Consider the following 72,089-nt stretch of genomic DNA (forward strand, 5'->3'; position numbering starts at 1 on the left):
AAATTGCAGAACTTCTTGACACAATTGCTCTGTTGAAACTCAAGAAATCAAAAAGTATCCCCACCAGATCCTGGTTTAACAAAGACCTTAACAAAGAGAGGTGGCAAATTAGATTGGGTGAAAGAACATGGAGACAGCAACCCTTGCTAACCCACCTCTAAATGCTTAAAATACAGAAAACACATTTTCAGAGAAAAATCCACCTTCTTCCAACCCCAACATGACCACTCTAGGCACAGACATGAAGACCTCTTCAACATCATAAAACAGAAAACCTCCTACTTCCCTCCTAACTCAATCATCAGCTCCACTGTGCGCTGAGTTTGCCGCATTCTTCTTTGAAAAAATAGCAAACATCGAACTCTCAGTGGACCCACCTCCTCCAATAACTCATACCACTGACGCCCCTCTAAAAAACAGCAACCTCCCAAACCTGCATCGTCATCTACTTATGGCCCCAAACTCTGTCAATCAACTATACAGAACACTATCCTCAACTGCTTACAACTGAAAAATGAGGCAACCTAGACATAATTCAACCTTATCCTTGAAGAAGTCCTCAAAATACTTGTTTGCTTGAAGCTAACTACTCACTTCACTGTCCCCCTTTCCTTTCGCGCTTGTCATAAACCTCAAACACATCATCTCTCTTGCATGGATCAAAATCATTAACTTCTCCTTAGCCAGTGGCGTCATTCCGGCCTCCCTCTAACTGGGCCAAGTCTCCCCATCATCAAGAAGCCTGACGCCAATCACAATGACCTTAACAATTACAGACTTTCACTAAACTCCCTTTCCTTGCTAAAACTATTGAAAAGTGTATGCTTGCACAGCACAATAATCACATTGAAAAATACAACCTACGTGACACCATCCAATCTGGGTTCAGCTAAGGCTGCAGTACAGAGCCAGCAATACTTTACATCACTGATGACCTACACAGGTCTCTGGATGATAACCAGGCCTGCCTCCTAGTCCTCCTGGACCCCTCAGCAGCTTGTTATACTGTCAATCATGACTTTCTCCTAAAAGCCCTCTCACAGAGGGTAGGCATCAATGCTACAGTCTTTCAATGGTTCGTTTCTTTCCTGAACAATGCTCTCAGCTAATTAAACTAAACAACTCCACCTCAACAGCATTGCTAATCTCCTTCCCAAGGCATTCCCTAAAGGTCAATCCTATCTCCTGCCTTATTCAACCTCTAAATGGAACCCCTTGCAACTGCCTACCACCTTTATGCTGATGACACCCAACTCTACATTACAATCTCATCAGTTTCTGACATCCAACACCTAAACAGTACTCTATCCATAATACATTCCTGGCTGACCAGCAACCACCTTAAGCTCAATCCTAACAAAACTGAACTCCTCTTCATCCAACCAAAACAAAAGTCTTACCCATTCCATACCCGACGAGCTCACTGCACTAAACTGCAAATTACCCATCTGGAATTCTATTAAATCTCTAGAGATCACTTTTGACAAATAACTAGGCATGAAAGATCATATCAGTGCCTCAGACAAAAGTGCCTTCTACACCATTAAGTCCCTTAAAAAAACTTTCATCCCCCTCGAAGACCTAAAGACTGTGCTACAATCCTTAGTACTCTCTAAGCTGGACTACAGCAATGCAACAATCACAGGCTTCCCTAAATCCCAACTCATCCCTCTGAAAGTCACACTTAACGCCACAGTCAGACTACTCTCTGGGAAGAGTCACTTTGATCACATCACTCCCACATTCAAGAGACTCAACTGGCTACCAATCGAGGCTAGACGTATATTTAAAGCAGCATGCATAACCCACAAAGCTGTACAGTATGAAATCAATCTACCTAACTAAAAAATTATCAAAAGCTGGACAAAAGAGACCTCTTCGAAGCTCTAACACTCTTCTCCTGACTCTGCCCAAATTTTAAAAAGAAAAACAACGCATCTGCTCCTTCTCCGGGAACGCTCCAAGAATCTGGAACTAGCTGGCTCAGGGGTTGCGTGACAATCAATCATTCCTTCACTTCTGCAAAGAACTAAGACTGCTTCTTCTCAATAAATACCTAAACCCTCACCCTTAAACCATCTACCTTACCGGACGCTCCTGCTTCCCACCCACTAATGAGCCTGATCACCTCTACCATAAAACAAAACTGTGATTCCACACCCCTTACTACTGGAGCACTCTACCAAACCTACCTCCAAACTATTTTGTCCTCATATCCCACTGTCTTTTCTAATCTTCCTTTGTATACTGCCAATTTTAGGATGGGTGAAAACGACACCAATGCATGTCATGATATGTGCAGACACGACAACAGCAAAATCAGCAAATGCAATGTGAATGTATGCCACAGCTTGTGCCAGCACAAGCCTGTCAATGCAATGTCAATGTATACAGTACCTTGTCCCCTTGCAGCAGCACTGACATCAGCATTAGTGATACCATTGTATGTAATAATCTATGCTCATACAATGATATTATTGTTGCCAATAAGAACAATGACAATCTATGTCCGGACCAAAGAAATATCAGAATGAGTTATATCAATGTACAAGATGATCACTGTATGACCAATGTTGATAATGTCGATAAAAATTATACCAGTGGCTGCCATATTATGTTTACGAGTTCTATGAACTCACAGCATTGCTGTCAGATTCACCCAAAGTGACCTCTCCATCTACCCCGAGTCAGAGATGGGTGGTTAGGCAGGTTCTACAACTCATGCCCACGCATATCGAGTAAAAGGTCACAGGTAGGGTTCCCTATAAACAAAAGACAAACACGCACACAGGGAAATCCTGATCAATTCCACAGATAGATAGTTGCACCCCAAACAAGTCCGAAGTAATTGGCCCCAATCAAACCTGTTTGACCAAAGGCTCACGTTCCACAGAAATACCAAAAAGCTAGATACCACATGTAGATAGGTACACTCAACCAATCAGGACACAACAGGCACACCACATGTAGTGATCACGGGCTCATCATGCCAGACATCTGGACACATAAACACTGGCCCATACCAGCTCTCCCCAAGGTCAAGAGCCATCTGTGTCCCTATCAGATGCCTGTGCTTGTTGTTTCGCAGCTGAGATGCTTTTTGGAATGTAGAAAATTGTTTTATTTTACCTCTTGAACTGTACAACAAACTTTTGTACGGACGCACTCTGTCAAGGCTCTTTCAGCCGAAGTGTTTAATTAAACCAACTTGTTCCTGTTTTGCCAAATGCATCTTTTCTTTTCATTTATTTAAGGTAAATTCATACCGGAGCAACACCACCATGTATTTTGTACTTACCCTATATGCACCCCATGTAATTGATGTTGACCTACCACAACTACAGCTGGACCTAATTATCCACATATTGTACCCGCCACTGTATTTTTCTAATTTCTATTGACATTACATATCTCTATCTTTCTATGTGTATTATCACTATGTACTTTGTGTATTATACTTTCCCCATATACACTCCTTGTTATTGATGCTGAGCCTCCAGAAATACCTCTGGACTATATTGTACACATATCATACTATTAATTGTATTCTCCTTTTAAGTTCTGTCACCTCATATTTTTTACTTCTCTGTGTGCGCTAGCAGCACCTCTTGTAGTTGCTACTGTCCTAACTCTGTAAAGCGCTCTGAGAACTCGGGTCAAGTTCACGCTATACAAAACCTGGAAATGAAATGAAATGGAGATTTACATTGCGTAAACTTAGCCCAATGGGCATCAAGGCACAGAGAACAAACAAACGTACAGTCTCAGAGTACCGAATGCATGGCCACTAATAGGCCTGAGAGAAGGGCCAGGTCTTTAGAAGTTTGCGGAAGATCACCAGTGAGGGTTGACTAGATAGTTCAGGAGGGAGAGAATTCCATAACTTGGGAGCCAAGGTGGAAAAAGCTCTTCCTCCCCACCTCGCTCTCATAAATCTGGGAACCGAAAGCAGGTTTTTAGAAGCCGAATGAAGGGTTCTCCTGGGAGTATAGGAGCTAACAAGAGACCTGATACCTTCGGAACCCAGTCCAAAGACTGCCCTGTGGGCCATGCAAAGGAGTTTGAAGGAAATCCTGGAATGGATTGGGAGCCAATGGAGATCCTTCCTGGCCTGAGTTACAGACGCAAGCCTTGGAAGGTTCAGGACCATCCTGGCTGCGGCATTTTGCACCATCTGAAGGCGATGGACAGACTTCTTATTTATGCCGCTATAGAGCGCATTGCAATAATCAAGCCTGGAGGAAACAAGGGCAACTGTTGCCTGTTTACGAGCATCAGGGGACAGATGTGGGGCAATCTTTCTCAGAGTCCTAATGATGGCACAACATGTGGACACCGTTCTGTTGACCTGGGGGTCGAAGGAGGGAGCCGAATCTATCAAAACGCCAAGATTCCTGGCGGAGTGGGTCGGGTGAGGGCAGTCCCCCAAGGAGGGCGGCCACCAATCCTCAGACCAGATATTCTGATTTCCTCCAAAAATCAGGACCTCCGTCTTTTCCCCGTTCAGTCTTAGAAAGTTCCATACCATCTATTGCGATACTGCCTCCATGCAAGCTCTAAATTTGAAGGCTGAGTCGTTGACCGACTGAGTGATGGAAACCATGATCTGGGTGTCGTCGGCATACGACAGAATCTCGAATCCAAAAGATCTAACCACTATAAATAAATAAATACTTAACAGAATGTAAGTGATACTTAACAGAATGTAAGATAGCAAATCAGAAACACTTCAAAAAACAGAAGAAATAATAACAAAATATCATACATCAACAAAAAAGCTGACTCATATATTTTTAAGACAAGGCTGACCCTTAATACCTTTAGTTTTAAGTATGCATGCTTCAAGTTAAAAAAATTGACAGAACATAGACCACCAATCAGAAACAAAGGGAGGTGTGGAATCACTCAGGGCTCTGGCAAAGTAGAGTCGGGAAGTAACATTCGCTATTGTAATCACTGCTGAGTATGTGGGATTGATAACACATTTATGAGCCAGTATAATATCTTTAACCCGTAAGTGCACATTATGCCCCAAGTGAGAAAAAAAACCAGCACAATTGCAGCCCAGAATTCTTTTAACACAGGACAAGTGGTAAACATGTGAACAACATCAGCGGGATAAGTTCAGCACTTGGGACAGCTGGACTTGTTATTGGGTAATTCCCAGCCCATTTACAGACATGGGCCGGAGTACAGTAAAGCATACATATAGTTTTCAATTTCTGCAGTTTAAAATTAGCTGAAAAAACAGAGAAATTAACAATGTCAAATGATTCAGCAATATCATCGGCTGAAACGGCCATATATTAAGCCTACGACTCCACTTTACTACGAGCATAGACCAGTCATCCTCCCTGTAGACACACTAGGGGGCATATGTATTAAGATAAATTGCGATTGTAAATGCTAAAATTTACAGAATTTCAGCGTTTGCGATCGAAATTTGGCTGTGTGCAATGTATGCGAAAGAAAAACACTCTCAAAATAAGGAATTGCAAAATTTCGATTCCCTGTTTGGCGATTGCATTAAAGGAATCACAAATTGTGATTCCTTAAATGCAATGTAGGAAGCACAGAAAAAGTGTGATTTGGCCGTAAGGAATCACAAATTACCACCAACTTCAAGTTGGTGGTAATTTGCGATTTCTTTCAAATAGGCACTTTTTTGCACATACATGCCCATAGGGCATGTATGTGCGCCACATGTGCACACATACATATTTCAGGGGTGCAACAGGGTGTCCTTTTGACACCCTAGCACCCTTGAAATTGCATTCTCAATTTGCGATTCTCTAATTGCTAATCTAAAATTGAGAATGCCTTCCCATTCATTCCTATGGGCCTCCTAGCCCATAGGAATGAATGGGAAGGTATTCCTTATTTGCGAATCTCAATTTGCGATTCGCAAATAAGGAATAGGTGGGGATTGCAACATTATTAGCAAATCCCACATACATAGCATTTTGCGATTCTCAAATTGCATTTTTGCGATTCTCAAATTGTGTTTAGCTGAAAATCGCAATTTGAGAATTGCAAAAGAACATTTAGCTACATATGGCCCAATATCTTTTAAAATATTCTGATTGATAAAGTGCCAGAGGTTGTAAAGAAATACTTTAGGATGTCTGAGTCCTCCCCATCCACTAAACATAGATGGTTACGTAGAAGAAAGTCCAAAATCTGCAGAAAGTTGAAGAAAGACTTTTGTGAGAGGCCGTAGCTAGCTTGACGAACACAAAAAGAGCAGAACCCAGATGTATGGAGTACCAGCCCCAGGGTTTTAAGACTACTGCCTAACCACTGGGTAATGGATTATGGGTGGAAAATCGGGATTACCCACAATGGTGAGAACCAGTGTATCGATGGCACAGCGTATTTAACACAAATTTCCCCCTAGATCCAGTGAGGTCCTTAAGGATCTTAAACTGGACCTGTGTATAGTAGTTTGGATCAGTCCATCTGAAAAGACAGAGCATAAAATTAGATCCCAAAGACATTTGAGAACCCAATGCAAAGGAGTCGTACTTGTGATACATTAAAAATGGATTTTGATTACCTCCTTTGCATTTCACGATTTTACAAATAGAATAGAGGCAAATTAAATGAATGACTTGAATGAAGCGAAAATCCCGTCGCAAACGCTGCGAATTGCTAAAAATAGCGTTTGCGACATAACAAATCGCTAATCCCAATGTATGAAAGCGAAAATGCATGCAAAAGAAGGAATCACTATTTAACGAGTTCCAAACCTTGCGAAAGTGCTACATAGCGATTTCCATAGCGAATTCCAAATTTGCGCTGAAACCTGTTAGCGAATTTCGCTATTCTGGAAATCGGTATTAAGAATTCGCAATGGTATGTATCAACCATTCGCAAATAGCGATTTAAGCAAAATCGCAAATTAAGGAATCGCTTTTACCATCAAGTGGGAGCAGGTGGTAACCAGGTGCAAAGTATAAAATGAAGCCCAGAATGCAACACACTCTTTTCCACAATGTCTGGGCTCTACATGATACTGAGGAGGTGAAGACTGAGAGCTGTGGCGCAGAGGAGGCGGCGGCAGGAGAGGATATTCCGTTTGCGCACCACCAGCTTCCAGCGCACTGAGGAGGACATATACACCCATTACAGACTAGAGGAAGAGAGCATACTTGATCTAATTGAGGAACTCAGGCCCCACCTAGAACACCCCACCCGCCGGACACAAGCCATACCCACACACATCCAGGTCCTGTGTTCACTACACCTGCTGGCCTCAGGCAGTTTTCAGGGGGTCATAGCCTCTGCAGTAGGGGTGTCACAAAGTGCCCTGTCGCGCTTCTTTCATGCGTTCCTCGACGCCATGACACATAGGATGCAACACCACATCCACTTCCCCAGCACCCCACAGGAACTAGCACAGACCAAGCAGGATTTTTATAACATTGCTCAATTCCCCCACGTAATAGGATGTATAGATGGGACACATGTTGCCATTTCACCCTCTCAAACATTGAGTATGTATTCTGTAACAGGAAATGCTACCACTCGCTCAACATACAGATGGTGTGTGATGCCAAAAACATAATCACCGACATAGTGGGAAAGTATCCTGGAAGCACACATGACGCCTTTATACTCCGTCATAGTGGGCTATACCGTAGACTGTCAAGAGGTGAATTTGGAGAGGGATACTTACTAGGTAAAAGCACACAATGACAGGCCACATTTCTAATGACTAGCATGTGCATTACAGTGACTGACATTTAAACATTTTCACCCAAGAGGGGAAGTGCCTATGCAGTCCGGGATTTCATCCTGACACCCTACCTAAATCCTGTCACTGCTGGGGAGCGGCGCTACAACCGGGCACACATTTCTACGAGAGGAACCATCGAGAGAACATTCGGCATTCTGAAGAGCCGATTCAGATGCATACATAAAAGCGGAGGAGCCCTCCAATACAGCCCTGAAACGTGCTGCAAAATTCTAGTAGCTTGTGCCATGCTGCACAACATTGCAACCAGGAAAGGGACACCAATGGAGCTGAGTGACTCTGAATCCTCTGACGTAGAGGGACCTGGACCTGTACACATGGAAGCTGGCGTAGCTGTTGCTGCAGCAGGGCGACAGAGGCGTGATGAGATCATGTGCAACTACTTCTAGGTGAGTAATAATGATACAATGACAACTTAAGCCTTTGCTAATGTGTTTAATTCCCAATAGCAACAATGTCACACATCCAAATAAACAAAAATTCACTCTCCCAATCCAATGCACATGTTGAAATCACAGTGCAACAATTTTGGAGTACTAACAGCAAATGCTACACTGTTGCTGGCCCTATTTCACCCCTGTGAGTTATCGTCATTTGGCAGCAGTTCCTATTGGTGTGTGGCAGGCCTGTTGCTCCTGCCACTACGGCGCCTCTCAACAGTGGGTGGTGGGGTGTTGGAGCTCCGCACTGACTGGGAGTCCTCCTCACTGGGGGTCAGCACCCCAGGACCAGCAGTACGCATGGCGCGCAGTTCATTCAGGGCAGCAGTTGACTTCACTACCACAGTGGCGATATCCTGAATTCCGTGAGAGAACTCACGCTGGGTCTCTATGGTACGCCTTGCAAGCATATTGGTGGAGGAGGCCAGCCGGTTAATTGCGCGAGTGTAGTGGTCCATGCGGGCAATCTCTTTGCGCCTGGCTGCGCGTTCTGCACGCAACTCTGCAGGTAGCTCCTGCACAGCACCCCTGATTTCTTGGCAAATTGCCCTGTTCCCTGCCCTAATCTCTCGCTGTATTGCCTTCATATTTTTTGCTTGTAGGCGGTGTACCTGAAGCATGTGCAGTTCGAACCCTGCAAAAACAGATTCATCCTGCTGTTCCATGGAGCTGAAGCCCGTGCTGGGTCTACGCCTGCCTGTGCCCTGTGGTCTTGACTCCTGCTGCTGGGAAACTGGTGCTTCTGACTGCACTGACTCATTGTTGTCCCCATCCTCTTCTTCCATGATTCTCAATGGCCTCACGATCCTCCTTCTGTGTCCCTGTGGTGGGATGAAAGGACTGTCCTCCCCATCTGTGTCCTGGCCCTGGTTAGCTTCTCCAGAGGCTTGGGGTCCTGTGTCGCTTGCACTGGTTGTTGCATTTCCACTTGCAGGTGCTGTGGATAGAACAGCACACATCATTTTTTTGTTCCTGTCATATGATGTTCAAATAAATTATTTCACACTTTTCCCTAACTTTACTTGTGTCATTCACCTTCCCTGATCTGCACATGTGAAATTGCATTAGATGGATGCTACTTCCAACATTACTAACTGTTGTGACTACATGTCCCATAATGCATTGCTGTGACTGCCTGTGTACTTGCTCTAGGCTGACATGTGTTACCCCTTATCCCTAGGTTGCTGCAGGGGGTTGCTGGGGGTGGTATAGGGTGGGAAGGCATGCTTCTTACCTGGTCTTGCAGCTGGTTGGGCTGAGCTGTCTAGCACGGACACGGCCGCAACACTCTGTGGGGGCAGTGTGCCCTCTACCAGTTCCTCCAGTGGTGTTGAGTCTGTGACATTGGAGGTTCCCCCACCGGTGAGCTGGGACTGCTCCAGCCTGGCAGCCAATTTCTCCTTGGAGCGCTTGCGCAGGTCGTACCAGCGCTTGGCAAAACACATCTACAGTCCTGTGTGTCACTCCAAGGGCATTTACTTTGGCTTGAATGCCTTCCCAGATCCGTCTCTTCCTGGTTTCAGGCACCTTGTGTGAGCTCTTCCCAAATAAAATGTCATGGTTTGGCACCATCTCTGTAATGAGGGTTTCAAGTTCTGCCTCAGAGAACTTCAGCTTTCTCTTCCTGGCTACTTCCCCATCTTGCTGCTCCTGCTGGGTTGCTGGAACATCCTTATTTCCACCTTCTGCCATGGCTCCTGAGTAACAAACAACACTCCCACACTCTCTCCCAAGCAACACTGCTGCACCATGGGAAATCACTCACTTCCTGGATGGTGATGTCATCATAAAGCATCAGGATTGCGATTGGAAGGTTCCAGAAAATCGCTAATTCGCGAATTTTTCCGTGGGATAATCGCAAATTTGCGATTTTCATCGTGCAATCGTGCAAATTTGCGATTTTATTGGTGCGAACTCGCAATTTTGCGAGATTTTACCGATTAGGGAATCGCTATTGCCCATCGCGCAAATATTTAGCGATTCTGGGCGAATCGCTAAATATTTGCGAATGTGTTGATACATACCGATTTACGATTCTGATTTTGCGATTCGGTAAAATTCGCAAATTCAGAATCGCAAATCGTGTTCTTGATACATATGGCCCTTAATTACGTTTACTGGTTTGCAGAGCAGGCCTAATCTGCATCCTAAATTCACCATCCTGCACTGGGAGGGCACACAAATGCAATGCTCTGAACTCACTAGCACAAAATTCATCGAGGGGAAGGAAACGCTAACTCTGCTCCCTGGAAATTAGTCCTGCTTAGCAAACGGCTATATATCTTTAAAAACGCACTAAGCATCGTCACCTGGATGCAGACTACATTTCCCTTGATTTAGCTCAACTCTCAAAATGTTTGGAAATGGCGGCAGCCATTTTAAATTTGTCAGATATATGTTTTCTCTTGATTCGAGTGTCTTTGGTAGGCAATCAAAATACTTTTCTAATGAATTGAGGTCCTTGTTGCCAGACGTGTAAAAATCATGAGGACTGTCTGCTTTGGAAGTGTGTTTTGAAGTTGAAGTTGAATTCAGAGAAGTATTCCAATGAATTTATTTGCACTTTGCAAATCATCTTGAATAGATTAAAGTACCATTTCAGAAATAAACATTGAAGAAGTATACACTATATAATGTTAAAGTTTGGATATTGAACTATGTGGAAAATCCCCAGTACTCTCCTCACCTTAAAAGACTACTGATATTTTCCTGATGTGTATATTGCATTTAAGGTAGTGTTATATGTTTAGGAAAAAGGCAGTTAATTGTTATCAGTGTATATAATACTGATGAATGTTTATTTATATTACTGTGTAAGGAACAACCTTAAGTATAGAGTAGAGGAGCCAAAAGGTCTGTACTTACCAAATCAGAAAAGAGAATGAGAGTATGACAATGACTATAATTTATTAAGATTCTATTTGTTTTACAGGTTCAGGAAAGCTAGAATTCACTCAATATATGAGAGTGGCTGAGCTACAGACATATTCAGGAGGTATAACATTTGCTGCTGCTGTGATATAGGGCTCGATGAAGAGATATCTACTAAAAATATCAGTCATGTCTTGAAATATCCATTGTAAACCAAAACGTTTCATTAACCACAGCATAGATATCAGCACACAGCAGATTAATTTGTGAGAATGGTGACATTCAGTGTCTCGGTTTCTCTCTCCAATCCTATTCACCTTTCCACTGGGGTACCACTAACCAGCATATCACTATTATGTATGGTTGGCTTGGGATAATGACAAGTGTGGAAAAGTACATCAATCCCATTGGATCTAGATTTCACTATAGCGAAAACTGACAGTCACATATGCAATCACTGTAGGAGAGTATGGTCTGCTTCTTATAGTTACCTACACTTTTTGCTGGTGTTTCACAGTTTTTTTTTACTTTAGTCTGGCTGGGGCCCTGCTAACCAGGACCCTAGCCTAGCTGCTTCCCCTCTAAAATGATTCCATGTACTTTAGGTACACTCCAGTTTGGTTACTGGGGTACCCTTATGAGGCCCTAGCATATGGTACCTTACGTACCATGGGCATAGGTGCCCCAGAGGCCTACCAGGGGCTGAAGCATGTATTTTGCCACCCCTGGGAAGCCTTCTAAAATGACACGACAGGTCTGCCTGCAGCCTGTGCAAGGTGGTGTATGCACCCCTTACTTAGATATAGGTTTCCTATATCTACCTTATATTACTAAACAAGAAAACCTATCAGTCACCCCTATGGCAGGCCTTATCAATCCTGAAGGCAGGGTGATGGGTTTTGTGGGAGAAGGTGCCCATGCATGAGCAGGCCCCTTTGCAGCCTTCAAAACCTATTCTCTGGGGCTGTTCTGTGATGCAGCCAGACCATATACTCTTGTACATTAAAACCCCGTGGTAAATGCTAACTTTGGAATGGCTGCAAGGAAACATGTTGTGTTTAGTGTGAAACACTTTGGAATCATAACCCCCCCTCCCAGTTGTGGCGGTGGGGGTATTATTCCACCCTTCTAGAGGGAAAGACATGTACACACCGTTATACCCGGTACTAGTTTGAAAGAGCCCTAGCCTCCCAAAATGGATGCTGCAGCCACAGACACGAGTCTGGCTTCCTGCTGCTGGATGAAACTCCGGCAGGGGAGGCCTGGACAATAGGTTTCCTGTCACAGGGAGGTGTCACCACCACCCAGACAGGCTTTAGTGTATTGGGGTTGGTGGGAGCACTCCAAGAGTGCTTTGAAGTCTGCACTGGGGGCACATTTGGTGTCCCTATGCATACCCCAGTTCAAACCAGTTGCAGGGGCTACCAGCCCCTGCTCTCGCATGAAACTGGACAAAGGAAATGGGTGTAGCCATCCCTCTTTCCATACCCTCCCATAGGTGGGTCTATAGATTATATCTAACCCCTTCCTTGGGTATAAGAAAGGAACCCCTCTCTACCGAACTTTAGATTACACCTGGAAGAAACTCTGATACTGAATCCTGGTACTTCGATGATCTGCACGACGCTGGATGACTGAAGAATCTCCCTTGGAGTAAAGGAGTTACTCCCCTGCTTGGCAGGCACCAAAGACGCATCTGACCGGTCTGCATCTTCGAAGCTCCCGACTGACTCCAATGTAATAGCAGCCCAGCAGGTTGATTTCCAGACTTCTCCGAGGGTGACCTGAGTCTCCAGCAAAGCTGAGACCCGCAGCACTTGTGAGTACCGTGGAACCGGAACCCCTGGACACTGTGCACATTTGCAAGTGCATCAACTCCTCAACGTCCCTTGAGGCTGTGCATTGGTTACTTGTAGCCCAGACCCCGAGCACCTTTTCCACTGAAGATTGCTGGCCTACACTCCACGAGTGTTCCGTGAGCTGGCCCTTTATGTTTTCGCTTGAGGTACCTTTGCAATCCCTGGTCTGTTGACTGGTGGGTCCCTGAGAAGACAAATTTGACTTTCATTGGATTTTCCTGGTTGCTCCAGACATGCCCTGACTCTCCACCACTTGTTGAGTTCCTCGGACCTTGTTGGTCTGCACCAAAGCCTATTTTCTCTTCCTGCGTGGGTTGCTGTTGCCAAGACTTGTTGGGTCCAATCCAGGCACCGATACCTCAGCACTCAACACCTTTTGTGGGACAGCTTAAATCCAGCTCCTGGTTGTTGTCGATGCCTCCTGATCCTCGTGGCTGCAGAGTCATGCTTCACCTCTTCACACCTGAATCACCCGACATCGGTGGGCATTCATGTATGGTGCCCCTAGTCACTGACTAGTGACCCAGACTCTATCCCCTCTGCTTGCAGGTTCCTCTCAACCTCGATCCAGGCTTGGATAACACCGGACACTTTCCACTTCGACGGCAGCAGCACTTTGCAGCAGATCGCTAGTGAAATCAATGACGATTCCCGACACCAAAGGACAACTATGCACCCGGCTTCCCTGGGTGAGGTAACTCAAGTACTCCAGTGCTCCCATGGGTGTTGGCCCTAGAACCCCTTAAGTTTAGAGGGGTTTGCTAAAAGTCCTCTCCTAAGTGTCCTTAATGTTTGAGGGCCTCATTTATGAGGCTGTGCGTCTCTTTTACGCCACTGGTGCGTCACTTTTTGTGACGCACCATTGGCGTAAAAAATGCACCTTGTTGCACCATATTTACAAAGTGACGCATCTAGGTAGATGCGTCACTTTGTAAACTCCTGCGGCACATTATACCTGCGACAGGTATAATGTATGCAAGGGGGCGTTTTGACGCAAGAAAGGGTCATGGAAGTGACTCAGTGAAATCTATAAGATTTCACTGCGCCATTTCTTGGCCGCTAAAGCGTCAAACTCTTACGCCTGCTTCATGGCAGACGTAAGACTGATGCAGGCACTAACAAAATGGGACTTGCCCATGTGAAAGTACACATTGCTGGAGTTGTGTCACTTTTGTGACACACTCCAGCAATGCGTCACTTTTGCGCCTACAGATACGTCAGAAATACTGACGTATCTGTTACTCCTTGCGCCATGATGCATCATATTATAAATATGATGCATCAATCCTGACGCAAGGAGCCCGCCCTGAGAAGTGACGCATCACTGCTTTCACGCAGCGATGCGTCATTTCTCATAAATGAGGCCATTAATTTCCAACCCCGACTTTCCCCATAGAAGCTAATAACTTCTCGTTGCTGTGTTCTCATACTGCACGCGTCCCCCGTGGGTCCCTTGTGTCACTACCTTGGGTGGTTCCTTTTGGTCCCAGCAATTCTACAGGCTCTAGGCCTTGGGTCTAGTCAAGTTGTGGTTCTTATACCACTTTCTTAATATATGGTTTGGTTCCCCCCGGGGGCCCAGTGTATATTGTGCTATTTACTGAAGTTCTATTGCATTTAAATGGTGTACTTTGCTCTGTAATCCCATAAAGAGATTACTACACAGTGTTTACAAATAAATATATATATATTTTATATATATACCTTGTGTGGAACTCTTTTCATTTAGACATTCAAGAGGTATAATCTGGTAAACCAAGCTGCTTTACACTCCTTCAAGACTTAGCCTGAATGCTGCTTTCCATAGCTACCACTAGGATAGCTTTAAATAATGGTTGTCTTGAAACCTATCATCAATAAGGGTTGCTTGGCCTGGTGCAAGGTGCCCATTAGAATAGTGGACAGCATATGCCAGGCCAACTTTTCACAATCACCATTTGAGATTAGACTCTAAAAGAAAAAAGTGGCGGGAGCGGGCCTGGGCATTCTGGCACCCAAGAGTAACTTGTTCTGCAGTCAAAGAGCTATGTTCAGAGGGAGCTTTATTAGAAATTTCAGGCTCTGTTACTCTGTGGGATAAGCCTCTGGAGAGAAACCAGAAGCTAGTGAATTACCTTAAAGTGGGATGAATTATTTTTAGTGGGTGGGGATCATTGGCAGAAGAGAGATATTGCCTGTTGAGGAAAATATTAATCATATTGGATTTTGTCTGCAAGAGGAATTGGAAGATTTTTCAGTTTCACAAGTCATTCATGCAGAGACAGAAATAGTTCATACTACAACCAAGACAGAAAGAAGAGGCTCTACTTGCTTTGCTCAAAAGAATCTGTACTGTCTATGAACGGTCCACTGGAAAAGCTGTTCACAGCACCTGTTTGAATCTTTGCCCCCCCCCCACAACATATTCTAAAAAACTGGAAGAGTTAGTTGCCTTAACTTACCTAGTAAACACTTGGACTTTGGTCAGCTGGAGGAAAGCTAGTTGTCCACTGGGGAAGCTGAAGTATGAGAAGTTCATGCCTCAGAGAATGTTTAAATTGTGTGCCTCTGGAGAGTCTGTGGTGATCTACTTGTGTGTGAGGGGAGGCACCTACAATTGCTTTTAAAAGGATGGTGATGAGCGGCCACTTCAGACAGATTCTGTGTCAGATAAATGGGCAATTCTACTTAAAACACTTTCTCTTGTAGGATAGTTTGCTTATTTTTGGGTCTCAGGCTTTATTTTCAGGAGATCAGGGTTAATCAGTGGCTGATCCTGCTTGTCTGATTTAGAGTCCTAAGAATGGCCTCATTATTAGTTAAGAGATTTCACCCAGAGCATTAACTGGGTGGAATTACATCAATTGTATTTAGAAGTGTCCAGTAGCGGTCGGCAGTCGGTGTTTCTGTAGGGCGGTGACGTGGGCAGGGGGAGGGGCAGGGTGGGGGGTAGTAATGTATGGATTACGGAGTTTTACAGGAAAGTAAACATTTAAATAAATAAAATGAATTTCGTTGCGCGCAATGCATTACATTTGGTGATGCAGTGCGCGCAACGAAATTTGTTTTATTTATTTAAATGTTTACTGCTGCAGGGGATGCAGACAGCAGCACAGCAAATCCCTGTCTAACCCTTCAAGCAGCACAAGGGAGCAAACTATCACCCTGATTCATGAAGCGAAATAGCGCCCGCAATGGCTGCGAAAATGCAATTGCGGGTGCAAAACACGGAATCGGCATTCAAGTACGAAATAGCGAATTCGCAAAAAAAGAATAGCGATTTAAATAGCGATTACGCTATAATAGTCGCAGATTCCGGGTAGTCGAGCATTAGCGATACGGAAATAGCGACCAACCACGGAATCTGCGAAATGAATAGCGAAACGCAATATTGTCTCAATCGGCATTCATGAAACAAATACAATAGCGAAAAAGCGCTAATTCGCACGTTTGCGCGGCGCAATTTAAGGACAACTCAAAGCAGGTGGTAACCATAAAAGCCATGATTAAGTAAAATTTGAAAAACTGTTGGCCAATCACCAACAGGTCCAGGCCTGACCAATCACACATAAGGACATTCAGCAGCAGCATTAGGCGTTCCACAATGCCTGGGATGTACATGGTGGTGAGGCGGCGAAGGCTACAGCGAGCAGCACGGAGGAGACGCATGAGGCAGCAAAGGATTTACCGGCAGCGGGTCACCTTGCTGGGCCAAACCAGAGAACAGATTTATGCTAAATACAGGCTGAATGGGGAAATGATCACCTGGCTGATACAAGAACTCGACCCCATCATGCAGCACCCAACAAGGCGAAACAATTCTGTGCCCACACATGTGCAGGTATTGTGCAGCCTGCACCTCCTGGCCTCCGGCAGTTTCCAGGGCATAGTAGCCGCTGCTGGGGGGATATCCCAGCCCACCATGTCACGCTGCCTCCACACTTTTGTTGACGCCATGCTCAGCCAGCTCCACCGCCACATCACATTTCCCACGAGCCAACAGGAATTGGACCTGACAAAACTACAATTTTACAATGTCGCCCATTTTCCCCATGTCCTCGGCTGCATAGACTGTACCCACGTCGCCATCTGCCCACCAGCTGCCACGGAGTATATGTACCGCAACAGGAAGTCCTACCACTCCCTCAACATACAGATGGTCTGCAATGCCAAGACCATCATCACTGACATTGTGGCCCAGTACCCAGGGAGTACCCATGACTCCTTCATCTTCAGGCACAGCGGACTCCACACACGACTGCTCAGGGGAGAGTTTGGGGAAGGACACCTACTTGGTAAGTACACTTTGTCGACCATGTCACATTGCTATGAAGTAACTGCGCTGCACAGGCAATCAACATCTGCTCCTCTCATTCAGGTGACAGTGGCTACGCCCTACGGGAATACCTCCTGACCCCTTACCTCAACCCTGCCACACCTCAGCAACGGCGCTACAATGTTGTGCACATCCGGACAAGGAACTGTATAGAAAGGACATTCGGCCTGCTCAAGAGCAGGTTCCGTATTCTGCACAAGACAGGTGGGGCGATGTATTACAGTCCTGCAGCGTGCTGCCGCATTGTGGCTGTCTGTGCAATGCTTCATAACATTGCAACCAAGCGCCGGATACCTGTTGACATCTCAGGCAGTGAATCTGAGGGGGACGACCGGCCACCAGCACATGCGCACCATGCACGCAGGGAGAACCCAGCTGAAGGCCACAGACGTCGCAACCACATCACAGCGAACAATTTCTATGACCACCCTCTTCCCCCAACCCACATATCACAATTGCATGCAAAATTTAATGATTACACAAGGCTAATGTGTGCAGCAAAATAAATGTATTTGTTCCATTCACAAGTAAAAGGTTATGGTTTCAACTATTTACAAATTACAGTATTCCTGCATACTGCAGTGTGAAGTAGGTTCTTGGCAGGCTTAGCGTCAGCCTGTGGCAGTGTCCCTCAGACAATGTCATTGGCGCCTCCGGCGCGTAATGCCCAGGCGCCTGTGAGGCTCATCCTCATCCTGGGCAGCTGTACCAGGCGTTGCCCTGGTGCTGCGCCTAGGTGGCGGGACCTGCGTGGCAGAGTGGCTGCTCACGCTGGAGGCACCCTCACTGGCATCGTCTCCCCCTACAATGGCCGGTAGCACAGGTGTATGCAGTGCCGTCACGGCGGTGGTCAGGTGCTCCAGCACCCTGGTTATGTCCTCGCAGCACTGGACCAGTTGGTGCTGCTGGGTCAGAGAGCGCCGCGACAGCTGGGTGGTGGCATTTGCTGCCACATAATTTGACCTACTATAGGCCGACAGCCGGCTCATCAGCTGGTGGTGGCGCCTGCTTGCAACACTGCGGTGCTTGACGAGCACAGCAGTATTGTCCTCCATTGCCGCCGTCATGCGGTCCATGGCTGCCGTCATGCGGTCCATCCGCTCTCCGACTCCCGCCACATTGCGGCCAATTTTATGCAGCTGGAGCTGGATGGCTCCTTGCTGCTGCGACTGGCGCTGGTGGATTCAGAGCATGCGCCGCTCGACGCTCATGCAGGCATGGAGATGCCCATTGCCCCTCCTGCTGTTCGGCCGCTGTGTTGCGGCTGTGGCTGGCCCAGATCTGGTTGCACGAGCTGCAGGTGGTGTAGCAGCTGGTGTTGCTGGTGCGGCAGGAACTGGAGGCACATTGGTGGGGTGCCTGGCTCTGGCAGCCGGTTGGCCGGCAGATGTAGGAGCACGTACGGTGGGGGGCCTGGCCTTGGCAGCCGGTTGGCCGGAAGATGTAGGAGCAGGTACGGTGGGGGGCCTGGCCTTGGCAGCCGGTTGGCCGGAAGATGTAGGACCAGGTACGGTGGGGGGCCTGGCTGCTGGTGTTGGTGCAGCGGCAGGGGCTGGTGGCTGGGTTTCGGGTAGTGATTCCTCCTCCTGGGCCTCCTCATCAATCTGCAGCCTCTCGCTGTCACTGCTATCATCGCCACCTGTGAGGGTAAGTGGATACTCATTAGGTGCATGTGACTGTCAGACGTGCAGATGTTACATGCATGCTGGGTGTCATTCCCTGGATGGCTGTGGATTTGCGCACTTTGGAACCTTTCTGGCCGCATTGTGGTACTACTACATTGTGGACATACTACATCTCCCACAATGCTTCAGGGCATTTCCTGATGCACAACATAGGCATGACTAAGGGCCAATGAGTGAGCCTATTTGGTCAGGGACGGTCATAGGGGACAGGGTCGCAGTCGCATGCCACTTACCTTGGGTGTCTTGGGTGGGGCGGGAGGAGTCCAGAGGGGTCACGCCAACACACGCCTCCCTCTCCAAGGTGTTCTCAACCTGGTCCTCCAGGGGTGTGTTGGGTGGGACAGTCGGTCCGCCACCTCCAGTGCCCGATGCCTCACCAAGGCGCTCCGCCACCCTCTCCTTGGCATGACCTCGGAGGTCGTACCAGCGCTTCTTCAGCTCCTCCAACGACCTGTCCGCCACGCCCACCGAGTTTACGCTGGAGGCTATCCCCAGCCAGATCCTCCGCTTGTCCTGCTCTGGGACCTTCCTGGAGTTGGCGCCAAACAGCCTGTCGTGGTTGGCCACCACCCCTTCAATCAGGTTCTCGAGCTCCTGCTCGGAGAACTTGAGCTTGCGCTTTCGTCCAGCGCTGTTGCTGGGGCCAGGGACAGGTTCCTCGGACATGGCGGTCGCTATTTCTGCCGTTTCTGGAGTCGCTAACGGTGGTTTAGCGTCTGCTTTCCGACGTGCACACTCGAAGGATAGCGTCACTGTGGTGTTTGGGGGTGGGAACTGGCTGCTTCCTGGTTGTGATGTCATCACGGTGCTCGGAATGCGTCTTCCCGTTTTCCCGATCGCGCGAGAATGCGACTCGCATTCCCGATCGCACGGGATTGCGAGTCGCAATCCCGTGCGATCGGGATTGCGAGTCGCAATCCCGATCGCAGGTAGCCGGGAATAGCGATTTTTCTGCGTTTTTTGTAGGTCGCTAACGGCTTTAGCGCCCGCGTGCGAGTCGCTATTTTTTCCCCGAAAAGTACATGAATGCCGTTTTGCGTTTCCTCAATAGCGAGTCGCTATTAATCGCTATTAGGGACACGCAAAACGGCCCGTACATGAATCAGGCTGTATGTTCCTCTGGACAGACAGGAGCCCCTGAACCTACTGCTCCCAACTGCTCTCCAACCAATGCTTCACATCTGCTCTCAGAACAGGCAGAAACTGCCAGCATTTTTTTCTCCTCAGAGTGGGGAATAATGCATGGTAAAGCACAGGTATTTCCAAGACCATGGAGTAATTCCCCATTCTGGGGAGAAACCTAAGACTAGCCAGAATTGTGTGTGGTTATACAAGCTGTAATCAAAGATTCTGGCTCCCTGGTATTCCCGCACCAAATTCAGTCCAACTTGTAAGAAGGATTAAGTGTCTAAGTCTGACTCTGAATCTTTACTGTGACTGACAGCTCCATCGTTTCCAACCAGCAGTACTCAGTGGTTAGCTTCAATTTTTTACATCAATCATCTCTCTTTTACATCCAAATCACCAGCATTTAAGGTACTTATCAAATTCCACAAAGTTAAGTGAGAGAAAGTGGTTTATTAGTTGAGGTCGATTGGGGTTTCCACAAGTAATAAAAGCACTATGTTGGTCTCTAGTTGGCACAGGTAGGTACTTGTGACAAATAGAAACCCTTGCCTCTAGTCAGGGTATGGGGGTATGGGGGTACACTCCTAAAATAACCTCTGTTAACCCGCTTGGTAGCTTGGCACGAGCAGACAGAGGCAGTGTGTAAAGCATTTGTGAACACATACAGTAATCAAGTAACAACACTACAGATGGACACCACACAGGTTTTACATCAAAAATAAGTATTCTTTATAGAGACTTATCACAAGACCACTAACAGCAAAAATCCAGAATACTGTACTTTAAAATGGTAGAATTAGCTTAGTTCTCTTTAGATCTTGATATGCGACACTTTGAGTCAATGTACCTTAAGATGTGACACGCAGGGCAACAAAAGTGTTACTAGAAAGGTTATGCGGTAGTCCCTTACACGCAAGCACGGTGATGCGTTGAGGATCTGGTTCAAAGAAATAAAGATGGCGCTTTCTCCTTGATGCGACACGCTTCCCTGTGATGCAGCCGCGTCTGCTGAGATGTTGATCCTCTTCTCCGGCGATGCCAGATGCTTTCCACGATGCGAGCCGCGACAGGACCTGTAACACGGTTCCCAATGATGCCGCGGCGTCTGCTGCGACGTTGATCCTCTCTCCTGGTGATGCGAGTTGCTTCCTCAACGATGCAAGCCGCGACAGGCCCTGCAACACTCTTCTCGGTGATGCGGTGGTGTCTGCTGCGACGTCGATCCTCTTCTCTGGCGATGCTTCCCGGTGATGCGGCGGCATCTGCTGCTTCGTCTATCATCCTCTCTGGCGCTGCGAGGCGCTTCGTGTTGTGAAGCGGCAGCGGGAGTTCGGCGACACGTTTCCTGTTCTTGAGTCGCGCTTCCAGCTCCTTGCAACACGCAAGTTCTCAAAAAGTCCAGCAAAACTGCAGGCACTTCCAGAGAACTCTTGGGGAGCTGGTGGGTGAAGTCTGTTGTCCCTGAGACTTCAGCAGGGAGCAAGCTCAGTTCCAAGCCCTTGGAGATCCTTCACGAGTTGAAAATAAAGTACACAAAGTTCCTTTCTCCTTCCTTTGGCAGTCAGGCAACCACTGCAGACCAATCCCCCAAGCAGCACTTTAGCTTAGGGATACTCTCTCCTCAGTCTCTCTGGTTCCACTCCTCATCAAAGGTTTCTTCTTGTTGTCCAAAAGTGATATAATTCTCTGAGGTTTGGGTCCCCTCTTTTATACACAGTTTCTCTTTGTTCTCAGAAGGCAGAGAGGCCTTTGCCTAGTCCAAACCAGGGGGCCGATTATGATGGCGGACGGACCTGAGTCCGTCCGCCACCATAGAGGGGGGAACGTCCGCATGGGCAGCGGTGTTCCCCCCGTCAAGATTAGGATGTGACCGCCAGGGTGGTGGTCACATCCTCTATCCTTAACATTGCAGCGGGTGCAGCTTCAAGCTGCGCCTGCCGCAATGTTAAAAATGCATACTTTGCATTTGTATGCAGAAAGCGGCAGGCACCGCGCGGTGCCTGCCGATCTCTGCATACACCCCCATGTGCACCCCCCACCCCCCCTTCACCTAGGGGGCCCGCAACGGGCCCCCGCAGTGAAGTCCCACATGCTTTTCCACAGCGGAAAATCCGCCGCGGAAAAGCATCTTTTCAGGCATTTCCTAATATGGTGGACGGCGTCTGAGAGACACCGCCACCATATGAGAGCTTTTCCGCCGCGGTTGTAAGCCAACCGCGGCGGATTTGCTGCGGACGGAAACCAGGACCCACCAGCCATCCTAATGTGGCGGTGGGTCTCTGGTGGGTCCGCTGCGGTTTTTCCGAATCCTCTGGGCCGGCGGTGGCTTCCGCCGGCCCGGAGGATGCGGAAAAACCGCAATCCTAATAGGCCCCCAGGTGTGGTCAGTCCTGGAGCACTCTGTTTACATAACTCCTTCTTTCCTTTCACGGTGCAGGGCAGAGACATCAGATGCACCACAGGAGGTGGCGCCAGCATTGTGGAGGGAAGGCACAGCCCTATTCAGGTCCCAGGTGCAACTCCTCCCTCCTATCTAGATGCATATCTCCCTATTCACTGCTGGGCTGACTCACCCTGTCTCCTGGAATCCCCCAGCCCCTGTCACTCAAACTCCAGACAAGGAATACACACCCTAGCTGAGACAGGCTGGGATAGTTAGACAAGAAAATACCTACTTTCTAAAAGTGGTATTTTCAAACACAGAATGTTAAAACCAACTTCACTAAAATATGTATTTTATCATTTTGAGTTCAGGCATACTAAACTCGAATTTCTGCCTAGTTCCCTGAGTCAGTTAGGATTATAAGGTGTAATAATCAAACTGCCCATTCTGGCCTATGGGGAATAGGTAGCCTTGCAATAGTGAAAAACGAAAATGGCTGTCATTCACTAGTAGGAAATGCCACACACATCATAGGCTTATCCTACCTTTTACTTACTATGCACCCTGCTCTTGGGCCCACCATAGGGGTGTGTGATATGAATAAAAGGGAAGGTTGAGGGACTGGCAAGTGGGTGCATGTGCCCAGTCAACATGGCAGTACCAGACTGCACACAGGCTCTGCAATGGCAGACCTGAGACACACTTTTACAGGCTGCTTCTGTGGGTGGCACAACTAGTGCTGCAGGCCCACCAGCAGCATTTGGTTTACAGGCCCTGGGCACACTCAGTGCACTGTACCAGGGTCTGACCAGTAAACCAAATCAGCCAATCATGGAATCACTAATCCATACACTAATTTACAATAGGGAGCACTTGCATTGTGGCACTGGAGAGCAGTGGCACAGTGCCCAAAGCATTTAACAACAGCAAAAACACATGAGGCAGCAGCAAAAAATGGAAGGGAGACCCACGCCAAGGTGTCAGGTCTCACAGTCCTGTTAAAGGTTTCAGTAATTTAAACTTGAGTGCAACCACTGGTGGCTTTGGAACAAACCTGACAGGCTTAACTTAGAAGAGAAAATGTGTAAAGCATTTAGGACTACCAAAACAGTTAAATCTCAAAACACAAGAAAAATTCCACTCTAGTGTAGGAAAATAGAGTACACTTTACTGAGCAAAATGACACCAATATGACAAAAACCCAGGGGAACTGGAGATATAAAGAACTGGAAATAAGGGGAACTGAGATATGAATTTTCAAAGATCTAAAAAGAAATTGCACCAAAAAGCACAATGTACCGATGGTAGACTGGGACCTAGATATGATTTCAAGCCGACTGCAATGAGCGCAGGTCAGATACACCAACCTGGTTCAAGCCAGTCGGAGGTTTTACCTTGGAACTTGTGGTAAACCACAGATGTTTACAACATGCCATGATTGGCATATTATTAATAACTTTAAAGTTTTGACATAATTTGGGATTCAGCACTGGTTTGTTCAACACCATTGTCAATAAGACTTGCTTGAGACAATAAGGTACTACTACTCTTTCAAAGGTTAAGCTAAACTAGCACAAAAATGCATGATGGCAATTTCAGAACCCATCTCAGAACAGGGTCCCTATTATAACTGATATGCTTGCAGAAGAGCAAAAACGTCTGGCATTGCATCTCACTGACTGCCTCATTGGCATTAAGAAGGGAAAGACTCTACTGTGCAATTGACTAGAGTTCACACTTAACTGTCCCGTTGATTCCTGTAGTGAGATACTAATTTCATAGAAAAGTGTGTCTGCTTTGCTTGTTGTGCCATGTGAGTTCTAGGTTGTGGCCTTCTGAATCCTCTGGTTTAGTTGTAATTTTTATTTTTCAAGAACAAAAGCAAATATGGCTCAGACACCAAATGGCATAGCTACTCAATAGATTGCAAGGGTTACTTACCAAATGTCAATATTTGACATATAATCTTACTTCTTTTAATGCATAATCCTGTTAGCACTTCAAGTCTAGGAGAACAAGAACATCTAGATGTATTCTTGTCTCCTGACATCTTTTGATGCGGTGTGCGTTGTTTTTTTAAATTCAAATTGATCTAAACTAATTTTATGTTGCTCATAGTGTCATTAATGAGTAATCAATTTTAAATAGAATACTGCATTCTCTCAAGGAAACTGATACTCCTTACTTTCCAAAAAGACTGTTTAAAATGTTCCATATTTTTCCAACCAAGCTACAGTTTCATGGATTGTTGAATACAGGATGATGCATTAAACTTCATTACTATGTTGGGCGGGACTGAGAGGTTTTTACATAAATTGGTTGAGATTGAAGCGGACTAATGAGCACCCGTGAGACAGAAAACTGTATTTTAATTGCACATAAATGAAAACTTTCATACAAATGGTGAAACTCAGCATGACTGTAACAGCTGGAGATCAGGGCATTAATGACACAAACTAATGTCAAAACATGGGAGCCAGGCAAGGTATCAAGCAGACCATTGGCCCAAAGAGGTATCCCATGAGTGTTTGCTTTTCTTATTGGCACAGATCTCGGAATTGCGTCAGATCATATGCACCAGTCAAGCAGGAGCTCGTGACATTCAAACTTAGGCCAAAGAAAGTTGAAGGGAATGGCCTTACCCGTTCAGCTGCAGTAGAAGGAGTAGAAATGACCTTGTATGCATCGGTATCTCTGACTTTAAAGCAAATCTGAAAGTTAAGGTATACGATGCTGTATAGTCCTAGGCTCAATTTCAATAATGCAGTTGAAATCTAACAAAACCTGCGTATTTCGGGGAACAGCATTAACAAAGCAGGCAAACCCATTCTCAGAGCATGCCAACCACAGGTTCTTGGATTTGTTGAGCCTTGTATTTGTTTGTGGTTTTGCCATTTTGGAGAGTGATAGTTCTGTTTTCCAATTATTGGACTTGGGCCAGATGTACACCACTTCCAATTTGCGAGTCGCAAATTGTGTCGTTTTGCGACTCGCAATTTGTGACTCACAAAATGGACTTTACAACAGTGTCTCAGACACTGTTTGCAATTCCTAATGGATCGCAAATTGCCTACCTCATTAATATTCATGAGGCAGGTGGAGTTTGCACCCCATTGGGAGTGGCTAGCACTCCCCGGGATGGTGGCCTGCTGGGATCAGCAGACCACCATGTTTGTGACTGCTTTTTCAATAAAGAAGTTTTTATTTATATGCAGCCCATTTTCCTTAAACAAAAACGGTCTGTACTTTTTAAAAACACTAACGTTTCTATTTAATTTTTAAGGGTAGACCAATGCCCGCTCTTAAAAAATGTTTTCACTGCTAGTCACAAAGGGGAAGGGGTCCCCTGAGAACCCCTTCCCATTTGCAAGTGACTTTCACCCTTTTGAAATGTGTGGTAAACTGCAAGTGTTCTGCAACCGCAATTGTAGTTGCAAAATATTTGTACATCAATGTATGACTCGCAGAGGTTGCTCCCTGACTCTGACTCTGGCGCTTTTAATTCCATTTGGGACCTGCAATTCTCGTGCATAACTAAGCCCCGGGCTTTGGATTCCTGCTGTGGTGAGAGGCTTGACGGGACGGGACTGCGAGGACCAGCAGCCCCGTAACACCGTACAGCTGTCTGCCTCTTCCCGCCCCCTGCCTGATTGCCTTGACCAGTACTTTACCTCTCGCGACCCCCACTTCGCGGGTGCCGCTCGCAGAGGTTGCTCCCTGACTCTGACTCTGACGCTTTTAATTCCATTTGGGACCTGCAATTCTCGTGCATAACTAAGCCCCGAGCTTTGGATTCCTGCTGTGGTGAGAGGCTTGACGGGACGGGACTGCGAGGACCAGCAGCCCCGTAACACCGTACAGCTGTCTGCCTCTTCCCGCCCCCTGCCTGATTGCCTTGACCAGTACTTTACCTCTCGCGGCCCCCGCTTCGCGGGAGCCGCTCGCAGAGGTTGCTCCCTGACTCTGACTCTGGCGCTTTTTATTTCATTTGGGACCTGCAATTCTCGTGCATAACTAAGCCCCGGGCTTTGGATTTCTGCTGTGGTGAGAGGCTTGACAGGACGGCACTGCGAGGACCAGCAGCCCCGTAACACCGTACAGCTGTCTGCCTCTTCCTGCCCCCTGCCTGATTGCCTTGACCAGTACTTTACCTCTCGCGGTGCCCCTCGCAGAGGTTGCTCCCTGACTCTGACTCTGGCGCTTTTAATTCCATTTGGGGTCCTGCAATTCTCGTGCATAACTAAGCCCCGGGCTTTGGATTCCTGCTGTGGTGAGAGGCTTGACGGGATGGGACTGCGAGGGCCAGCAGCCCCGTAACACCTTACAGCTGTCTGACCCTTCCCGTTTCCTGCCTGATTTTATTTAAATAACTTGGATTTCCGCTGAGCGGTAAGTGCGGGGGCGCGCGCCGGGAGAAGCACGGGGAAGGGCGGGACCGTCTGAGGCCGTCCGTGGCCGATTGAGGCTGGGCTGGGCCACCCCCCCATACCTATATTTCCCAATAGTGAGATTTTGTGCTTTATATTTTTTAATTGTAATTTATTGTGGGATTATTTGTTTTGTAGCTGTGGCTTATTAATTAATTGAACTTTTCCGCACTTCTTTTTATGATATTTATTTAATCGTGGCTTTAGTGCACATATCCAAAATGGTGCTTCGTTCAGGGAAAGGTAGAAATGTTCCGATTGGTACAATTGGGGGGTCAGTGAGTGGAACGCTCAACCAATTTATTACTAGGGCTGCTAGAGTATTGGAACACAAGATAGAATTAACTGAAAAAAGACTATCTCTGGATCTTCTACTTGAAAAACGTTCCTCGCTGGGTAAAATTAGGTCAGCTGTTACTCCTGAACAGCCCAACTTGAGTAATAGCCTAGCATCTGTAAGGTCCGTAGATTTTCTGCCCGTACCACATTGAACACTTCTAATGACAGTATTTCATTGCTTGAAAATAGGAAGGTAGATTCAATCTTGCCATCCCCAACAACTGTAGTAGGTACTAAGGTCATTACAGAGTCGAAACCAAGGAATGGTACTAAAGTGAAGCAGCCCACTGGTAAAAGAAAGCGTGGGGGTAGCGCCCAAAAGGGTAGGAGTGCTAAAGTTATTAGATCGGCTAGGCTGTTACCTACCTCACCAACCACTGTGGAATCTGTTACTCCTGCTGCTGAAGATAGAAGTTGGAACCCTAAGCAACCATCTAGTAAATGTGATGTTACCGGAACCAACGAGGGTCTTCTGGGCCAGATTGAGAAGCTAGTGAAATCTTTGATGTTGGCACTATTAGAAATAATTAAACTAATAAGTGAACACCTGGGGAACTTAGAAAAAGTGGTAACGTTGAGTTCATGTATGCTAGAAAAAGCTGTGGCAAGCATGCAGGGCCGTGGCCCCCAGAGTGAATATATGGTGGCCCCGGGTCCTGTGAACCCCACTACTATTGACATCCCCCATGTCTTAGCTGGTAGTGTAGAAAACTGCCAACCCAATCTAGTATTGTGTGCTGCCCTGATTCAAGAATGACCAACTCTAGTAGCAAAAAGGGTTCAAACACGACTAGTAGGGATGAGGGGAAAAAGCCTGGGATCTCGGCTGTGGCCGAGGGGTTACCACCCAAAGGGTATAATGTTTTAGCGAAAACAGGAGGGATTAGGAAGTTCCCCTGCATTGACCTTCCTCCCGAGTCCGTCCCCCTTACGGTAGTATTGACAGGTGTCCCTGGAATTCGAGATGACATGCCGGAAACTCATAGAGAGCTTAAAAATAAGGTAATCTATTGGTTGAATAGGAATAGATCGCTCCCAGTCTACACTAATGCAGAGCTTATCCACGTTAGAAGGGTTAGCTGGTTGGGTTGCAGACCGAAGGACATAGAGGGGGACTGCATAATACTGAATTTCAGGGACCCCAGGGTGGTAAGCTTTATTTGTAACGGCACAGGGCAGGGTGGGGAGGGTGAAATACAACCTTTTAACTTGAATTGTTTTTATGCTCGTATACCTCAGCGCCAGACTCTTAACTCGCAATTATGGCGAGAAAAACAACTTAGTAGATCTAATCGTGATTGCTGGCAGGAGTTCAGCCCTCTCTTGTCTAATCGTTTTGACCTGCTTTCTGGCTTGGAGGGAGTGGACTGACTGGGCCACAATCTTACAGGAACTCCATTGGTCCAGGGTTTGGAAATTTCTAAATCCACCTTGTGCAAGCATATTGTTAATAGTAACATTCGCCCGGAGGTTGGAGTTGCTTTAGGCTCGGGGTTTCTCGATAGAGATCGCTCCCAGACTGAAGATGGAGCTGGCTTGAGTAATATGCACCAGATAACGGTAAATGGGGAACCCCGTGCCGAGAATAGTGTGGGGGGTCTACTACAGGAAAGTTGTAATCCTAAAATGATATTTTCAGGGCCCATGGATTATAGGGGTCCCGGTTATCGCGGGGTGTCCTCTACGATTTCCGAACAAGATATGGACCCCAACCCACCCTCGCCAACTACTCTAACGCATAAGTTGCAAATTGTTTCTTGGAATATTGTGGGCTTAATGAGTAAAGTGCCCATAGCTGAGTGGTCCGAATTTGTCGAGGTTTATGATATTTTAATTTTCCAGGAGACTTGGGCTGTGGCCCCTATACATCGACCAGGTTTCTTAAATTTTTATAATGCGGCTGTGAAAGGGAAAAAAAGAAGACTATCCGGGGGTCTAACTGTCTGGTTAAGGCAATCTATTAATTATAGTCCGATGGAAATAATTGTAGATAGCCTGGACATTCTTGTTGTAAATCTGAAACGGCCAGATCAGTTAGATATCCTTATTGTTAATGTGTACGTTAGGGGACAGCCGGGTGGGAGATATTCCCCAACTTTTATGGATATAGACACCTTCTTTGATTCAACCAGGCTAAATTGCTATATGCTTGTAGCTGGGGACTTAAACTGTTCGTTTGAAGCACTCATTACTGATGGCGAAACTCTATGGGCTGAGGAAGATGCCCAATGGAATATCCCTTCTGTGAAGCCAATTAAGAAATGGACAGAGGCAGCCCTGCAGTGGATGGGTTTGTGCCTGGAGCGTGGTTTTAGGGCAGTTAATGGACACTCCGTCTCCGACAAAATCGGTAGGGCAACATTTGATAATGGAAAAACTACTAGCCGTATCGATTATATTCTCCTCAAGATCGAATACTGGTCCATTCTTGATGATATGATGATTCTTGACCATCCAGAGAGTGATCACAATCCACTTCTGCTGAGCTTAATCATGAGTGGTGGCAAAAGGTGTTCAAACCATAGAGAGACCACGACTGCTGATGTTTTACTGACCAACGATATGCGAAGGGTCCGTTGGTCAAGGATCATCGAAGATCCGGGTGTCTTAGCTAGGATTAACACGGTGGTCTCCAGGACCTTGTGTGCTTTGCAATCCCTTCCGACACAGGAAGATATGATTGAGAAGGCGTCGGAAATTCATGAAGCACTTTTCCAGGAGTTAAAATCGTATTTTTCCAAACCCAGTACGCCCCTAAGATCTGAATTTCAGGCCCCTGGAAAAGTTTGGTACAATAAAACCTGTCGTAAATCCTACGGCCAGCTGGTGACAGCTATAAGGTCAGGCATTGTGCCAGCTATTAGGAAGGCTAGGACAAACTATCTCAAAGTCCAAAGTCTTGCTAAAAAAAGAGTGGGACGACCATCAAGGGGAGGAGCTCCTAGATGCCAGTAGGTTGAAAAACCAGACTAAGTTTTGGCACATAGTTAAGTAGGGAAATATCCCTCAATCCCAAGAGCCAGATAACTATGTGTCTCCTGATGATTGGGTCGGGTTTTTTGAGTCCCAGTTTAGGGGCCTCAAACTAGATGGTGATCACCCTCCTCCTGATTTAAGTTCCTTGCCCAATTGCCAAGCTTTAAAATTTGAACGTAAAGATGTTGAGGATGCACTGAAAAAGATCCCGAATGGCAAAGCTCCGGGAATGGATTGCATCCCGGCAGATCTTTTAAACATGACCTAGCAAATTGGGTCCCATACATTGCCTTTCTTGGCAATGCAATAGCGAAGGGGGCAGGTATTCCGGACTCCTGGCGCGTAGCAGAGATCTTGCCAATTTATTAAAAGGGTGATCACTCAGCTCCGGGGAATTATCGTCCTATGAGTTTGATAGACTCTGTACAGAAAATCGTTGCAAAAATACAGTGTTGGATAGAGCTTGAGGATATTCTGTCTCCTCCGCAGACTGGGTTTAGGTCGTGTATAAGTACCATCGAACAGGTATTCCGTTTTATAATGATTTATTGGCGAACTGTTAGCCTGGGAGGTGGTACTATATATGCAGCCTTCGTGGATCTTAAATCCGCATTTGATTTGGTTCCTAGGGAAAAGCTATGGGAGGCACTTAGTAGTATGGGGATGCCACCGGAACTCTTGGATTTAGTGATTAAGCTGCATAATGATAACTTTGCTCAGGTGCGCTGGGGTAAGCAGGGTCAGGTCACCAAGAGATTCCCTGTGTCTCAGGGTGTGCGCCAGGGGTGCATACTAGCACCAACCCTGTGCTTGTTGTTTATTAATAGGGTTGTGCAGTACTTCCTGGCGTTTCCAACTGATGCTCCTACTTTGGGTGGTACTAAGTTTCCGTTACTAATGTTTGCGGACGACACCCTTAAAATATCAGAAACCCAGCAGGGCCTACAGGCGGCCCTAAATAAATTTGAGGAATTTTGTCAATAAACGATCTACAGGTGAATGTAGCTAAAACTAAATTTATGATACTCACTAAAAATAAATCCGTGGTGAGCCACGTCACAATGAACGGTATCCCACTGGAACAGACCAATGTTATGACTTATCTAGGGATTGTCCTTGAGAATAAGCTCAGTTGGAAGCCCCAGATTGATACTCTTTCACTTAAGTTTGCCCAGCTACTGGGGTGTCTAATTAAAGAGCAGAGGTCTTCATTAACAAAAAGAATAGGTCCTGCTTTAAAAATATATAATTCCAGGATTAGTTCAGCGATCCTGTACGGAGTGGACCTCTGGGGTTTTGCGGACCTAACCCAAATTGTTAAAATCCAAAATAAATGTTTAAGAAATCTAATAGGCCTCCCCCGTTCTAGCCCATTAAAACCGCTTCTAATGGACCTAAGTTGCCACTCAATTGATGATGTGGCACGGTTCAAACCGGTGGCCCTCTTGAGGAGGATCTGGACTACCCCAGAACTGGCACTTTTTGCAAAATAAATTATGGATGTCAGATCAGTCGTGGGTTCGGGCAACCTACCATGGTTCAAAAAAGTAAGATTGCTACTAATAGATATGGGATTGAGCAATTTGTGGTCTGATCCAGTAAACAATTGCTTCCCTCCGAAAAAGGCCTTTAAAGATTTATACTGGCTTTCAGTCCGACAAAAACATCTCGCACAGATAAATGTTTCATCCCTGTCAGGAATGTTCTTAGAACACTAGTTCGAACTGTCCCTAGAAGATTACTGGGATATCATCACTAAGACGAGTGATAGAAAGCTATATCACCAGTATAGGGTCGGTTCCCTGCCCATAAGAACGTTCACAAAAAATTGGGTCGGCCAGGGGGATGAATTTTGTTTTCTGTGTGCGGATCAGAGGGAGTCTATTGGTCACATATTTTTTGCATGTTCTGCCTATGCAGCCCCCCATAAAAAATGGCTTAAATCTATTTGCCAAAACATCGGCACTCGGGTCGGGCTGCAAGCCTAAGGATTCTCAGGTCTGACACTAGGGAATGCATTGTAATAGCAGTAGCAAAATTCCTGGGTTGGATGTGGACTATTAGGACCATTCATCTGGCTAGAGGTTGACTGGGTTTAGCATTTGTTGTGCTGTTTTCTTAATTGATCTTAGAGACTCATTTCTTACATTGTTTTAATGAAGTATTGGTTCATGGTAGCAACATCCTTCTTATACTGGCATATAAACTGTATTATGTGTATATATTTGTGCTATTTAATTGTTCTTTTAAATCATTGGTTGTGTAATGTTGGTTGATGCTATTTTAGGTGTGTGTCTTTTATGATGAAATATTCGAAATAAAGATGTATGAACTGAACTGAACTGACTCGCTATCAGGAAAGGACATCCTTGGCACACCCCTTCCTAATAGAGAGCTGCAAACTCTATTTTGCGAGTCAGTAATAAGCTACCGGCTCGCAAAATATTTTGATATCTGTATGTTGGATTGTTGTTGTTTTGTTCTTTTATGATTTAGATAAATATACTTTATTGTTCTAAAATGGTGAGGCGTCCTTTTGTACTGTTTTAACTGTGTTACTGTATGTGTGCACAAATGCTTTACACATTGCCTCTGTAGTTTAGCCTGACTGCTCTGTGCCAAGCTACCACAGGGTGAGCACAGGCAAACTTGTGTGTGTACTTTACTCATAATGACTAGAAGGAATGGTCTCTACTTGGACAGGGGACATATCTCTGCCAACTACAGACCCCTAATTCTAACAGCCTCTGAGTAAAACTCACACTAACCACCTGTGAATACCTCCAGGTTAAGGGGAACTATGATATTTCATGTACACCCACATTTACAAACCAGGAAAAACCACTGATTAATCCATAAATGCTGTAAGACAATCAAACCTTGGGGTCAAACTTTTGTAAACTTTAGTTTGCCACAAAAACTGAACGTGTCTACGAAAGTGAATTATGATGAATGTGCAAATGTATACCTAAGTTTAAAGAACTTCAAGAAACCCCGCAACTTCTACTTTAGCAATATTGATTTCTAAATTAACTTTAGCAGTGATGAAATTCATTGTGGAGTCTTAAAAATGAATATGACTGTTTCTGAGGATAATCTTTACATTGTGCTTATATAGGATAGGGTGTTACGTGCTGGTGTAATGCAATAAAGTTGTAAAAACTGTATTGCATTTTGGAAGTGTGGCATTAACTCAACATTTAGAGTCCATGTGTAGCCATGCTGTGAAACATATATATGAGAAGGGGCTAATATGGCATCTAGTGCTACACAAGTTTAAGCATGTTTTTTTGTGGGTGGATAGCACCAGGCTTTTGGTGTGGAAAGAATGAAGATATTTCTTGATTTGTGATGCACTATTACCACATTTCTCAAAACACAAGGGATTTGTAGAAAGTTGATGTAACTTGATTACTGTAAATATCAATATCTGCACCACTGTTTACTTCAATGTATTTAACCACATTTGATTGATTTCAATTAAAAACATAAAGCAATAGCTGCCAGGATAAATTACAAACAATGAATAATGCTCTGCGGTAGCCCATAATAAATAGGTAAAAAATGACAAGCAAGCAAGTACATATAATAAATTGGTTAAAAAAGACAAGCAAGTACATATAATGAATAGCTTTAAAATGACAAGCAAGCAAGTACAGTCTGAGTGCAAAACATATTGAAACATAACATTAGCCCACTACAGCTTGCAACTAGCTAAGAATAACATCTAACTCCCCCACCTACAGTTACCCCTTGTCAAGCTGTGATATGTAAAGTACCACAATGGCCAGCAACATTCAAGTTCACCACAGAAGCTCCACATCCCACCACAGGTGACCCATACAAGGTCAGTTATCATCACCCGTTGATCCTTCTGATAAATCATGGAGCTATTCTGTGTATCTGTGTCAACGTCCGGGGCCAACAAGCCATCCACAAGGTATTCCCAAGCTCTAGCCCTTTTAAACATTCCTCGCCCTCACTTCATCCCGAAACAGCACAGCACAGTGCACTCAGGACCTGCCCATCTAACCATTCTCCCCATTTAGTTATTTGAGGGCCTTGTTCAGACTTCCAGTGCATTGTTAGTTCTTGGATTGCCAGAATCATACCAAGTTGGTCAATCGAGTAGTGGTTATTCTCTTTTTGGGGCCTAGGTATCCCCAAGGAGGCAGGCCAGGGGCGCACAGGGATTACCCATAGAATGATATCATTAGCACAGTCCATTACCGCCTCCCAGAACCCTGCTAAGGACAGACCGGACTATACCATATGGAACATTCCGGCCCCAAGCTCCACACATTTTGGACATTTTGCAACTGCAACCTATTAATCTTACCAGGCGTAAGGTAAATTCTGCAAGGTTTTACATATCCAACAGAAATGGTCAACCATATCAAACCTCTGTTAAACTGTTACAACAACCACTCTAAGTTTTCCTTTACAGGTGTTAAATTATCTTATAATTCTACATCAATTTTTTTACTGTTGATGACCCTGAATATAGATGTGAAAAGTTTATAAATGTCCTTGATGAGAACGTTAAACGATTGAAGGCTCTTTACTACAAGCATCCAACCTTTCAGTTGAGATCAACCAGAACTGCGAAGTTCATAAGAACTGATTCCATTTTTTTTTAAATCTCCTAGGATAAACTACTTAATATCATTACCAAAGTAAAACATTCTAGTCACTTCACTGACACTATTCATGGTGATATTTACAATGAATAGACTTAAATTATGTAACCTGACCTAACTACTTTTGTCAAGTCATCCCACTCAAAAAGCAAATTTCCATACTGTCTTAAAATTGATCTTCACTCCTTTTGAAGAATTTCTTGATGGAGAGCATAATATTTTCTGCTCTATTTTAAGATCTCCCTTTTTAAAGAAGGGATTGGAAGTGGTGTCTCTTCTCACCTATCCAAACATATCTTTAATAATCCTGGGTAACTTGCAATCAGGTTTCTGTCATAGGTGCAGCACATAAACTGATGTCCTTCAAAGTGTTGTTGAGGCATTTCCCTTTTTTAGTTTAGGAAATTCTTGTCTCCTTGTGCTTTTGTTTTTTTAAATTTAAATTCTCTTATGTAGAGCATCATCACTCTTGACCATTAGATCACTGCCATCTGAAGAGACAGACTCTTAAACTTTGCAAGAAAGTGATTTGTACCTAAACTACATTTTACTGCATAAGCAGTTAGACCAATAAAAGGTATAAAAACTGTAAATGTTGGGTAATTTATATACGACAGTGGGAGTTACAATTCTGTAATAAGAAGACACACGGTGACTGGGAAATTAACCCACACCATCATCTTTAGAATCTGGATCATCTTGCAAACAAAAGTATAACAACTTTTGATTTTGGGTACCTGACACCAGTGAAAACACAAAGTATTTTGCACACTACTTTGTACCACACATCAGATATACACTCATGAGATACTCACTACATTCACCACTCTGCATAAATTAATCCAAATCTCCTAGCTCAGTCATATCACTGTATGTACTAAACATTATTATACTCAAATTGCAAATACCCACGGTGCACTCGGTCAGCAGCTGCATCTGCAATTAGCGTTCATTCTCATTGAGTGTCACACACATCATGCATATACATTCGCTACCCCCAAATTAATTACTTACAAAATATTCCAGCCCACAAATCTTCAAATGTGTTTTTTTAAAACCCTACAGACATATTTCTCAGAGACAGAGGAGCCTCAGGGTATGAAGAAGAAACACAATCTGAATAAAAGGAAAACTCTTCTTTGCCCATTCATGTCTGGACTATCTTAGACACACACGACCAGATGCCTTATTTCACTTCCAAACAGTAGTAATTAGACAGTTGACAACTGCTTTCTCCCTTTTCATCTTACTTTTCATTCTTGAATCACCAAATTACTAATCCCATAATAGATGTGCTAATAATTAGAGGCTACAAAGTCATGTGTTGTGTCCTATCATACTATAGGTGATTTTGGAGGGACCATGTGGTTGCGACCAACGGTCTCCACAGAATACCCTTCACTTTGTTTTACTATGCCCCTTTTATTCACAATCTAGGAGCCTTTTTTAAAGAGAATTTTAAAGAAAGCTAGATTTAAACATGCTAGGGTGGCCTTATTATTTTTTAAAATGTCCTCAGATGCTTTGACTCTGTTTTGTACTGTACAGTTTTTTAAGGGCAGTGGTCAGGCTTAGAGCAACAAGGGGCATTGGGAGAACATAGGTCACCCGTGATGTCACTTTTTATATGGCAGTATGAGGGAATTGGCTGAGGGGAGGGGTATCTAATCATTCATGTATTGAATATGTATTATGGAGAATTTTGGATTGTTGAACTGGTTTTTAACTTTTTTTTTTATTTTATTTTTTGGTGTAAGACATTTATTGACCATATACAATAGGTACACTGCGTCACGCCAACAACCCGGAGGCAGGCCGCGATACAAGCAAGCGTCAATCAACAGCAGATTTCCCGCTAGGGAAGTGACAATAAATCTTGGTGCAACGCAGCTGGCCGTACCTGTAAATTATGATAAAAGGAAAGGAACATACAGTGCATAAGTGGCAAACCATATAATCTTACATTTTTGTAGATGACGACTTAAGTTGGTGAAATTACACAAGTATGTGCCATCGCAGCGTCATAAGGACGAAAACGACAGTCATATCGTATCAGAACAGCAGGCTAGTATGAACAAAGTCACAACACCTTTTACTCCCAATCCCTCACAACCGTGCGAGGGCAACAAAGAACATGGTGGTGCTTAACAGAGCGTGATCTACATGGCTGAATTGGCACTCTCGGGGCAGGGCGCGCTGGGTGTCGACAGCTAATGTAATATGCAAGTATGTGTCTGGGTCAGTAGCAGGGGGGGACTCCTGAATCCCACTGAAAGTGGGGAAAAAAGGGGGGGGGGAGCAGACCAGTGTATTGCTACCTGGCGTTTCGCATAAAGGAGCAATATTGCGTGAAGCTTCCGGTCGCAAGGCTCAGTATTTTTCACATATCCTAGCAGGCCCACAAGTGGGGTAGGCTCATCTGACCTGCGCAGCATGTGGTTTATAGCATTGAAGATGGCCGTCCAATAGTCTTGTAGCTTCGGGCAAGCCCACGCCACATGTAAGAAGGAGGCCTCTACTCCATCGCATTTCCAGCAGGAAGCATCATCTCTGATGCCCATGCGGTGTAGCAGTGTCGGAGTGCGGTAATATCTGTGCAGGAATTTAAAGTGCACCAGTCTCAACCTATAATTCGGAGACAGTGCCGACAGTTGTGCACAGCAGTAATCCCACAAGTCGTCAGTGAGGGGGACATCCAGGTCGGTAGACCAAGCTTGTTTGGCCGTTGGCACTGTAATCGGAGCTTGTTCTTGCATACAGTTATAGAGCCTAGAGACCAGTTTCACAGAAGATGGACGGGACAACAGATTGTGGAGAGCGTCCAGGCGCGGCGGCTCCTCAGGGAAATTAGGCCACAGCTTCTTACAGGACTCCCGAAGGGAGTAGTACAGCAGTGCTTCCGAGAAGGAGTCAGGATGGTCATCCGCCCGCGCTGGTAACTCAGCAAATTGCCCTTCAGAGTAGAGATCCGCAAATGTCAGTATGCGTTTCCCTCGGAGCAGAATGGCGTCCCCCCTAGTGCAGAGACACGGGAGCATCGGGTTGCCACGTAGTGGGATCGATGGCGCGTAGAGCAGCGGGAGTTTCGCACGAATCCTCAGTTCACGCCAAGACCAGCGGATCATTTCCACCGTGTCAATGTCTTTCGATGGGCGCGTGACCCTGCCGTATAGCGCCACCTGTAGAGGTGAGGGGGCGGCAGCCGCCAGTTCCACCGCCACGTGTGGCTGGTATGGGGCGGGGTAGACCCAGAAATGTAGGAACTGCGCCTGTGCACACAGGGAATATAGTTTGAAATCCGGCGCTCCGAGGCCTCCCTGCCTGAGCGGCAGGGTCAGCAGGGCCCAAGAAGACCTGGCCTGACCACCAGACCACACCAGTTTCAGAAGCAGCGACCTCACACGTGTGTGGAAGTGCGCCGTCATCGGCACTGGAACATTCACAAACAAGTACAGAAATTTGGGGAGTACCACCATTTTCACCAGTGCAATCCGTGCGACCAGGGAAAGGGGAAGTTTGTTCCAGAGCTCTACTTTTCCCTCGAGCCAGTCCACCGCTCTTCCGAAGTTCAGGGACCAGATCTCCTGTATGTCCCGGCTGACCCACACTCCCAGGTACTTCACCGCCTCAGTTTCCCATCGCAGGGGATATTCCGAGGGAGGCTGTGTGGTCGCGTCTGTTAGGGGGAATGCGACAGATTTTGACCAATTTATCGATATGCCAGCGAGGCCCTCGAATCTCACGAATTCTCGGAGCAGTGGGTTCAGGTTGTCAGAGGGATTTTGCACGTACAGAGTGACATCGTCCGCGTATAGGGAGATTAGTAGACTCCGGGAGCTAAAGCCGATCCCCCTCGCTGTATGATGTTGACGAACCCTGGCCGCCAGAGGCTCCATGGCGATGGCAAAAAGGAGCGGAGATAGGGGGCAACCCTGTCTGGTTCCTCTAGAGATGTTAAAGGGCTCAGACACCAAACCATTCACACGCACTCGCGCTCGAGGCGCATCATACAGTAGTTTAATAAGCGTGATAAAGTTGAGACTAAATCCCATCCTCCCCAAGATTTTGAACAAGTAAGGCCATTCCAAAGAATCAAACGCTTTGGTGGCGTCCAGGAACACCACCGCAGCTCGGACAGACGGGTGCAAGTAGTGTAATACAGAGAAGATGGTCCTGAGGTTGTGGGAAGTCGCGCGGCCCGGGATAAACCCGGACTGGTCAGGGAGAGCAATCATGGGCAGGAGCGGCTGTAGCCTGTCCGCAATGACTTTAGCAAAAATCTTGGCATCAACATTAATAAGGGAGAGGGGACGATAAGAGTCCAACGCCATACTGTCCTTATCAGGTTTCATGAGCGTAATTATGAGGGCCTCACGCATCGAGTCAGGAAGGGAGTTGAGCTCAAGTGCCTCAACAAATAGTGAGTGCAGTTTCGGGGCCAGTTCTTCCACGTACGTCTTGTAGAAGGAAGTCGTAAGCCCATCCGGGCCCGGCGCCTTGTTCGATGGCATGCTTTTGATGACCTGTGCTATGTCTTGTGCAGTAACGGAGAGGTCCATGTATTGCCTGTGGTTGTCATTGAACCAGACCAGGGCTATAGAATCCAGGAAACTGTCTAGGGAATCAGGGATGTCAGTCTGTTTGGCTGTGTATAGGGATGCATAAAACTCAGTGAAGGCCTTCAGGACTGCCTCCTGACCCACCACCAGAGTGCCCTCGCTGTTACGAATAGTGTGTATGTGGTGTGTGTCTGACCTGGGGGCGATCAACCTTGCCAAGGTCCTACTCGGTCTGTCCCCTTCCCCATATCTGCGCGCCTCAGCCTGTTTACCCAAAAATTTAACTTCACGCTGCGCCTCTTCATTAAATTCGAGCAGTTTGGCCTTGATGTTACTGGCTATCTCTAGTGTCGGTTCTCGGCAGAAGGCCAAGTCTAACTCCCTCAGCTCCTGTTCCAGCCTCGACAGAGAACGTCTAATATCACGCAACACTCCCGCTTGTCTGGCTATGCACTGGCCTCGTATTACCGCCTTAAATGCGTCCCACACAATAGCCTCCGTGGAGGCCGACCCCTCATTGTCCTTGAAGTAGTTATCAATATCAGTGCGTATTTCCTCAGTGAACACCTGGTCCGTGAGGGCGTGCGGGGGCAAGCGCCAAGCAAACGCCTTGACAGTGCAGCCAGGGATTTTGAGCTCCAGTGCACAGGGGGCATGATCAGACAGCGACCTAGCTTGTACATCCACCCTCTCTACCCACGTTGCAACTTCAGGTGACACCAACCAGAAATCCAATCGAGACCAAGCAGCATGATGGCATGTGATGCAGGTTCCCAGTCTCTCCCCAGGGTGCCTAACCCTCCACACATCAGACAGCAGGCCCTCCTCCATCATATCAAGTAAAGCCAGTCTCGCATTGACATGTGTGGGCCTGGCCATGCCTTGTCTGTCTAGTACATCATTCAACACCACATTGAAGTCCCCCCCAATCACAATCGAGTTACAATTTAACAAAGCAATTCGTGCCCAGACTCCGCGAAAAAAGTCCGGGTCATCCACATTCGGACCATACAGCGCAGTTAGAACAATAGGCTTGCCCTGCAGTGAACCATGCAGAATGACGAAGCGGCCGTCAGTATCAAGCACGCATTCATGTTCCTTCCAATCCAGCCCTCTACGCACAAGGACGGCCACCCCTCTAGCGTAGTTGGAATAAACAGCGGAATATACCTGTGACCACCTAGTGTGCTTCAGCCTGGGCGACGGAGTTGCATTAAGATGAGTTTCTTGTAGGAAACACACATCGACATTATGTCTGGACAGTACACCATGCATCAGCTTAGCTTTCCTGTAGTCTCCAAGCCCCCTAATGTTCCAGGTCCACAATTTAACCCCCTCCATCTCGGCAGTCGAATCTAAGTAACCGAATCCCCTCCGCCACCAACCCCAACATCCTCCGAACGTCCACACACCCCGCACCCAACAGCCTCCCTCGCATCAAGCAAGTATAGACGTAAGCAATTTTGCACCAGTTCAAAACAAAGAACCAAACATTCAACCATGAATTACCCCCCCCACCCACGCCAACCCCCCAATTAGGTTGCGTTAAAACCCTCGGTGTGCCTAAGACAGCACACCAGTAAAGTAGAAACAGGAACAGCGGGAAGTACCCCATGGGGGCGAGGTGCTCCCGGCATACACCCCCGATCGCTCGGGGTGGCTGCACATCTCAGAAGTTTAACAGCACTCTAGAGATAGCTAGATACACGAAAAAGGCAATACTGTACCAAAGTGGGGAACATCAATGTTGTAGACCCGGGGCACACCCGGCGCCCATACAATTCTCAGTTATGGAACTAAATGCAGGTGTCAGTCGGCCAACCACGCCAACGTCCAAGATGCGCAACATCAGGGCCCCCCATCTAGGTCACCATGCAGAGGGGACTTCCAGTTAACCAGGTCCGGTGTGCTCAATCATTATCACTCATCCGATCAGCGCTGTCCTCCAGCCTGGGTGATTTTCGGCGAGTACCAGCTCCGCAAATGTGTCTGGAGAATTTCAAAGCAGATTTTGCGTCCGTAAAGAAGTGTGCCTCCCGCTCGTGCATTACTTTCAATTTTGCCGGATATAGCAGGGAGTACGGTATTCCGGCTTGCATCAACAGTTTCTTGGCCGGTAGAAACTCCTTTCTGGCCGCTTGAACCATAGGGGTAAAATCGGGATAAAAGGAGAGCTGGTTCCCTTTGTGAGTAATCTTGCCTTTCTCACGAGCCAACCGAAGAACACAGTCCCGATCCTGATAATTCATCAGCTTCGCCAGTATAGGTCGAGGAGGGGCCCCCGTCGGAGGTTTTTTGCCGAGAGTTCTGTGCGCCCTCTCCACTGTGAAGACCTGGGAGAGTTCGGGGTCAAACAGTTCGTGTAGTAGGTCCGTGACAAAGGCCTCCATTTTCCCAGTATTATCCGTCTCCGGAATGCCCATGATACGTATGTTGGATCTGCGGGAACGCGCCTCCAAATCGTCCGCCTTGGCTCTGAGGAATTCAAGTTCACGTTCAATGTTCGTTACGTGCTGCTTGGTCTGTTGCTGGAATTCGCAGCATTCCGTTTGCCTATTCTCGAGCTTATCTAGGCGTGTCTCGTGTGTGTCTACCTTGGCTTTCACCGCTTCGAGCTGCGAAGCCATCGCGTCCAACTTGGAGTCTATGCTCTTGAGACTGGAGCGGACTTCCATGATTAAAGCGCCAAAATCTATGTCCGGGGTAGGACTGGTGGAGGGGGTGGTGCCCCCTCCTGATCCACCGACATCTGCTTTGCCTTCTGCTTCTGCTCAAAAGTTAGTTTAGGCTGCCGCGCATCCCTATTTCCTCCCATCAGGAGTCCGTGTCTACACACTGACTGGCGTGACCGAGTTCGCAATGGATGCACAACTCCGGGCAAGGACCTCCCAAGTACAAGTGGGGAGCACTGGCGTGTATTCGCGGACTAGCTCCACTCGGTGCAGGCGCCTGGAGGGTGCCGCGGCGACAGGCGGGCCCCGGGACAGGAAAATGGCGGTTCTACCAAGTACAGGTGACAGCCGAGCACCACGCGCCTCGTGCATTAGCCCCCAGGTTCACTCTCATGCACAGGCAGGTTGCACTCACCAGTGCTGCAGCAGGTCTCAGCGTGGCGCGTGGGCCGCAGAAATGCCGAAGATCACCGATCTGGAGCAGTGCCAAAGTTAAATAGCCGAGTTAGCAGGCCATGGCGCCCCGCACCTCCGTCCCAATGTAAAATGGCGGCCGCTCTGTCTGGTCGGCGGCAGTCCGCCTCACGGGTCCCCAGCGGTCCGCGGGCGCCTCCTCCCGGCTCCGGCTCCGCAGCCGCAGCGTCGCAGTGCTTAGCGGCCGTCAGCCAGCATTCACGGGGCGTCAACTGCTCCTTAGCTCCGCAGGCGCCTGGGCCCATCAATCCCCGGGGTCCGGTGAGTAGCCGCCGCCGCCCCAGGCTCCACCGCGGACCACAGCAGAGCCGGTCGGGTCATCCGCGCCAGATCTCAGGGCGTCCGACGTCGGCGTTGACCGGGATTTCAGCCGAGTGCGCCCTAGGTCATGCAGCGTCTGGCCATCCGCATATCCAGGTCTCTCCGAGGCTTATGAAGGATCTAGTAAGGATTTATGGTGTGCAGCCGGCGGAGCCCTCTTACAGAGCGGCCATCTCGCAGCTCGGTTAGCCACGCCCCCCTGGTTTTTAACTTTGATGTATTTTATCGGTACTGTTATGGTATTTTTTTTATACCGAATAAAGTAATGTGATTGATTGATTGCTTCATGTTGGAGTACCATCATGCACTTGATGCAAAGAACGAGGTAATTGTTTTTGAGTTTAAGATTGAGGCTTTAATCTATCCTCTTACATGTTAAGACTCTACATACGTTTGACCTTATTTTATCAACCTCCTAAACTCAACACTGACTCACCTCAGCAAATCATGGATGGCGCAGCTTCATTGGAATTGTCGTAACTCAAATTATTAGTAGTTGTGGGCAATGAAAGTCTGTCTTGAGAACAAGTCAGGTGGTTAAAAGTGATGTTGTAGCAGCTTAACAATTTAGTGCCTAACTCTTTACAACTTGAAACCCACACACACTGCAAGACACATGTTAGATCCTGCTGCAAGCACCATAAAGAACTTTTCTGGATGGCCCAGGATCTGTGTTAATCTACTAAGGATTTTAGTGCTCCACAGTTGAGCCTGGTCAACAAATTAATACATTCAAAATTATGTGAAGCACATTAGGCTCCTCAAAAAGGACAGAGCAAATTTTAGTACCAAAGAATGAAGGTTTATTAATCATTAATGGTTTACAGAAGGGAAAATCAGGTTAGCAGTAATTTATAATCAGAATTCTAATGGTTCAAGTGGTAGACAATCAGTTAGATCAGATCTCATGAAGCAAAGGACAAACTAGCATGGGGTCGCCTTAAAGGGAAGTACAAAGAGAGACTTCTGCTCTAACCTGCTCTAAAGACACACAAAACTACCACTTTACCGAACTCCATGCAGTTTTCAAAAGATTGTTAAATCAGGTGAAAACAAAATTATACATTTACATATGCAATAGGCCCCTAAGGTTTCTCGCAATACAAGCTTTTTTCTGTGTTCATTAGATTCTCACTGTGTATAATAAGATAAGGTACTGGGCTAGTATGAATGCACTATTCCTTGAAAACAACAATCCATGATATATACAAAGGAATAAAACATTACTTCAAAAGGGAAAGAAAGGAAAATAACATTGCACTCGACAATATTAGAACTCCAGCCTACCTAGAAATAAAATGTTCATGTGCCACAAAGCAAAGCTGGCACCCAATCTGACCTTGAATGAAAATGAATATAGCATTGGTAAAAAGAGCAAGGCACCAGATTCTTCGTCCTGAATATCAAGAAAGAGAGAACAGCCTAGACAAAGAATGATTCATTAACAAAATTACCCAACCTTGCAGCAGAAAATCTTAAACAAAATAAATAGTAACTAGAGGTTGAGAATGAATAAATATCTGGATGTGTTTCAATCCATCATACCATTGCAAGCGCTTCCTTATATATTCATTAAACAAGAGCTGCCATCAATGGAAGAAACACTGTAACATCTTGGATTAAAATACTCCAATAACTTTCAAGGAACTGACCACCATTGTCAAAAGGGCATTTAATAAGGTAAAGTTCCACCCCTTTATGAAAATTCATGGCATTCATTCTGCTTCGAAGTAGTCAGAATTTGAGATCTAGTCCAACAGCATACTGACATCCTGCAGCCACCATCTGGCTTCATGCCCTGAAAAGTTCTTAAAGGTCACTGTGAGACCATAAACGGTCATGTGGCTCCAGCAGTGAGGGAGCTCCATGTCTACATGACACGTGTTCTCTATGCGCTGATGTGAAGCATGTAACAGACTTTTTCCTAGTCCGCACATACTTAGGTGGGTTCTTTGAACTGGCTTACTCACAAATATCTCACATTTAGAAGAAATCCTGTGCACTCAACAATGTACTGTGATCTGTAAATAGTTAGTCAAAAATTCAACTGGTTAGTGTGCCCGTGGGTATCACCCTTCCCTCATGGATGAACCAAAGTCAAACACCATATGAACATATAGAAAACTACACACGCCCCCTTAAGCACTACTTCAGGTACCGCAAGGAGTCCCACTCATAATCAATACTAATCATTATTATCGTAGTTTCATTCCATCCATCTTAATAACCAAAAGGTTCCAGCTTTCATGAATCATTCAATTTATTAGTGTTTCGTTCCCACAGTGTGACCAACCGCCCGGTGTGTAACCACTTCATTCCTTAATTTCCATTATTAAAAGATTGCTTTATAATTCCTTGCTCCCCCGATCCCCAATGCATTTCAGACCTGATGGGCCTTTTGTCAATGGGAATGTGTACTAAAATCGAAAGATAACAATAACACAATTAAATAAATTGTATGTGGTACATTTCAGCAATAATTTCAAACCACGTGTTTAGATCAACACGTAACAAATTTAATCATCAAAATCTGCATTTTGAATCAAAAACATTCGTTTATTTCTTGCATATCAGCATTATTTCTAATCATCAATTAAAATCAATCCAACACAAATCAATATGTACTTAAATCAAATCCTACAACCTAAAGTATGTGTCCCTACAGGTCACCTAATGTCCAAACAGCCGTATGAATAGAGGCTAATTTTTATATTGGTAACTACGTGATAATCAATTATGAGGCATTCTAAAAACACTTACTCTTTAAACAATGAAGTAGCACCCCAGTCCGTCCTTCACAAGTACCAGACTAACTGAGAGATGAACATATAGAAAACTACACACGCCCCCTTAAGCATATAGAAAAACATGGTGATATGAGAAAGGCCTCTCAACTAATGGCTAAAATAATATTAACCCCAGTGATAAATCTGCATATACATGCAGGCAAGTGGTAAATGCTTCTACGGGGTCCAGCTGCTACACCAGAGACTGCCACAAGGGTACTGCGAATCCCCTAGTATATTCAACAGAATACTGAGAAAGGACCTCACCTAAGCTAAGTCAAGCAGCACCCTCATACAGTATGCTGATGACATCTTGGTCTACAGTCCATCCAAAGACTACGTGTCGCCAAGAGATGATAGCTCTCCTAACTGCACTTGCCACAAGAGGATACCAGGTGGACAAAACGAAAGTACAATGTGTCCAACAAGAGGTTAACTGTCTAGCTCAGCTAATTTCATCAACTGGCTGGTAGATTACGCTGGAATGGGCAAATTCTATCAGGGCCCTGCCACCACCCAAGACATAAATGGGTATGCAGAAGTTCTAAAGGTCTGTTCATTTATGTCAAACAATGGGTCTTCGGTTATAGCACATGCTGGGGGGCAATGAAAAAGGCCAAAACCAGTGGTGAAGAGCTGGTCTGGACATCTGAAATGCATGAAACATTTGACAAACTAAAGACAGAACACTCTCATGCCCCCGTGTTAGGTACACCCCACTATAGGAAGGAGTTCTTCCTGTTCAGCCACAGTAATGGGCTAGACATGACCATCGTTCTAACCCAGAAGTGCCTCTGGGACACAAACAAATTGTGTATTACAGTGGTCTCTTAGATGCAGTCATGCAGGGCCAATTCCTGTGTGAACAGGCCTTGGCTGACGCAGCCTTTGCTGTCTACTCAACGGGTGTCGGGGTACAAACTAATGCTCTGCAGGCCGTCGCTAAAAATAATTTGGTGCCATCTGGTGAACCCTGCTGCTTTCCTAACGCACAAGGTTAAGGAGGCTGAGGAGACCCACAGTTATGTGACTTACATCCCTGATGGGATCACCCAGGCTGAAAAGGATCCCATCCCCAATAGAAAGTGCTGCCTATTGATGGGTCCTCCACAATAGACCAAGAGAACAGGGTGAAACACATGGGAGCAGCCATGGTGATAGCCTCTAGGCAGTACAAATAAGATAGCGTATGGGTCACACCTCAACTGACTCTCCTCCTCCACCTCGCAGCACAGGCATCAGAGCCAACAGCATTATGTGAAGCCCTCACCTAGAGCTCAGGGAGGACAGTGACCATTTACTTCGACTCTGCAAACGTCACCACCAACATGCACTCCAGCAGCGAAAGGTGGAGGCAATGAGGGCAATCAGACAGCACCCCTTCACGCACCGGGACCTCCTGGAATTGCTGATAGATGCGCCATGGTGAAGTTTGCCGCCCATCCGGGGGGGCAAAGAATTCATGCCCTGCAGAAATACTTTAGCAGACCAGATAGCGAAGAGAGCAGCATATGGGAGGGTTCAGGAGGCTCACATACTGCTCTTGCAGCAGGGAAAGGAGCCCAGAGTATCACCCAAGAAACCATACACAAAGAAGGCAAGTTTTTATCTACACGAACTACAGGAGACAGCCCCGGCTGAAGAACAGACCCAGTGGCTTCCCTGGGGCAGCAAACAAACTGCCCACGACCACATATACTGATACAACCCCCTCCGGAAACCCCATTATGCCCCACGGTCTAGCTGACATAGCCTTACCCCAGGTGCACCTGCCCAAGCACATGGTTAAAGATAGCATGGCAGCGGACCTTCAAAGTAACTGGTTTATCCCCAACATGGCAGAGATAATAAATATGTCCCTCAACGATTGCACTGTTTGTCGACTATATTCCTCCAAACCCACACTGAAGGTCTTCATGCTGACCATTCCTTGGCCTACAGGGCCATTCAAAGTCCTACATAGCGATTTCGTCACCATGATAGACTGATGCACCAACTATCGGTTCCTGGTAGTGGTGGTCTGCGCTTACCCCAGGTGGATCAAAACTTGCTCTTGCGTAAACTGCAACGCCAAGGCAGCAGCTATAATCTATTCAGTGAGGTAATACTGAGATGAGGGGTGCCTAACATCATCTGATCAGACACTGGCATGCACTTTGTCAACTCCATGTTTGATAATATCTGCACCCTCCTGGGTATCACAAACAAATTAGTCTCAGTATGCCACCCACGTAGCAACGGCATTGTGGAGAGACTGAACTGTCTTATCAAGAACCAAATTATAAAAATGTGTGCCATTCGCAATATAAAATGTCTCCACTGCCTCCTCCAAGCCCTCTTTGCATTAAGAAACACACCAGCAGCGACCATCATCTCACACCTCACCAGATTGTGCTGGTTAGACTAATGAGGATGCCCATCCCAACGACCCGGTCCAAATCAAGCACCAAAGCTAGCTCCCAGGCATTTTAGATGAGCTGCGTGTGTTCATCTCAGAGCTGACATGGATGTCTAAGTTCTTCACCAAGAAGTCCATCACTGGAGCGCCTGATAGTTAAACACCAAGCTACCACACCAAACACCACAGCCAGGGTAAGAAGTCTACATCAGCAACTTCCTACGAAAGTAGAAGCAAGCTAAGTTTGAAGTACCCGATCGGGTAATATTCTTGACACCAACCACCGTCAAGGTGGAAGGGAGAGAAGCCTTGGTCCACCTCTCTGATGTACGACCCACACGTTGGTCTATGACGCACCTCCCAGATCACCTAAAATTAAACATCGACCTCGTCTCACAATTGCCTGCTACCCATGCAGGTCAAAAGGATAGCCCCACACTGGTTAAAACCTAACACCTTTATGGAGAGGAGTCCGCAGGGAGGATTACTGTCACTACTGTGGTAAGGAGAGAGGAGAAACGAATAGCAATAAAGAGTGTAAAGTCACCATTTTCCCCAAAATTCTAGCACCTACTAAAATTTGGTTAAAAAAAAACCCTATTCAACTAAAATTCGATCATCTCCGTACAGTTCAAGAAAATTCACCCCCTGTAAAATCATACAGGGCACCTTTTACATTTACGAGTAAACACAGGAGTATTTAAAAACTGCCATAATGTCTTTTTTCCATATTAATCTATGACCCGCAGCTCTTATACTACAGGTCTGCGATTGAACTACAAGTGGACCACCATGCCCGCAGCTCACCAATTCTTCTATCAAAGCTTTCAAAGGCTGTTTTACAAGGCCACTTACACAAGTAATGCAAACTCCGAACTAACTTTTGTAGCCTCGTCTTGAAAGACATTTTTCTACACCACACCAGGACAAGCAACCTTTGGACGCCCAGACACCAGACAACAAACATCAGACAACAAACAACAGATGATAGACCTGGATGAAGGACAGCTACATTGTAGATGACCCTACAGCTCCAAAATGATTCCTAAATGACGTATTTTTGTATTTCTGGGCATGTTCTCTCTAGCTGGGGGGCTCTTGAGGTCCTCTGGAACCAAAAGTATGCCTAATCTCATGAGCTCTACTTCTAAATTCTTGCAACACATGCACAGGGACCTCTCCCCCTCACATACACCTACGCTGAACCAGATGCTAATATTCCTCACACACTACATAGTGCACACCTACAGAACACCTGGTATCAGCACATGCCACACGTAGGCACACAAACTATGAACGAGTCATGTTATATCTGTTTACTGATACCTCACGCCACATGCACAGACATGCTTTACTTATTACAGGAGATAGCCCCCGAAAAAGCAAAGTGCTTTATCCATCTGTACCTATGCAGAATCAGAGCAAAAATCCACCCAATAGAGTAGAACCCCATAGGACACCAGTAAACATCACCGGGTATGAGACCAACCTCACTGCACTGTATCTCTTCACCAAGCTGAGTGGCATCTAATCGGAAGTAGACAGGATGAGCAGGAAGGGCCCCATAGGAAAGGAAACTGTTTGGCCCGGACTTTGTAGAAAAGAGGTTACTAGAGGTAGCAAGACCACTACACCAGTGCACAAACATGTCCCCTCCCGCCTTTATCTGAGGTTCCAGGGTGGCCTTTAAGATCAGTTGGACTACCTTCTTTAATGACAAATAGACCCCGAACATGGAATTCCAGTGCAGGGCCGCTCATCTCAATCACGCAGGGGGAATTAGTTCCATTGGAGGAGGTCAAACTCCAGCTAAGACACCACGTGCCAGGTAATCTGGGATAGTAAAATCAATAGGTACTTATGGTTTGAGGGAAGAGGCAACCCCTAATTGTACTGATTCATACGGTGTACTCTTTCTGTTTTAGAGGCAAAGGAACCACACAGTTGGACAACAATAAGAACTGCTTCACGATAATGCACATACAGGACCTGCAACGGGGCACCTCCATGTTGATGGATCTTTATTGGGAATGTGGGGACCTTGCCTAGACCCAGCTCGTCCCTGGAGGGCATGGCCTCCGCACCCTTGTGACCATACACACCCCAACCCTGGTTATCCCTGGAGAAGATCTGTCTGAGCTGTCTCAACATCTATTATAGTAGGAAACTAATCTGTTGCATAAGGCTCAAAGGAGAAGAACTGCTGAGTATTTTGTCGGATGCCGGATACTTGAGTAAAAAGGAATATGAATATCTGAATATGTCCATGCTGAAAACCCTCAATTTGTATGTATTACCTAAAATACATAAGGATGTCGTCAACCCCCCTGGCCGGCCGATTATTGCGGCATGTGGATCAATGCTTGAGCCCCTAGCTAAGTACTTTGATACGTTTCTTAAACCCTTTGTGTGCAAAACTCAGGCCTACATTAGAGATACCATGGATTTCATCCACAAGGTTGAGGGCTCGGTGTTCGATAGAGACCAACAGTTGTTGGTCTCTTTCGACATCGAAAGCCTTTATACGAACATCCCCCAGGATGAAGCACTCCTCGTGATGGAACTGGTACTTGATAAAAGGAATAGACCCCATCAGGTGCCAACTAAATTCATTATTGAGTTAGCGAAAATTTGCTTAAAAAACAGTTTCTTCACCTTCAAGGGGGTCCTCTATTTGCAATTGAAAGGAGTGGCGATGGGGTGTTGCTTTGCTCCAGAAATTGCCAACCTTGTGATGGACCAATTTGAGACCAGATATGTCCTTGGTGAAGTGAACCCATTTCTACAATCCTTGTCGAGGTGGGTTCGCTTCATCGACGATATCTTCCTGATATGGAATGGAAATAAAAAAGATCTAGACCGATTCCATGAATGGTTAAATGCCTGCACCCCTGACCTCAAATTCACAATGAATTTCAGTAATGAAAAAATTAATTTTCTGGATGTATGGATTTTGGAGACCGGTGGTACATTAGAAGTGAGTCTCTATACCAAACCTACAGACAGAAACACTTTGCTGGAATTCTCTAGTGGACACCCGAGGAGTGTTAAAGAGAATTTGCCATATGGGCAATTTTTGCGCATCAGGCGCAATTGCACTAGCAAAAAGGATTATTTTGACAACGCAGAAATCCTTTTGAATAAACTATGTTCTAGAGGGTACCCAAGGAAACTAGTGAAAGCCGCCCTCAAAAGGGCTTGGTTCACACCTCGGGAAACTTTATTAACCCCCAAAGAAAGTAAAAGTGAGAAAACTGCTTTGACCTGTGTTTTAACGTTCAATGTTAAGGCTAATAAAATCAAGCAAATCATCTCTAGAAACTGGCGAATCATTGACCATCTTGACATCCCATCACCACTGTTTTCTTTCCGTAAAGGTAAGAATATTAAACAACATCTCGTTAGAGCCAGTAGAGAGCCCAAGATCAAAAAAGATACTAGGAACTTGTTAGGTCTACCGGCCGTAACAGGACATTTTCGTTGCATGAACTGTACTGTGTGCCCTAATTCTAAAGATCTCAAAAATATCGATGTGAATGGCCAGAACCACATCATGCGTTCGTTCTCCAACTGTAACACTAAGAACGTCGTGTATGTGGTTCTTTGTCCTTGTAATTTAGCCTATATAGGACAAACAACGCAGGCAATCAAAATGCGAATAGGCCAACACAAATCAAGAATTAGATGCAAAACTAGTGGGGCCCCACTAGTGCAACACTACATAGATTGTGGACACATCGAAGAGGACTTAACCTGGGCAGTACTTGTAGTGGTGACAGCTAAAAACAAAGCAGAACTAGAACGTAAGGTAAATTGTACAGAAGCTAGACTTATTGAAAGATACCACACTGCCACCAGGGGGCTTAATGACCGTGACGAACTGTGGGCATTAATTTAATGATGTCCCGCAATGCTTTCTGGATCCGCAGATGAGTACCCCTGTGGAGAAGCGTGGCTCAGTGGTTAGAGGCGGCAGACCCAGAAGCTGAGATCGGCCGTGGACCAGGGTTCGATTCCCCGCTTCGGCGGGACTCGGGCTCAAAAATTCCACGGACTCGACAATTCTCACTCCGGTGCCTACTCGACTCACAGGGTCACACTCTGCGACTCTGGGCAATAGCTTGCTTAATCTCCACTACGGCCCCTCGCGGCGGGATGCCTGGCTTTCACCTTGTGGATACCCTGCCGGGGTATCTCACAGGGGAATACCAGGACGGGTTCCCTAAGCAAGCGCCTTGATGCCTTCGGGTGATACGTGCGCTATATAAGTCGCAATACATGATACCTTGTCGGGGGAGCTCTCTTAGGACCCAGTCTGTTTAGAGTAGTACAGGAATGAGAACATATACAATGAGTATTTTTATATCTAATTTAGATTTATAATTGATTGTGTGTGTCTATCTTTATTTGTGTTTAAGTTGTTTGTTCATTTATGGTGTTATTTGTAATTTTTATTATTGTGCCTGATATATTGTGAGTAGATTGTTAGCCCATATGCGTTGTTGCAATGTTCACCCTTTTGTAAATAATTCACTTTTCCAGGTGGTGATGCGAGTGTTACGTTTTTTCTTTATTTTACTTTTGGTAACTCTGGCTTTCCTTTTCCTTGATATTCTTTTTGGAATGGATGGGCAGACAATCATAAGGCAGAGGAGAACACCCGGATAGACATGACGCTCTGCGCGTAGTCTGTTGTCTCTTCCTGAATGATCACCACTCCCTGTCCTGTTTCTCTGTCCATGAAGTCAGCGCGCTGTTTAGAACGCCCCTTGAGGCGTCCCCTTTTTAATGATGCCGCGCGATGCCGACCGTGAGATTGTCTCTTGACTAACGGACGGCGGAGCCTCTGCAATTTATACTGAAGGTTTCCTTTGACCGCGGGTGACTTGGGGGAATTACAGCACCAGAGGTAGGCATTTATAATTGTCTCCCCATATGTAGTGACGCTGCAGAGATTCGAGCCCTGTGTGAGCACACGCGGGTAGTAACTGCGATTGTGCTTTGTTTTGTGTTTATTTTTTTCTGAATATAGGCATCCCTGGTGACTTCGTTTGAGAGCGTGTATCTAAGTGTGGTGATTTATACATAGAAGTAATACTCGACACCTTCCCCTAATATTGGATATTTTGGAAGGTAGGCTACCTTCGTGTTTTGAGAGATGATTCATTATTTCTCACGAGAGTCTGTGAGTAACCGATATATTAACAGAACCGGCTCTCTGGTCCCCCCTCTTGTTCTTCTATATATCCCTGTAGGAAAGCGTGAACCCATCTCCGTGGTGCAAGAAGTTGTTTATATCCCTCAGGGTGGTGCCTCGGCACTCCCTGTTGGGGGGGTCACGTATACCACCTCTTTACAGGTATTTGGAACCTTGTGGCAGTTGCCATTGTCCAGTTTGAGTGGTGCCTTTCTTTATTATCATTATTTTAGCTTTATCACTGTTAGGAGTTTCATTCATTTTTATAATGTATGTCAGCTGACATTTATTTGTAGACACAGGGTGGTATAAAAGAATGTGATCTTGGTGATTGGGTCTCCACAACTTGTGTACTCATTAGCACTTGGGTGAACATTTGGTACGTTTGGAGCTTGGTTGCTTTTTCTTGTAAATAAGATGTGGTTTTGACCCCATTTCTGCACTTTCTTCACCTATGGTGGGTCATTGCTACGGTGTATATGGGTGAGTTGTTTCTTGCGGCATAGTGTGTTTTTAGGAATTATATTGCTTATGTATATATTTTTCAGTACCCTTGTCCTGACGAAGCCAGAAGACACAACTGGCGGAAACGCGACCGCGACTGCGTCGACAGATAATTAACAGACAGATAATTAACAGTGTTTGCTTCACCCCCTCCTACTTTTTGTGTTTAGGGTACATAGTTGTATATTTGTATATATTGTAATTACTTCTTTTTTGATTACTGTATATAGTCTGGTTCTTTCCCCCCCCCCGGTTTTTTGACCCAATATTTTGTCCTGTGTTAAAATTATAATCATTTATTGGCAGAAAAGATCATATAAAAAAACAGGTTAATAAATTGTTTCCTGTTATGAAGTAGTGTTGTTTAATTTATCCCTTTATACCTTTTTGTTCTACTTTTTCATCTAATTGATGTTCCTTGCCCAGGTATGGGAGGGTAATATGGGCAGAACCCCTGTTCATTTCGCAGAGTATTTTGTCTGGGCTCAGTACAAGGGCATTACAGAAGAATTCAGTCTGTTCACAGAAGCTCATGTAAACGCTGGAGGGTCAATACCCTTTTTCCCCATGCAAACAAAAGCAAACGTCCGCTGGTTAAAAATAACCAGATGGCAAATGATAAACCTAATAAACAGTGCTGAGCTCAGCCAAAATGTTATCAAGAAGGAATTGAGTGCCATCCGCCTTATGGTCATGCAACATCGGTAAGTATTGAACTTACAGATCGCTATTGAGGGTGGAGTGTGTGCCAAGGTTGAAGCTTCCTGTTGTACTCTCATTCCCGGAAATGACTTGGACAACGGGACATTCTATCGAAAATCTGTATTGTCTGCAAACCGACATAAAGAAGGAGGTAGGTGCCCCGCAACAGGACTGGTAGCTGCATATCTTTTCATGGATCCCCTTATGGGTATTAAGACTGTTCATGTACCTATGTCTATCATCATTGTTGATTTCCTGCTGTATAAACACACTCCTCAAATTAGGTATCATGCACATAGCTAGGAGAAAGGTAACAGACACTACACACACACACACTTTCTAGTAACATAACTGTCATGACATATAAGGAGAATAGAGAAGTTGAAGAATCAAGTAGGGGGGTGTTGGAATGGGAGAATATGATGTCAATGATTACCTTGAATAGGCCCGACGAAGGCAATACCAATAAATGCAATAAAAATCTATGCATTAACCTGTGCCTGCACAACCATGCCAGTACCCATCAATGCAATGTCAATGTTGTCATATAATGTACCCACACAGCAGTGCCGACCCTGGTAGTGACGTAATCAATGTTTGGCGTAAGCCATGCTCAAATGACAATACTGTTACCAGTATGAACAATGTTGATATACGTTATTACCTAAGCAAACTTAACCTTGTCAGTACCAGTATGAACAATGTCGATGTACGTTATTACCTAAGCAAACTTAACGTTGTCAATACCAGTAAGAATAATGTCAACATATACTATGACAACTATATGCACAATGTTAAGGATATCGATAAAAATGATACCAGTGACTGCCATTTTATTTTCAGGAGTTCTAATAACACACATCATTGCTGTTGGAGTCACCCAGAGTGACCTCCCCATCAACACTCAGTCAGAGATACATGGTTAGACAAGTCCAACTACCCACACCCACGCCTTTTGAATACCAGTTGACAGGTAGGGCCTCTCCAACCTACAGACAAACAAGGGCTCAGGTAAAACCCTGATCAATCTGACAGATAGATAGTTGCACTACAAACGGGTCCAAAGCAATTGGTCCCAATAAAACACATTTGTCCAAGGGCTCATGTTCCCCAAAATACCACAAAGTTAGATACAACTTGCGGATAGAGACACTCAAGCAATCAGGATACGACAAGCACACCACATGTAGTGATCACACGCTCCTCATGCTAGACATCTGAACGGTATACAACCTTTACAACGCAACTTGTACCACGCAGTGCCTTTACAACGCAACTTTTACAACGCAAACCATTACAACGCATTGCGCTGGGGGGCGCTCTAGGATAGGGAATAGGTTTAATTTACTGTCCAACACCTTCCCTACTATCCACGGGGACTGGAGTTGGAATAGTAAATTAAACTATTCACTACCCAACGCCCCAAGGCACTATGCGTTGTAATGGTATGCGTTGTAAAACTCACGTTGTAAAAGCATGCGATGTAAAAGCATGCGTTGTAATGTCATACATCCAGTCAGTAGGCTGGGATTCGTCAAAGAGGGATGAGGGACCTACAGAGAGGGGATATGGGAAGGTTCAAACCCGGATTGAGTAAGGGAGTCGCTGGGGACCAGAGACCTTTAGAAGAGAGCAAACCTGTCATCAAATATATACAGGCTGCGATCGGTGGCCTGAACAAGAATAGTCCCATTGTTGTATGTGGAAATGGTGGCATTTGCTCTGAAGGTGGGCAACTTCGTGACCGAAATTTGCAGACCGTGCGGGAATTTTTTTTGTTGACGTGATTCTGAGAAGGGACTGGAACATAGATCTCCACTGAGCTCTTCTTTTAGTGTAGAAAATCAGGTCGCTCGTGCTAGTATCTTTTTTTTGGCAGAGGTAGGGGTCAGAGATTAGAGTTTCTGGATTGGCTTTGAGGAGTCTGTGTTTCAGGGTTTTCGTTGCATTTTTGGAGAGGTTGTCCGGATAGTTAATTGTGTAGCTGTTTGAACCAGACTTTTCAAGTCTGGAGTCCATGATGCAATGGGAAAAGGTGAACGAGGAAGAGAGAGCTAGGTGTAGGAGGATAGGCGGTGGAGTAGAGGTGGGAAGCGCTTAGTATACGTGGTTAGGCAATGAGTTAGGCATGCGCAGGAGGCAGGCTCAGCCTTGCAGTGAAGCTCCAACAAAGGCAATCATTGTGTTGAATGCATGTCATTTATGGAAAATACACTATCAGAGAATCACTGCAAGCAAACCTGCCAAGGTATGTACTGCCGTTCCTGTTGTCTCTAGGTACTCATATATTAACGTACGCTGCTGATGTAATCCATTGTTTTCTAAAGCCATTGACACCCTGATGATTGCACGCACTGCACTGCCGCAGATAGGCGCAGGGTGGGGGCCATTACATGATGGGAGCCATTTTGTTGTATTCTATGGGCATTTTGTTATAAACCATGAGCATAGGAGGGGAACACCAGTATGGCAGTAGGGAGCTGTTACAAGATGGCAGCCACTGAGTCGAAAGTCGTTACAAGAAGGCTGATATATGTAAATGCCAATTGTAAGTGTTGGTGGTTAAAAGAGGGATGGCCTGTAATTAAAGTTGCAGAGATTACTTACATAGGGCACTATCCCAGGTCATGGGATGTATTGTACCATCAGGCAAGATGTGTGGTGTGTTTTGTCACAGCATTTCATGGAAGGGGTGAGGAGTGGAAAGCACGCAGAGCTGTGTCTGCATTGATGTTCTCAGGTTGTGAGGGTTGCCTCTGAAGGAGCACCGAGCAGATTTCTGCGCGCATCTTGGAGCTCACCTTCTAACCGATGCAGCATCACACAGGCACGCCAATGAAGATGCAGTCCGCCCGCAAGGCCCACTGCCGTAGAGGGCAGCGAGCATGTCCGGCTAGCCGCCCGCAGTGCCCGCCGATGTGGAAGAGGGGGCCACGCTGATGCAGATGGAAGTCGCCTGCAAGTTCAGCAGGCCTCCCGCAGTGCCCGTCGATGAAGAAGGAGAAGAAGAAGAAAGGGCCGCTCGCAGGCCGGCTGAATCAGCGCTGGGGGAGCCACTGCCGTAGAAGGCAGCCTGCAGGTCTGGCAAGCTGCCTGCAGTGCTCACTGATGTGGGAGAAAGGGCCGCCCTGAGGGCCGCTGATGAATGAATTAGGAAGTTGCATGCAAGTTCAGCAGGCCTCCCGCAGTTCATGGTGATAAGGAAGAAGAAAGGGCCGCCCGCAGGCCCGCTGATTAGGAAAGCTACAGGCGAAGCCGAGGGAGAAGGGGCCTTCGAAGAGCACGGCAGACTGCAGCTTGCAGCCTGATTGGAGAGGCGGTTCACGTCCTGCTACAAGATCCAGAGGTAACAGCCCTGTTATGCTCAGTAGCTCCCTGCCTGCCTACAGGCCACGGGAGCGGTGCCCGACCCAGCCCAACCTTCAGGTCCACAAGCAGGGGGAGATAAGGGACCGAGGCATCACAGAGTGCCAGGTGTCTTCTACCGACAGGCAACTCCTTGGTAATTCCTTGGCCTAGTCACTGTGAGAATTTAATTGTGGCAGTATCTTAGAAAATGAGACACCAATGCATGCTTTGCATTGTGCTTTCTGCTTAATCTCAAATCTCTCCCACCTATTTAAAAAAAGAGAAAAGTGAAAAACACCACACAGAAGACATAACATATATTCATGAAAATCCAACACATTCTGTTGATCATGGTAACAACTTACCCAACTTGAGTGCTCAAGACTCCTCGAGTCATGCGCAGCAGCACGCTAAATTGTGTGCTAAAAAACATCAATGTTGTAGGTCAGTTAACCTGCGTTTTGGCAAACTGCGTGAGAGTGATATAATCTGACCCTCTCTCGTATATTTAGAGCTGTCAGCTTGCCGTACTTACAGACTTCTGTGGCTCAGTACACTGACTCACCCCCGCTGGCCAATCCGGAAGTGCCGAGCTGGGTAGTTCCAGTATTTAACCTGTTTCCAGATTGGTTAAAAGATAGCAGGTGTTCTACATTATGGAAGTGCCCAGATTGTAACCATTAGAGCAGGAAGTTCCAACAAGGGCTAGTATGTCCATTTGCTATTTCATAGACAAGAGAGGAAAATCTTTCTCTCGTATGAGGAAAATGTAGTGGCCCTCTATTCAATAGGATAGGGAGCTAACTAGTTAATTGTGATTGGTTGTTGTCACTCCAATATTATATAGTTTAAATTGTCATAGCAACCAAAAATAGTTAAAATACCATTGAAGAATGTCTGTTTCAAGGGAATTTCCCCTCTGTCAGGCAGACCCATGGTCTCAGGGATAAACTCCCTCAAGAAAACCACTCTCCAAGTACTGTGACTATTTTACTACAACCCTGTGTCAAAAAGACTCCATCTTACATACAAGACACAAGGGATATACTGAATGTAATTGGATCGATCAATGATACACACCAGATAGGCCTATTGGCCACCCTGGACGTGGAAGCACTTGACATAAATATACCAGAGAGCTACTCTGGAGGTAATAGAAAATATCCTACTGGCAGAGGATATCACCCACACCCATCAGTATCATCATGGGGTGTGCCACTGTGGCCCTCACCAAACATTTTTCCAATATGGGACACAATTATACCAGCAAACACAAGGTACTTCCTTGATAAGTACCTTCGCCCCAAGTTTAGCCTGCCTTTACATGTCACACTATGAGGAACAACACATTTTCAGCACTGATAACCCATATGATTCCAACATCCTTCTATGGTGGCATTATATAGATAATATACTCCCCTTCTGGAAAGGAGACATGCCCAGTTGTGAGACTTTTTGCTCCTTGGTCAACATTCTGAATCCCTGCCTGAGATTCTCTAGAACAATCACTGATAAAGAACTACCATTCCTAGATCTGACAGTCAAACAAAAAAAACAATGAACTAATAACATGCTCATATAAAAAACCAACAGACAGGAATAGTTTACTACTTTACTGTAGTACTTTACAGTAGTCATCAACCAAAAGCACTGCGTGGTAATTTACCCTATGGGCAATTTTTACGTTTACAACGCAATTGCAGCACAGTAAAGGATTTAGACACACAAGAACTGGCAGGGAATTTGGTGGCCAGACAATGCCCCCAGCACTGTGTGAGAACTGCATGTAAATGTGCACGGAATTGCAATGGAGAGACATTACTTGAATTACGCATAAGACAACAAGAGGACACCCTAACTCGTGTAACAACATTTACATCGCAGAATAACAAAATATATAAGATCATTAAAAAAACATTGGTCTATCTACCAAACTGAACAGCTGTCCTTCCCACCACCCAGGCTCATATTCAAACGGACCGCCAATTTGAAGGACACACTAATACACACACATCCACGAGGCACGAAGTCGACGGACCAACGTCCATTGTGAGATCTTCCCCCTGTAATAGGGCATTTTCACAGTGGATCATGTGCGGCCTGCATCTATACAGAAAGCACCAGAGAGGTACAACTCAAGACAAACTGGGTATGGACACAAAAAACACACACTAATTGCAAAACAAAAAATGGTACATATTTAATCCCCTGCCCATGTAGTAAACAATATGTAGAAATGACTACGCATCCTGTAAAACTGAGATATAATTAACATTGCAGCACAATACGATGCAAAAGCATAGCCGACTGCTCTAAATATATGAGAATGGGTATGATTATATCACTCTCAGGCAGGTTGCCAAAACGCAGGTCTTCTGACTGACAACATTGATGGTTTTGATGGTTTTCAGCACACAATTTAGCGTGTTGCTGCGCATGACTCGAGGAATCTTGAGTGTTACCCAAGTTGGGTAAGTAGTTACCAAGATCAACAGAATGTGTTAGATTTTCATGAATATATGTTATGTCTTCTATGTGGTGTTTTAAATACATGGGACAGATATGAGATTAAGCACGAAAGCACAAGGCAAAGCATGAATTGGTGTCTCATTTTCTAAGATGCTGCCAGAATTAAATGTAATTTGATGATGTTGATTGTCTTTATACTATAGGTCATTGCCAAAATAGAGTTTTTTAAGTTGGTGCCCAAAGAGGTATGTGTGATTGGGAGAAGACATAGGAAACCATATATTGAAACTCCAGTCGCTAAGTAGATTAGGTAACGCTGGTCCTGAAGAAATGCTGCCAGATCATTTACATGACTAAATTAAGCTTGAAACATGTTGACCTATTGCTATCTTAGACAATAATTTCTAGTAGATAGCGCCACATATGTTAACACAGGCAGGAGGACTTGTTCAGTATAGATTTTCCTAAGGAGTATCCGTTGTCCTATTTTAAACCCCACATTTTCACCTACTCACTAAATACACGATTCTACATTTAAAATCATGCACCCACACTTCACCAAATGGCTTACGAAAAGATGTCTGACAAAGAGCCCCCATGGAGGGTGCCCGTCAGGCAGCCAGTCCAATGTGGAGCAAAAGTGCCGTAATGAAGCATGATACCTTCCTACAGAGTCATGCTCACAGCATACTTTGTGGAACTAAACAGACCTGAGTAGACAATAACATATCATTAGGAACTGCATACCTCTCTGATCGTGTCTAGTTACCTGGAGCATATATGCTGGACCTTTATGCTCTCAGAGTCCCTCTCTCTTGATACATTTGTTACACAGATCAACACAGGTAACAGAATAAGAACTACCTTCTCATAAAGATTTTCTGAAAGCATGTCTCAATTTGAGGTGTGCTGATTATATATTCTACTCTTATATACTCTAGTTCTGTACATGGGTACTCTGGAAGTCTTGCATATTGACAGTGGGGCACTCCTTTATCCCACTAACACCAGTGCTGCATAACTGGTGATAACTTCCTAACAGATGTTTCCCACCAAAAGTCTACAGAATATTTCCAGACAATAACTATGAAAAGCTGTAACAATACTCTAGAGGGTGGACCTATCTATTGGGATCCCATCAGAGAACTGCTGTGTGGTATTTATCTAGCGAATCCTACACCCAGGTGAATAAGTGCGATCTTTACATCTCATAGAATTTTTGTAGGCTCCTCACCCACAAGTATCACATGTGACATGGTTCATCATCTGATCCACAGCCACTGCACCTAATGTGATTGGGTGGGCACAACACACTTGGTAATCAAAGCAAACGTGGGATAGTTGGTGAGTTCAAATTGCCTGTTGGACCCTAGCTTGTTTTTTACTCTGCAAGTCCTAAAGCAAGGTTAAAAACTGTGGGATGTCTCAGGGGTATGTTGGCCCCAAACATCAAATGGTCAACATGTTTCAGCCTATGTAATGCCCTGTGGGGCAGTAGGGTTTCTTCAGGACCATTATTTGTATAGTATCCCTATGTGGTGTGATTACAGATTCCATCCATTCATGCTTATGCATCCATGCAGTATAAATAAAGCATGTACACAACCATACATACCAAATTAGGACCTTTTCCTCATTTCTGGCCTATGCCCTACATAATAGTTATGCTCCATAAGGTTGTGGGGGTGGGCGATCCCTGGAGGCAAACATTTATCAAGGGATTTCATGCGTGAAAATACCTATTCGGCTCCCCGCCTACCTTGCCTCTTGTGACAAGATGATAACATCTGATGTTCTGGAGTTGTTGCTTCTCTTTCCAATTCCCCTTTCCCCCCATCTGCTTCCTCACACCCCCATGTTCTCAACATGCAGCCGGGAATAAGTGGAAGTGGGTGCGGCATCTATATTGCTTCCGCAAGATGAAAAGCACCACTTACAAGGTTATGTCGGGTAATGAGTAAAATATGCAATCATTTTTACTAAGCACAAGTTTATCAATAGATCTGCCATCGGCATAGAGCCAAATCAAGGGGTCCTGTACAGGAGTAATGTGATAGGTGGTCTCTTCCCTAAATGGAATGTGATTCAGCATCATGTGGAGCATTGGGAGGGGCAAGGTCAACTTTTTTAATGCCAGGAAAATGAAATTACTATTGTCTAATTAAAACTTTACTTAAACCTGTTTCATGTAGCTATTCAGGATCGTTTTTTGTTTTACAAAAACTGTAGAAGTTTCAGTTTGAAGCAAGAAATGAATGACCCTGACACCCTCTGAGTTTTTTCCCAAAGTCTTTTATGTCCTGGACCCTAAGGATTTTTCCAGAAATCCAAAACAATAAACAGAGAACATCAGAATATCTGGTCTAAATATGGTGGACAGTCTGATGAATTTGCACAGATGGTCTCAAGTCCTTTGGGCCATCAGTGTAAGTTTTCGGCTAGCTGAGCCAGTGGGCACACTACCAGTGGGAAAATATGACAGCCTGCAAGACTATAAATTTTGCGGGAGAACATCAGCTTTGGAGACAGGGTTCTCCAAAAAACTGTGGTGGAATATACTGTCTGCCAAACCCAAATTGAGGCCAAATAATCTAAAATATTGAAAATAACTAGACACAAAAATGTTCAACCTCCCAATCAGTCTGGAATAAGTAAACTTATTCACAGTGTTACTGAATATTTTGCAACAGACATGATAACCAATCTGTAATTTGGCAACTCAGAGTGTTATTTAGTATTTGTGGAATTCAATAACATAACTTTTATAATCAGTCCAAATGCCTTTAGTTCTGGAAGCCTATCTGATATTGACAGCATGAATCCTCTATCTTCCTTCAAGTCAAAGCATCTCTTAGCCATAGTTCTGCCTGTCTCTCCTGCCAATTACTGAATGAGGCCACACAACCTTCTACACAATTTAGGAACTTCCCAGTGACATGGAAAACGGTGCAGAGACAGAATATCAAGTATAAAATATCGAATTGCACAATATCGTGGCAAAAATATCGTGGATCAGGAATATCGGCAGACACATTTTCGTGGTCAAGAATATTGATTTTAGGTAAGTAATTTCGATTTAGAAAATATTGAAGTGTTTAATATAATTTGCAAAATATAGTTGTTAAAAATATCCAAATTTGTATTAATGTTATATATTTTAGTACATATTTTATGTGTGTGATGTTTTGTATAAGAATTGTTTGTATTTCTATTATATGTGTTAAAATTTTAGTAGTCATTATTTTTTTTTTATTTGAATTTGTGTTTTAGTTCTGTAGCGAGTTGGTTTATAGGGGAGTAGGGTGGGAAGTAATTTAATTATATGAAATGTATTGATTACTTTTAGTAGTTATAAAATAAAACGTATTTGAAATTTGCGTTTTCAGTTCCGTAGCGGGTTGTGGGTTTATAGGGGAATAGAGTGGGAAGTAATTTAATTATATAAATGTATCAAATAATTTTTGTTTATTAATATTTGTTTAGTTGTGATGTCATAGTGTTACATGTGTAAATTATTTATTATTTATTATTTCATAATTAATTGTTAATTAATTTAAATACCTTAATCAGTAATTAATGATGGTAATTGTGTAACTAATTTTAGGTGTGTGTGCTGTGGTGTTTATAGGTGTTAATGGTGGGAAGTAATGTATTTTTTATTGATGAATTATTAATTCGTTGTTAATCAATTTAAATTAATTCATTAATAATTCATTATGATAATTGTGTAATTAATTGTAGGTGTGTGTTGTGGATATTATAGTGTTAAAGAATGTGTACTCAATTAATGTTTATCTTTTTTTCTTAACAATATTTGTTTAACTCATTATTAATTATGTGAATTATAAAAAAAATGTAAATAAAGATGTTGAAGTCTTTTTTTATTGGTGTGGTGTTATAGGGTAGGAAATAAAATAAATACATTTGCGTTTTAAATAATTTGTTTGCTTGTTAATATTTGCTCCTTTTAAATAAATATTGTTTTTTTTAAATGTATTTATTAATTTATTTTATATATTTGTAAATTTTTGGTAAATGTAATTAACATTATAATGTGTTCATTTTATATGTTTAATATATGTATTTGTATATTTTTAAAATATTGTTTATTTATTTTTAAGATGATCTAATATTTTCGATTGTTTTCAATTGTTTAAATGTTATTAGTAATTTTTGTTTCTCTGCTATTCAACACTTTCCCTACTGTTGCACTCACTGGGTTGGAAATAGTAATTTTTACCCCTCCCCTATCCAGAACTTTCCCTACTGTTGCACTCACTGGAGTGGGAATAGTGATTTTTACCCCTCCGCTATCCAGCACTTTCCCTACTGTTGCACTCACTGGAGTGGGAATAGTAATTTTTACCCCTCTGCTATTCAGCACTTTCCCTACTGTCGCACTCAAATCAAATCAAATAGTCCTTTATTCGGCTTTCATCTGTTAGAAAAACCATAAAAGTACATTTAAAAATTTACACAAGTAGAATAGTTTTAAAATTAAAAAATGTGTTCATCTAGTAGAGCGCATGTAAAAGATTAATTTAAAACTATCACAATTTATAAAGTGCAAAGATAGAAACAGTTAAAAACGGTCTAAAACATCTTAAGCTATATTGCAAACAGAGGAGAGTATAATCCTAGCATATCATTTTCGCAGCTTAGTCTAAGTTTGGCCTGTGTCTGATGACAAACTTCAGAAATTTAGCTATGGCTTTAACAGAACACCCTGCATCCAAAAATTGGAGAGAGAGAAATGCGGGGTGACACCTTCGAAAACCCATAGTTTTTAAAATCAGCATAAGCCAGCGTTTCCTTGGTTCACAGTAAAACTTACAGAATAGAATTGTGTGGATTGAAGATTGGGCAGAGGCATCATCATTAGTTTTTGGGAAAGTGACCAAATCTTTCATAGCTTGAGAAATTGAAAGTTAAATAAGATTGAATGGTCAAAGTTCTTTGAATTATTAACATATGTTGGACTGATATTTTATTGGACTCATTAGTCAGCCGCAGGTATTCTAAGTGCGTCAAGCGTGAAAAACAGTTCGGAGCGACCTGTGAGTCTGGGTCTGCTTTTGCCTAGCCACATGACTTTTAAAATTGCTGAACTCTGATTTTATATCTGTATGAATTTGTACTATTGCTAATTTGCACATTACTTGCTTATGGGAGACTGATTCCCCTTGCCTCCATTTTCTGCCGTGTCCTGCCGCCTGCACCCCGGTTCACCACGGGTTATCCCGATTGTTGTGGAGGGTGCAGGCTGACACAGGCAGCAGTAGCTCTTCGCTTGCAGTTGGGGGCGGAGCTCCGCGACTAGGTCGGGCTCGCAGCCTATATCTGCAGGCACATTTTCTCCGCGCATTTGGACGCATGAAAAACAGATCGGAGTCACCTGTGAGTCTGGGTCTGCTTTTGCCTAGCCACATGACTTTTAAAATTGCTGAACTCTGATTTTATATCTGTATGAATTTGTACTATTGCTAATTTGCACATTACTTGCTTCTGGGAGATTGCTTCCCCTTACCTCCATTTTCTGCCGTGTACTGCTGCCTGCACCCCGGTCCATCACGGGTTATCCCGATTGTTGTGGAGGCTGCAGGCTGACACAGGCATCAGTAGCTCTTCGCTCGCAGTTGGGGGCGGAGCTCCACGACTAGGTCGGGCTCGCAGCCTATATCTCCCTATGTGCCACCCGTCGCGCAGCGGACGCGCCGATGGCGCACCGAAGGCGCGCCTAAGGCAAGCCCATCTGCGACCGTCCGCGCCCGGCCGGGGCCAGGGGCCATGCACTCTGCCTGATCTCCCTACCATTACTCATGGACTAAATTACTATCACTATGGGCACGCCATGCCTTACCCCTTATTATCAGTGAAACTCTGAAGGAAAATGGACTATTCTCTCCCATAGCTACACTCAGACACATTGTCACTGCCCCAACTGACCCCCTTCTGTGCATCACACCCCACACAGACCTTCGCCCTAATCTTCCTTCCCTTCAGACAACTCTAACCTCCAAAAACCTGTCTATCTGGTACCTCAATACCAGATCGATGGCCAAACACCAATTAGAGATTTTTGTCCTTTTAGATACTCATAAGCCTGACATCTTGTTTCTAACCGAAACATGGCTAAATGATGAATCATCACCAGACATGTTGGCAGCCATTGCCAACAACTACTACGCCCTCCAGGCCAACAGGTCAGAGCCCAAGGCGGGGGGTGGGTTGGCAGCCATAATTTTGAAAATACATACATTTATGTCCCTCTCCGCCTCCAAAATCCCTTGTGTCGATGGTCTTTTTCGCAAACTCCAGTCATCAGCTTCCCCACTTGTTTGTGCGGTAATCTACAGACCCCCCAGTTATATGCCCACCTTTCCTCAAGTCTTTGGGAATATCATCGCAGAACTCGTCATAAATCATGCCCGACTTCTAGTTATTGGCGATTTCAACTTCTGGCCAGGTGATGCACGTGAGTGCCCAACCTCCGTAGCCTTCACAGAGCTACTAAGTGGGATGAACCTCACACAGCATATTAAGGTAGCCAGCCACACGAAGGGGCACACCCTCGACCAGGTCTGGTCTTTGAATCTGGAGATCTTAGATATACAGATCATTCCATGCACCTGGTCAGATCACTTCGTCATTTCCTTCTTCCTCCCCATCCCCCTCCTTGTTAAATCCCCCCACCCAGGGACTGGCCAGGTTAGAAATTGGAGTCGGGTCGACATCACCGAACTCTGCTCCCTCCTGGCCACTTCTAAACCCCCCAGTCCCCCACCCAACGATCTCCAACCATCCCTCCATGCTCAGGCTGATGACCTCAACACCTGGATGTCAATAGGTAGAGATAGGTTAGCTCCACTCAGGAGGGTAAACCAAAAGAGACCACACGATGCGCAACGCTGGTTCACCAACAACCTGAAAGAGATGAAACTGTCCCTGCGCCAATCAGAGAGAAAGTGGAGACTGAATTACTGTCCCATAAAGAAATCCTCCTTCGTAATGGCTTTATAGGAGTACAAGGCAGCCATCCTAAAAGCAAAATCAGACTATTTCTCAAAAACAATTCTGAGATCCGACAACAAAGCGAAGGAAATCTTCTCCATTGTGGACGAGCTTGTCAAGCCTGACCGGATCACCACCAAATTATCTCCCTCCCAACAGCTCTGTGACTCCCTCAATTCTTACTTTCTGGACAAAATAGCCACGATCAAAGCCAGTATCCCTAAGACCGTATCCCCTTCGGAGCCCAATCAGACACACCACAATTCGCTTTAATTTTATCTCTTTCCACCCATCACACTTGAGACTTTCTTTTCCCTCCTTAAAAAAGTTCGCTCTGGATCGCCCACATATTGCTCGTGAGATTTTTCTCCAGCTGCCCGAAATCCCACTGTCTCTTCTTAACAACTCCCTATCCACTGGCATTGTTCCAAATTGCTTTAAAATGGTTGAAGTACGTCCCATTCTGAAAAAACCTGGCGAAGACCCCGCCGTACTCAGCAATTTTCGACCCATTTCACTCCTACCATTCTTGGGAAAAATCTTGGAAGCCTATGTTACAAGCTGCCTCAGCACATTTGTGGAGCACTCGCACTACCTGGACCCTCACTGGCGGGTTTTAGACCGAGCACTCCACTGAATCCATCATATTGGCAGTCCATGATGAGTTGAGAAGAGGGGCGGACCACAACATCCCGCAGGTGCTGGTCCTCCTGGATTTGTCGGCTGCCTTCGACATTGTCGACCATAAACCTTTGGACAAACGTGTTGAGGGCGCCGGCATCCGGGGCATCCCCCTAAAATGGATCTTCTCTTTCTTAAGCAATCGCCACCAAGCCGTCCGTTTAGCCGACTTCACGTCAGAAAAAAAGGAACTCACTTGTGGAGTTCCCCAGGGTTCCTCCCTCTCCCCGCTCTTATTCAACCTCTACATCCGGCCATTAATATCAGAGTTACGGAGGAGGGACGTAGTTGTTTACAACTACGCCAATGACATTCAGCTCATCTTCACCATTGATCCATCTCCCTCTGCAATTGAAGCCTTTCAGTCCATCATGATGTCCATTTGGACATGGATGAACTCAAGCCAACTCAAACTAAACCCAAGTAAGACCGAGCTGATACTTATTGGCTTTCACTTAACCCCTGGAACCCCAGTTTTTGGCCGCCAGCCCTGGGACCCCCACCTTCCCCTGTTGACGCGGTCAAGAGCCTTGGGGTTTCAATCAGTAGTGATCTCATGTTAAAACCTCAGATAAATTCGGTTGTCTCTTCGTGCTTCTTTCATTTACACAGGATCCGAAAAATTTGCTAATTTTTTTCCCCCAAGGCCCTGATTCAGGTGACCTTGGCATTAGTCATGTCACGAATTGACTACTCTAATTCTTTGTACGCCGGGATCCCTGCCTATCAGCTGCAGAAGCTCCAGATGGTTCAGAACCAAGCGGCCAGACTTCTACACGGCCTACCTAAGTCACACCAGGCTAAACCTCTCCTCAAGAGACTCCATTGGCTCCCCGTGGCCCAACGTTGCCTCTTTAAGATTGGCTGTTTGACCCACAGAGCTCTAGCATCTCATGGGCTGGTCTTCATTTCCGAAAGAATCCAGCGTTACATTCCCCGTCGCTCCCTTCGCTCTGCTAACGCCAATCTTCTGACTCCCCATGTCTTCTAGCGCAAGAAACATGGGGGGCTCAGATTTGCTTTCCTAGCACCCCAGTTCTGGAATTCACTGCCATCCTCCTTACGTCTAATAGAGTCATATCCCATGTTTAGGAAAGCTCTCAAAACATGGTTGTTCTCCCAGACTTATAATCAATAACTCAGTCCCCCTTTCTGTCCATGCTTCCCACCTGCTCAGCGCCAAGAAACCGTTGGTGAACGTGCGCTAAATACATTTCTTTTATCATATCATATCATCATATCAAGCAAAGTTTTTTGAACGCTTTTCTAGAGAGTTCTGAGATTAAGATGGGAGAATAATAATATTGTGCCATACCCAAATCATACAAGAAGTTTTTAATGTAGGCTATCCATCCAATCTTGTGAGCGTTCTCTAGAGAAATACAGTCCTGTATGAACCTTTGACAAAAAATTGTTTTATTTGATGACCAAATACGGTGCCATAGAAGGAGGGGGATTTTAACTAAGTCTATCAAATAAGACAGACCCAGTTCCAAGTGGCATGAGTAACTCGCAGTACCCTGTGGGACAGTGAGGAGAAACCTTAAAAAACGATTTTCAACCTTTTGTAAGGCTTCAACCTTCCCATATCCCCACACGCCAGCCCCGTAAGTTGCGATGGCTACACATTTAGCCTTATATATCTCAATGAGTTTGGTGGGGGGCGTTCTTCCCAATCTCCTTGAGAAATTAACTAACGCAACTGTTGCCCTCATAAAAAGCAATTTCCTCGACTCAATGGCCTGCCTCCAAGAACATTTATGATCTATTACAATTCCCAGATACGGGTATGTGTTTGTGCTCTCAAGTTTTACGTTGTCAATAAAAATAGCCTTAGTTTTCTTGGTTCCAGGACCTGAAGACATAACAAAGGTTTATTTAATATTAATTTTCAGGTCCAAATTAGCCATAAAAGTGCTATATCTCACAAGGGCACGTTGTAGTTCTTAGGGGGTATGGGCTAAAATCACAGCATCATTGGCGTAGAGTAAGGCCGGTATTGGGCGATTGTTAATGGTGGGCAGGTCCTGGCACCCTTTTACCATGTCCTGTTCCAGGCCATTCGTATAGAGTGTAAAAAGAAAGGGGGCCAGGACACAGCCCTGCCTAACACCTCTCTCTACCCCGAATGACTTTGTTAATTCCCTCCCCAACGCCATACCTCACTCTGGCTGGGGCATCGGAGTATAATTCATGCAAAAAATGTACGCAGGGGCTGCTCTACCTCCATGTCCAGTAAAATGGACCATAATTTGGTATGACTAACGCAGTCGAAAGCTGCTGACAAATTGACATACGCCATATATAGGGCCCCCCCTAAGCATTTACGTACTTGCCCATCAAAAGAGACAAATTAAGGGCTTGCTAAGTGGTACCAAGTCCTTCACGGAACCCAAATTGTATATCTGATAAAATCTTGTTATCGTCCGCCCACTGCTGGAGTCGCGCTAGGATAACTCGCCCCGCTACTTTCCCCCCAGAGAGTCCAGTAAAGAGATAGGACGGTAACAAGAGGGCGATTGGCGGTCTCCTTTTTTAAAAATAGGAACAAGAATAGATTGTGACCACGAGTCCACAAGCCCTACAGCACATGATGCTCGTAGGAATCTGGTAAAAATTGGGGTCCACAAATCCATGCTAAATGTAAAAAGATCGATTGGGACCCCATCAGGACCTGGGGCCTTTTCATTTTTGCTGGTCAACAATGCGAGCTCCACTTCTTCATACGTTATGTCAAGAGCTAAAGGAAATGGAGTTGTTTTGGACTCAGTGATGGACGGAGCCTGTACATTATGTGTTTCTTGCCCATTGGGGAGAATGCCAAATGTCCGCGCGAAATGTTCAACCCATAACTGTTCATCTATCGCAACATCAATTTTAGGCCTAACTCTGGATTCCGACAAAAAAGGCAATTTAATAACTGTCCAAAAAGCGGCACTATCTCTTAAGATACAGGATTTATGGAGTTGATCCCATAGATTTTTTTTCAATTCTACTTTCCTAGATTTTATGACCCGATTATACTCCCTTCTAAGAGTGGCAATTTCCTGGGTATCCCTTTCTGTTTTATGTAGTGCTACTTTTAGTTTTCTATATGCATTAGTACAGTTACTATCGAACCATCCTTTGGTTTTGGGATTTCTGTTTTTCAATTTGACAAAAAGGGCTTCTTTTATTGATTTTGTTACGATCGCAAAATTGGTCATAACATCCTTGTTAGAAGTGGCCAGATCAAGACATTTTTCGATGACTGTTCGTGAATTTTTTATCACACTAGTGGTGCTATCCAATGGGTCCACTTTCTCCCACTTAAGTGAATACCCATTAAACCTGTCTAAAATCAAGGCATTTTGCACAAGAAACCTCATAGTATTATGTGTATCTAGCTTCATTGGGAGTTTTAAGATGATGCTCTTAGGATAGTGATCACTAATAATAATGTCGTAGGTCTTAAAATTCAGGACTCGAGATCCAGCTTTGGAAGAGATAAAAATAAAATCTATTATACTTGACCTTCTTCTACCTTTGAAAGTAGGATTAAGGCGATTAAGGGATTCACCATATCATTTGCCAGACCCAGATCTAAGCCGCAAAAAGTTTCAATCAAGCAGTCCCCAATTATCGTATGGGGGAAGTGATTTACCGGGTTTTCGTACTCATCCATAATACCACAGGCTAAGTTATCACTATTCTTGCGCAAAGTTTGGTTGAAATCACCTCCCCAAATAATTGCCACATCTTTACTGGCCTTGGTAATTAATTCCTGGAGGGAGAGAAAGATTTCTTTTATCAATTACTGTTGCCCTCACTGGAGTGGGAATAGTCATTTTTACCCCTCCGCTTTCCAACACTTTCCCTACTGTTGCATAATTTGTAGTGGGAATAGTAATTTTTACCCCTTCACTATCCATCCATTTCCCTACTGTTGCAATCCCTGGAGGAGGAATAGTAATTTTTACCCCTTTGCTATCTAACACTTTCCCTACTGTTGCATTATTTGGAGTGGGAATAGTAATTTTTGCCCCTCCGCCATCCAACATTTTCCCTACTGTTGCCCACACTGGAGTTGGAATTGTAAACCTAATTCTTCCACTATCCAACATTTAGCCTACTTTTGCACTCACTGGAGTGGGAATAGAAATGTTTAC

This window comes from Lissotriton helveticus, chromosome 10 (assembly GCF_964261635.1).
Source record: "Lissotriton helveticus chromosome 10, aLisHel1.1, whole genome shotgun sequence".
Taxonomy (NCBI): Eukaryota; Metazoa; Chordata; class Amphibia; order Caudata; family Salamandridae; genus Lissotriton; species Lissotriton helveticus.